Here is a 72,089-nt window from a genome sequence, read left to right on the forward strand (position 1 = left end):
CTTTGAATTGACTACTTTAGAAGTGTTACCACAAGTCATTACTACACTGATACGACCAGCAATAACTTAACTATACACAGAGGTGACACCACACCACATAAATATATTCCATTAACCCCAGGTAAATGTATCTGCAACTCAATTTCTCTTCAGTCATGAAGCAGCTACGTTGTCCGGGGTATATACCCCAGGTTCGTTGTCTCACACCAGGAAAATTTAGGACACGGACACACACGAGGAGTTTAGAAGTGGAGGTTTAATAGGCAAAAGAAAAAGAAAGGAAAACTGCTCTCTCTCTCTAGTGAGAGATAGGGGACTTCCCAGAGGAAAGGCCACCCGCCTTGGCCGATGCCCCAGATTTTATAGTCAGGCTTGAAGAGGCAGTGTCTAATTTACACAGGGCTCACAGATTGGTTCGATCAGGTATGATGTTTACATAGTGCACAGGGAAGGCGGGCTGCCCCACCCTAATCTTATTATGCAAATGAACTTTCCCCTTGGCAGAGGCCATCTGGTCTGCTCCTTACTGTACACGTGGCTGACGAAGAGAAGGGAAGATGGAGCCGACATTTTGAGCATGATTGGCACAACTGCTGCCATCTATGTCTGCAGCTTGATTTTACAGGCTGCTTTTTGTTAGGAAGGAAAATAAGTTAGGGCTGCTTTTTATTAAAAGTAAAACCTTACAGAGGACTTCCGTTCCCTCACTATCTGCCCAAGTAATTTCTTCTTTTTTTGTGTTTCAAAATACACGCAATCTTTGACAAATTTTTTTTTTTTTTTTTTTGAGACGGAGTCTCGCTCTGTCGCCCAGGCTGGAGTGCAGTGGCTGGATCTCAGCTCACTGCAAGCTCCGCCTCCCGGGTTCACGCCATTCTCCTGCCTCAGCCTCCCGAGTAGCTGGGACTGCAGGTGCCCGCCACCTCGCCCGGCTAGTTTTTTTGTATTTTTTTAGTAGAGACGGGGTTTCACCGTGTTAGCCAGGATGGTCTCGATCTCCTGACCTCGTGATCCACCCGTCTCGGCCTCCCAAAGTGCTGGGATGACAAATATTTTTAAACAAAAAATAAAGTACATGTATAAAAAAGAATTTGAGATACATATAATTTACAAATCTGCTGATATTGATGTTTATTACTGACAATTTTATTTGCGCTTTTTTAAAAATTATACTTTAAGTTCTGGGATAAACGTGCAGAACGTGCAGGTTTGTTACATAGGTATACATGTGCCATGGTGGTTTGCTGTGCCCATCAACCCCTCATCTACATTAGGTATTTCTCCTAATGCTATCTCTCCCCTTGCCCACCCCCCCCCCACCAATAGGCCCCAGTGTGTGATGTTTCCCTCCCTGTGTCCATATGTTTTCATTGTTGAACTCCCACTTAAGAGTGAGAATATGCGGTGTTTGATTTTCTGTTCCCATGATAGTTTGCTGAGAATGATGGTTTCCAGTTTCATCCATGGCCCTGCAAAGGACATGAACTCATCCTTTTTTACAGCTGCATAGTATTTCCTGGTGTATATTTGCCACATTTTCTTTATCCAATCTATCATTGATGGCCATTTGGGTTGGTTCCAAGCCTTTGCTATTGTGAATAGTGCTGCAATAAACATATGTGTGCATGTGTCTTTATGGTAGAATGATTTATAATCCTTTGGGTATATGCCCAGTAATGGGATTGTTGGATCAAATGGTATTTCTAGTTCTAGATAATTGAGAAATCACCACTCTGTCTTCCACAATGGTTGAAATAATTTACACTCCCACCAACAGTGTAAAAGCGTTCCTATTTCTCCACATCCTCTCCAGCACCTGCTGTTTCCTGACTTTCTAATGATTGCCATTCTAACTGGAGTGAGATATCTCATTGTGATTTTGATTTGCATTTCTCTAATGACCAGTGATGATGAGCTTTTTTTCATGTTTGTTGACCACATAAATGTCTTCTTTTGAAAAGTATCTGTTCATATCCTTCACCCACTTTTTGATGGGTTGTTTGTTTTTTTCTTGTAAATTTGTTTAAGTTCCTTGTAGATCCTGCATACTAGCCCTTTGTCAGATGGATAGATTGCAAAAATTTTCTCCCATTCTGTAGGCTGCCTGTTCACTCTGATGATAGTTTCTTTTGCTGTGCAGAAGCTCTTTAGTTTAATTAGATCCCATTTGTCAATTTTGGCTTTTGTTGCCATTGCTTTTGGTGTTTTAGTCATGAAGTCTTTGCCCATGCCTATGTCCTGAATGGTATTGCTTATGTTTTCTTCTAGGGTTTTTATGGTTTTAGGTCTTTCATTTAAATCTTTAATCCATCTTGAGTTAATTTTTGAATAATGTGTAAAGAAGGAGTTCAAATTCAGTTTTCTGCATATGGCTAGCCAGTTTTCCCATCACCATTTATTAAATAGGGAATCTTTCCCCATTGCTTGTTTTTGTCAGATTTGTCAAAGATCAGATGGTTGTAGGTGTGTGGTGTTATTGCTGAGGCTTCTGTTCTGTTTCATTGGTCTATATATCTGTTTTGGTACCAGTACCATGCTGTTTTGGTTACTGTAGCCTTGTAGTATAGTTTCAAGTCCAGTAGCGTGATGCCTCCAGCTTTGTTCTTTTTGTTTAGGATTGTCTTGGCTATACGGACTATTTTTTGGTTCCATATGAACTTTAAAGTATTTTTTTCTAATTCTGTGAAGAAAGCCAATGGTAGCTTGATGGGAATAGCATTGAATCTATAAATTACTTTGGGCAGTATGGCCATTTTCACAATATTGATTCTTCCTATCCATGAGCATGGAATTTTTTCCATTTGTTTCTGCCCTCTCTTACTTCCTTGAGCAGTGGTCTGTTGTTCTCCCTGAAGAGGTCCTTCACATCCCTTGTAAGTTGGATTCCTAGGTATTTTATTCTCTCTGTAGCAATTGTGAATGGGAGTCTACTTATGATTTGGTTCTCTGTTTGTCTGTTATTGGTGTATAGGAATGCTTATTATTTTTGCACATTGATTTTGTATCCTGAGACTTTGCTGAAGTTGCTTATCAGCTTAAGGAGATTTGGGACTGAGACAATGGGGTTTTCTAAATATACAATCATGTCATCTGCAAAGACAATTTGATTTCGTCTCTTCCTATTTGAATATCCTTTATTTCTTTCTCTTGCCTGATCTCCCTGGCAGAACTTCCAATACTAGGTTGAACAGGAGTGGTGAGAGAAGGCATCTTTGTCTTGTGCCGGTTTTCAAAGGGAATGCTTCCAGCTTTTGCCCATTCAGTATGATACTGGCTGTGGGTTTGTCATAAATAGCTCTTATTATTTTGAGATACGTTCCATCAATACCTAGTTTATTGAGTGTTTTCAGCATGAAGGAGGTGTTAAATTTTGTCAAAGGCCATTTCTGCATCTTTTGAGATAATCATGTGGTTTTGTCATTGGTTCTGTTTATGTGATGGATTACATTTATTGATTTGTGTATGTTGAACCAGCCTTGCATCCCAGGGATGAAGCTGATTTGATCTTGGTGGAAAAGCTTGTTAATGTGCTGCTGGATTCGGTTTGCCAGTATTTTATTGAGGGTTTTTGCATCGATCTCATCAGGAATATTGGCCTGAAATTTTCTTTTTTTTGTTTTGTCTCTGCCAGGTTTTGGTATCAGGATAATGCTTGCCTTGTAAAGTGAGTTAGGGAGGATTCCCTCTTTTTCTATTGTTTGGAATAGTTGAATGGTATCATCTCCTCTTTGTACCTCTGGTAGAATTCGACTGTGAATCCGTCTGGTCCTGTACTTTCTTTGGTTGGTAGGCTATTAATTACTGCCTCAATTTCAGAACTTGTTATTGGTCTATTCAGATATTCGGCTTCTTCCTGGTTTATAGAAAATAAAAGTAATTCATGGCTCAAGAAGAGTTTAATGTAATCAACTCAGAGATTTCACTGTGCATTCCTTCAGCCCTTTTGCAGAAATATATTTATTAAAAAATATTGCTCCACCCAATCCTATCCCTAAGGAGTCATGCTTTTGAAATGTCAAAACAATCCTTTAACCTCCTTTATCTTTATCTTTGTTTCCTACTTCTCAGGCAATATCTACTCAGAGGAAAGCGGGTTACAATCCTATAGTGACTCAATTCCCTTAAAAACAGATGTTATGCACAGCTGGGAGTGGTGGCTCATGCCTGTAATCCCAACACTTTGGGAAGCCAAGGTGGGAGAGATCGCCAGGAGTTTGAGATCAGCCTGGGCAACATAGTGAGATCCCATGCTACAAAACTAAAATAAAACATATTTACTAGGTATGGTCACTTGCGCCTGGTGCCTGTAGTTCCAACTACTCAGGAGGTTGAGGCAGGAGAATCCTCTGGGTCCAGGAAGTTGAAGCAGCTGTTAGCCATGATCATGATCATGCCACTGCATTCCAGCCTGAGTGACAGAGCAAGACACTGTCTCGTAAAAAAAAAAAAAAAAAAAGAAAAATAGAACCAGTGGTTGTGACATCCTGTCAGAAGCCTTTTGGTGACCTGCAAATCCCGTCTGAATTAAAACAAAAACAAACACACTTTTTTTTTTTTTTTTTTTTTTTGAGACAGAATCTCGCTCTGTCGCCCAGGCTGGAGTGCAGTGGCATGATCTCAGCTCACTGCAACTTCTGCCTCCTGGGTTCAAGCAATTCTCCTGCCTCAGCAACCCAAGTAGCTGGGACTACAGGTGCACACCACCATGCATGGCTAATTTTTGTTGTATTTTTAGTAGAGATGGGGTTTCACCATGTTTCTATTGTTTGGAATAGTTGAATGGTATCATCTCCTCTTTGTACCTCTGGTAGAATTCACCATGTTGGCGAGTCTGCTCTTGAACTCCTGGCCTCAGGTGATCTGCCCACTTCATCCTCCCAAGTTGCTGGGATTACAGGCATGAGCCACAGCACCAGGACAAAAAAAAAAAAAAACACCAAAAAACTTTTTTGAGATCAATTTATATTATATTCACTGAATGTTTTATCTGTTTGCCATATGCTATATAATCTTTCAAGTAAATCCAGTTAACTAAATAAGCATTATAGAAATCACCATAATTTCCTCTAACAAATTACATTGGTTCAGATATGCTGTACTAGTTTTTCTGACATGACAGTCAAACTCCTCAATTCTTGACCTGTATTGTCACATAAAAATCTTTTAATTATGGATATTTTCAAACACACATAAAAGTATAGAGAATCACACAGTGAAGTTCCAGGTATCCATGACTCAGCTTCAGCAATTACATTCTGCCAATATTAATCATCACTGTTTAATTTTGTTTCTTGGTTCCAAGGCAATTTTGAGCATTAGGCTCTAACTAGGAAAACAGCCATATTCACATTCTCACTTGAAATAAAGCTGTAACCTACATAACAGTTATCTAGATAGAGTCTAAAAGCATCCTTATTCCCATATTTTCCATTTCTAACCAACCTACTCTTCACTCCCTCTCCTCCCCACCCCTGAGCTGCAACCAGGATTTGTCCCAATCAACTAATCTAATCCTTTCAACTATGTAAATATAGGAGAGGAGGACTTTGAGAATAGATTTGCTCAGCACACTACATAAGAGGCAAAATTGCCTTCTGACAAGTTTATATCAGGGCAATCACAATTTCAATTCTTTACTTCCTAGAAAAGTGAACAAACAACAGCATTAGAGCAAAACTTATTTTTTAGCCCTTTAGTTCAAAGATCTGTTTAAAAGCATGCTTAGGCAGGACGTGGTGGCTCACGCTTGTAATCCTAGCACTTTGGGAGGCTGAGACAGGTGGATCACCTGAGCTCAGGAGTTTGAGGCCAGTCTGGCCAACATAGTGAAATCCCATCTCTACTAAAAATACAAAACTTAGCCGGGTGTGGTGGCTCGTGCCTGTAATCCCAGCTACTCCAGAGGCTGAGGCCGGAGAATAGCTTGAACCCAGGAGGTGGAGGTTGCAGTGAGCTGAGATCACACCATTGCACTCCAGCCTGGGTGGCAGAGTGAGACTGCATTTCAAAAAAATAAATAAATAAAAGAAAAATAAAAGCATGCCTAGTGTCTATGTATGTAAAAGTGGATGTTAGGCAAAGAAGGCCAGAATAGCAAGACTCAGAGTGCATACAATGAAGGAGGATTAAGTTACAGATATTGGGAAGGGGGCCAATAGCTCTAGGGTCCCTCTGGGAGCCTATGTCTCCTCTAATCTTCCAAACAACTTCAGGTATAATCTAATTCCTATATTACATATGAGGAAACTGAGAAAACTCAAACCTCAGGAGTCCTGTGGCTCAAAGCACCCAGCTTGGGAAAGCTGAAGGAAAGAATTGAATCTTATCTGACTCCAAAGTCATGTTCTTTCTACCTAAGTGGTAGGGTCAGGAGTGCTAGACCCTCACACAGGGAATTGGTTGGGGTCTTCAGGACAATCCCTTTTGAGATCTGAGCCTGAAAACAAATGCCACTTTGTAATGAGACTTTCTCTCTCTCCTACCAGATGGTCCCCTAAATTAGTTGAAGCCTGTGGGCCTTAAATATAAAACAGGAGGATGCATTTTGATTATAATACAGCAGTTTGATTTAGTTACAAGTGTTATGCTTAAAATGGTAGAATGTGATTGACTTATGGCATTTTCTTTTTAAAGGATAGGACGGTTCTTTGTGCATGGTCAGCCCAATCCCTGACGGCTTGGCTGCTGTCCATAACAAACAGAACTACACCAGACAGACCTCAAAAAACAAGGGTTCTATAGCCATTTCCCTGAGGCATCCCTGGGCTACAGCACCTTCACCCAATCTACACTGCTGATGTTGATTCTATGAGACCCACTGGTGGCAGCTCTTGCTGTTCATCACTTGACCAGAACTAGGCAAGAAGTATTTCCTCAAGAAGCCCCCAGTTTACTGGAATAACATCCACCCATTTCCTTCTTCAACATTAGTATTTACTCTATCCTGCCTGGATCTAGAAGCTGATCCCTCTGAACTAAAGATCTTCCCTTTTCTTCCCAACCGAGTGGGGGGACAAGAGGGAGATTTAAAACTTGCTTCTCTTTTACTCACATTTAGTATGACTATTTTCTCAAAATGTAAAGGCCCATTCATCCAGAGCTAGAAAAAAATACTGCTCTCACATCTAACTTTGGAACTGAGAAGTCAGTCTTTATTCAAACACACACGTTTCCTCCATAAAGCATAGCAGTTGGGGTGGAATGAAGGCAGCAGTGAAGCCTACTGAGGATCCAACAAGGACAGAGAGCAAAGTAATGCTGAAAGGAAGTGAAGGGCAGTCTCTCTCAGGGAAGGCTGAGGTGAGTGGATCATCTGAGCTAAAGAGTTCGAGACCAGCCTGGCCAAGATAACAAAACCCTGTCTCTACTAAAAATATAAAAATTAGCCAGGAGTGGTGGGTCACGCCTGTAATCCCAGCTACTTGGGAGGCTGAGGCAGGAGACTTGCTTGAACCCAGGAGGCGGAGGTTGCACTGAGCCAAGATTGTGCCATTGTACTCCAGCCTGGGTGACAGACTGAGACTGTGTCTCAATAAATAAATAAATAAACAAATAAATAAATAAAATAAAAATGAAAGCATACCTAGTGCCTACACACGTCTCCCAGGGAAGACAGAAGATGCAATCAGAGGGTTAAGCAGGCACTAGTGAGAAAGATGAATTCATGGTTGAGGAGAAAGAACTAAGTATTGAACAGGCGCGGTGGCTCACACCTGTAATCCCAGCACTTTGGGAGGCAGAGGTGGGCAGATCGCCTGAGCTCGGAAGTTCGAGACCAGCCTGGGCAGCATGGTGAAACCCCATCTCTACTAAAATACAAAAAATTAGCCGGGTGTGGTGGTGCATGCCTGTAGTCCCAGCTACTCGGGAGGCTGAGGCACGAGAATCGCTTGAGCCTGGGAAGTGGAGGTTCCAGTGACCTGAGATGGTACCACTGCACTCCAAAAAAATAAAATAAAATAAAATAACTAAGTACCAAGCACTATGCTAGATGTTTGATATGCATAAAGTAAGGAGGGACTGGAAATGGGGAGGAATGTATGTATGCTATTACACTATTTCAGGCAAGAAGTGACGAAGGACTTAATAAAGTGGTGGCAGTTTGAAAAGAAAAAAATGGATGCAAGATTCACTGTGAAGGGAGAATTGACCTGACAGCAACTGACTGGACCTAGAGGTTAGGGAGAAGGAGAAAACCAAGAGAACTTTGCATGTTCACAATAAGTAACTGGGATGATAAGAGGACATTAATAGGAAAACAATTGTCAGGAGATGGATGTAGGTGAGGTTGATCAATTTGATTTTGGATCTATTTAATATTTTTAAATCTTTATTATGCAAGTTTTCAAACAGAGAGAAAAATAGAGAGAATAGATATTGAAGCCCTATATACCCATTACCTAGCTCAACAATTATCACCTCATGGTCAATTTTGTTTCATCAATCTTACCTATTCCTCCCCTTCCTGAATTGAACTTGGAACTTTTTTTATTTTTTCAAATGTATGTTTTTTTGGGTTTTGTTTGTTTGTTTTTTGAGATGGAGTCTGGCTCTTTTACTCAAGCTGGAGTGCAGTGGTGCAACCTCGGCTCACTGCAACCTCTGCCTTCCGGGTTCAAGCGATTCTCCTGCCTCAACCTCCCGAGTTGCTGGGATTACAAGTGCACGCCACCACATCTGGCTATTTTTTTTTTTTTTTTTTTGAGACAGAGTCTTGCTCTGTCGCCCACGCTGGAGTGCAGTGGTGTGATCTCGGCTCACTACAGGCTCCGCCTCCCAGGTTCATGCCATTCTCCTGCCTCAGCCTCCCGAGTAGCTGGGACCACAGGTGCACACCGCCATGCCCGGCTAATTTTTTGTATTTTTAGTAGAAACAGGGTTTCACCGAGTTAGCCAGGATGGTCTTGATCTCCCGACCTTGTGATTCGCCCGCCTTGGCCTCCCGAAGTGCTGGGATTACAGGGGTGAGCCACTGTGCCCAGTCACACATGGCTAATTTTTTGTATTTTTAGTAGAGACAGGGTTCCACCATGCTGGCCAGGCTGGTCTCGAACTCCTGACCTCATGATCCACTGGCCTCAGCCTCCCAAAGTGCTGAGATTACAGGAGTGAGCCACAGCGCCTGGCCTCGAATGTATTTATTTTTTTAATTTACATGTAAAGTTGTTTATATTTATCGTGTACAACATGATGTTTTTGAAGTATATAAACATTGTAGAATGGTTAAATTCAGCTAATTAACAACTACAGAATCTCACATAGTTAATCATTTTTTTGCAGTGAAAGCACATAACATCAACTCTCTTTACATTTTTCAAGGATACAATATATCCTTATTAACTATAGTCACCTTGCTGTATCAGAGATCTCTTGAACTTATTCCTCCTATCTAACTGCAAATATGTATCCTTTGACCAACCTCCCCCCAACCCTTCTTCCTGTTAATCCCCCCAGCCACTGGCAACCACTATTCTACTCTACTTCTAAGGGATCCATTTGTCTTCCTGTGCCTGGATTATTTCACTTAACATAATGTCCTCCAGATTCATCCATACTGTCACAAATTACAGAATTACCTTCTTTTTGGTGGCTGAATAGTGTTCCATTGTGTATACATACTGCACTTGACCCATTCATTCACTGTTGGACACTTAGATTGGTTCCATATCTTGGCTATTATGAATAGTGCTGAAATGGACATGGATGTCAAATATCTCCTCAACATACTAATTTGATTTTTCTTGGATAAATACCCAGTAGTGGGATTGCTAGATCGTATAGTAACTCTACTTTTAATTTTTTGAAGAACCTCCATACTGTTTTCTGAATTAAATTATTTTGAAGTAAATCCCAGACATCATATGATATAATCCAAGATTCACTATATATTTCTAATTACAATTACATACAATTATCTCAACTAAAAAATTTTTTTGAAGCAGGGTCTCACTCTGATGCCCAGGCTGGAGTGCAGTGGCAAAAACACAGCTCACTGAAGCCCCAACCTCCTAAGCTCAAGTGATCCTCTCACCTCAGCCTATCGATTAGCTGGGACCTCAGGTGCATGCTAATTTTTTTAATTTTCTGCAGAGACAGAGTCTTGCCATGTTGCCCAGGCTGGCCTCAAACTCCTAGGCTCAAGCAATCCTCCTGCCATGGCCTCCCAAAATGCTGAGATTACAGGCTTGAGCCTCCATGCCTGGCTGCCTAAAAATTAACATTAAGCCTGTAATGTCGTCAAATATCCATTAAGCATTTAAATGTTCTCAATCATTTACTTGTTTGTTTATAGTTGATTGTTTGAAATCAGGATCCAAATAAGCAGATTCATTAAATGTTGGATTCTATCTGAAACAGTCATATGGAGATATCAAGCAGGCAATTGAAATTTCAGGTCCAAAACTCAAGGAAGACATAGAGGCCAGAAATACAGATTTGGAAATCATCCTCCCAGAGGGAGTAGTTGAAGCTATTTGACTAGATGAAGCTATTGAGTAGATATCATAGGGGGAGAATATAGCAATAAAAATGACCTAAGGAGAGAAATTCAGAATGACTATATTTGGGAAGAAGAGAAAGAGACACCAAGAATGGGGATGAGGAGGGAATAGTTTGAAAGAAAAGAGAAGTTGAAAGGTTGGATTGGGTGCAGTGGCTCACGCCGGTTAATTCCAGCACTTTGGGACATGGTGGGAGGATGGCTTGAGGCCAGGAGTTTGAGACCAGCTTGGACAACGTAGTGTCTCTACCAAAAAAAACTATAAACAAACAAGTAAATGATTGAGGAAGAAAAGAAAAGTTGAAAACAAGACAGTGGTCTTGTAACTGAAACCAAGAAATGAAATCTTTGCAGGAGGGAAGACCTGATTTCCATCAAAAGAGCCTTGGGCTAGGATTTACTCCCTGCTCTATTGTGTGACTTTCTGGATGTGTTATGTGTAGCAAATTGCCTCCCTAAGGCCAAGATTCTTCAGATGTAAAAAATGAACAAAACCAGTCTTTCTGGTTAAAATGCAGCTATGAGGATCAAGTAAGAATGCATGTGAAGAAGGCCCTTGTTGGCTATAAAGCACTGGACAAATATGAGAGACTGTTCATTCGTAGACCTTTATTATTATGTTTATAAACAATGTGAAAATGTAATTTAACTGTTGAATGGAGGATTTGAATATTGGAAAATTCTGAATCTGAAAGGCCGTAATTCTTCAAAAATCTCATGAGATACAGCTGGTTTTTACTGAGCATCTACCGTGTGCTAGGCACTGTTTTAAACCCCCTACATACCTTACCTTATTTAATCCTCACGAAAACTTTATGAGATAGGTACTATTATTGTTTTACAGATGAGGAAGCTACGGTTGAGAGAAGCAAACTGATTTGTCCCAGGTCACACAGCTAGGAAGTGGTAGGACCAAATATCAAAACCAAGTCTTTCCCATCTCAAAGCAGGACCTCTTAATCACAACCCTAAGCTTCCTCTTTAAAATATGCCTTGGAAAATTAGATCACCATATTGCAACCCTAGTGAATTACCAGTTTAGATATTGAGCATCAAAGGCAGCTATCATCACAAAGAGAGACAACCAGACATTATGTATCTCCTGAGTGAAACACACACCACCCGCTATGAAGCAGTTTTGCCTTTTAAAAAATGACTATGCACGGTGGCTGACGCCAGTAATCCCAGCACTTTGGGAGGCCGAGGCAGGCGGACCACGAGGTCAGGAGATCGAGAGCAGCCTGGCCAACATGGTGAAACCCCATCTCTACTAGAAATACAAAAATTAGCCCAGCATGATGGCGGGCACCTGTAATCCCAGCTACTCAGGAGGCTGAGGCAGGAGAATCATCACTTGAACCTGGGAGGTGGAGGTTGCAGTGAGCCAAGATCATGCCACTGCACTCCAACCTGGGAGAGCAAGACTCCATCTCAAAAAAAAAAAAAAAGCCTGGGCAAGTTTGGTGGCTCATGCCTGTAATCCCAGCACTCTGGGATGCTGAGGCAGGAGAATCCCTTGAGCCCAGGAGTTCGAGACCAGCCTGGGCAATATAGTGAGACAAGGGAGACTTCGTCTCTACAAAAAATAAAACTAAAAAAATAGGTGAGTGTCTTGGCACATACTTGTAGTTACGGCCACTTAGAAGGCTGAGGCAGGAGGATTGCTTGAGCCCAGCAATTTGAGGCTGCAGTGAGCCATGATTGTGCCACTGCACTCCAGCATGGGCAGCAAAGTGAGACCCTGTATCAAAAAAAATATTGATCCTGAATCTAGCATAGCCTTGAGATTAAGCTTAGTGTTGCCAGATAAAATTCAGGATGCCCAGTGAAAATTGAATTTCAAATAAACATATATATATATATATAGAGAGAGAGAGAGAGAGAGAGAGAGGAGAGTTTATTTATTTATATATTATATAGTTCACATATTTTATTTATATATATATATATATATATATATATATATATATTAGTGTAAGCACATCCCAAGCAATATTTAGTATGTCCCATACATTATATTTGGGACATGCTTATACTACAAAACCATTCATTGTTTATCTGAAATTAAATTTAACTAAGAGTCCTGCATTTATCTTTGCTAAATCTGGCAACCACACTTTACTTTTCTTTTTCTTTTTGTTTTTTTGAAACGGGGTCTCACTCTGTCGCCAGAATGGAGTGCGGTGGCGCGATCATAGGCTGAAGTTAGCTCACTGCAGCCTCCATCTCCTGGGCTCAGGCAATCCTCCCACCTCAGGTTCCCAAAGTGTTGGGATTACAGGCGTGAGCCACCATCACACCAGGCCCAGCCCTACTTAAGATCCAACTACCTGTGTATGAGGAACACAAAAGACAGAGAAATATATTAAAGGAACCAGGACAAGGCAGTCAGCACTAGACTAGGTAAAGGTACAAGAAAACAAGGCTGGGTGCAGTGGTTCATGACTGTAATCCCAGCACTTTGGGATGCCGGGGCAGGACGATCACTTCAAGCCAGGAGTTCAAGACCACTCTGGGCAACAAAGTGCATTTCTACAAAAAATTTTAAAAAACATCTGGGTTTAGTGGCACAAGCCTGTAGTCCCAGCTACTTGGGAGGCTGAGGCAGGAGAATCACTTGAGCCCAGGAGTTTGAAGCTGCAGTGAGCTATGTTTACACCACTGCACTCCTGACTGGGTGACAGAGTGAAACCCTGGCTCTAAAACAAACAAAAAAGACAAACAACCAGATTTCTTCAATAAATACATATCAAGGGGAGAAAGAGAGAGAAGAAACTTATAGACAACAGAGAACTAAGAGACACAAAAACAATCAAAATGTGAAGACTATTTGGATTCTGATTCAGACTGTTAAAAAATCACATTTGTGATATTGGTAATTTGAACACAGACTGAATGTTTGATTATATTGAGGAATTTTTTAGTTGTTCTAGTGGTATTGTGGGTTTTTCTTAAGAATTCCTTATGTCTTATAGAGACATGGAGAAATGTTTATGGATGAAATTATATAAAATTATATAACGTTCAGGAGACACTTTTGAATAATCTAGAAAGGAATGAAATACGGGTACAAGTATAACTAGACTGGCTTTGAGTTGATGATGTTAAATCTACATAAAAAGTGATTTCATTACAGTTTTTTTTCTACTTTTGTATATGTTTGAAATTACCCATAATAAAAAAGTTTAAATAATCTTTAACACAATGCTGGATGTATTGCAAACACTTAATATATATTTACTGGAGGGTAAATGGGTTTGTTAATTTAAAAAAGAAAGCTCTGGTTGGGCGCTGTGGCTCACGCCTGTAATCCTAGCACTTTGGGAGGCCAAAGAGGGTGGATCACTTGAGGTCAGAAGTTCAAGACCAGCCTGGCTAACATGGTGAAACCCTGTCTCTACTAAAAATACAAAAAAATTAGCCAGGCACGGTGGTGCACCTGTAATCCCAGCTACTTGGGAGGCTGAGATTCGAGAATCACTTGAACCCAGGAGGCAGAGGTTGCAGTGAGCTGAGATGGTGCCACTGCACTCCAGCCTGGGCAACAGAGTGAGACTCTGACTCAAGAATAAAAAAAAAAAAAACTCTCAGATGGCCACCAAATAAAAAAAATTTTTTTGAAATGAAATTACAAGCATGAATATGCCTGAGCACACAAATGAGATCCATTTAAAGATTATACTACACACAAATGGAAACAATAATACATTTGTTCAGACAAGAGAGTTTGTTTATTGAACATGAACAGTTGAGAAACTCTGGGCAGAAGAGGTACATATATTATAGATACTTTATTAAGGTAATCACAGAAAATATTTTTAACCCTTCAAAAAGATGTTATGCAGAAAATTCACTGTAGATGTCCTTTAATATTTTTTATTCCAGTGAACTCTTGTGGAAAGCTGTCTTAATTTCCCAAAGGCCTTTGGGCAGATTTGAGTGCTCACTTGCAAGTGAATCACTAATTACTGGAAGTTAATGACCTCTCATGCTGAATAATGCATGCGCTTGATAGAAGAGCCTTACCCAAAATGCAGTGTTGTCAGTTTTTAATGCATTCTTGCCTTGCCTGCTGTGTACATGAAGGCAACCAAATTCAAAGCAACTCTCCCACACAAGGTGTGGCTTACTGTGTTTAAGGAAGTGTTTAGTGCAGGTTAGTGAAATAAGCTCTCTATTTTATGCTTAATATTCTATTATATGGATGTACCATAATAAATTCAAACATTCCCTTATTAATGGCTATTTCCTACTTTTGCTATTACAAATAAGAATATCCAGTTTCAATTTTCTGCATATGGCTAGCCAGTTATCCCAGCACCATTTGTTGAATAGGGAGTCCTTTCCCCATTGCTTGTTTTTTTTGTTTGTTTGTTTTGTTTTTTGCTTTTTGTTTTTTTGTTTTAACTTTGCCAAAGGTCAGATGGTTGTAGGTGTGAAGCATTATTTCTGAGCTCTCTATTCTGTTCCGTTTGTCTACGTGCCTGTTTTTGTACCGGTACCATGCTGTTTTGGTCACTGTAGTCCTGTAGTATCGTTTGAAGTCAGGTAGCTTGGTGCCCTTAGCTTTGTTCTTTTGCTTAGGGTTGTCTTGGCTATTCAGGCTGTCTTTTGGTTCCATATGAATTTTTAAATTGTTTTTTCTAATTATCTGAAGAATGTCATTGGTAGTTTGTTAGGAATGACATTGAATCTGTAAATTTCTTTGGGCAGTATGGCCATTTTAACAATATTGATTCTTCCTATCTATGAGCGTGGAATGTTTTTCCATTTGTTTGTGTCATCTCTGATGTCTTTAAGCAGTGTTTTGTAGTTCTCTTTGTAGAGTTCTTTCACCTCCCTGGTTAGCTGTATTCCTAGGTATTTCATTCTTTCGTGGCTATTGTGAATGAGGTTGTGTTCCTGATTTGGCTCTCAATTGGATGTTGTTGGTATATAGGAATACTACTGATTTTTGTACATTGATTTTGTATCCTGAAACTGCTGAAGTTATCAGATCAAGGAGCTTTTGGGCAGAGACTATGGGGTTTTCTAGATGTAGAATCATATCATCCACAAACAGGGACGGTTTGACTTCCTCTCTTCCTATTTGGATGTCATTTATTTCTTTCTCTTGCCCGATTGTCCTGCCCAGAACTTCCAATACTATGTTGAATAGGAGCGATGAGAGAAGGCATCCTTGTCTTGTGCCGGTTTTCATGGGGGAATGCTTTCAGCTTTTGCCCATTCAGTATGATGGTGGCTGTGGGGCTGTCATATATGGCTCTTATTATTTTGAAGTATGTTCCTCTTCATTACACCATACACAAAAATCAACTCAATGTAATCCCAGCACTTTGGGAAACCGAGGCAGGCAGATCACAATGTCAGGAGTCTGAGACCAGCCTGACCAACATGGTGAAACCCCGTCTCTACTAAAAATACAAAAATCAGCCGGGCATGCTGGCGCATGCCTGTAATCCCAGCTACTCAGGAGGCTGAGGCAGGAGAATCGCTTGACCCTGGGAGGCGGAGGTTGCAGTGAGCTGAGATTGCACCACTGCACTCCAGCCTGGGCGACAAAGCGAGGCTCCATCTCAAAAAAAATAAAAGAAAAAGAAAAAGAATTAAACTCAAGATGAATTAAAGACTTAAATGTAAAACCTAAAACTATAAAAACCTGAAAGATAACCTAGAAAATACTAAATGGCATAGACCCTGGCAAAGATTTCATGACAAAGATGCCAAAAGCAATTGCGACAAAAACAAAAATTGACAAATAGGACCTAATTATCCAAAGAGCTTCTGCACAGCAAAAGAAACTCTCAACAGAGTAAACAGACAACCTACAAAATGGGAGAAAATATTTGCAAACTATGTATCCAACAAAGGTCTAATATCCAGAATCTATAAGGAACTTAAATGAATGTACAAGCAAAAACCAACACCATTAAAAAGTGGGCAAAGGACAGTGATATGGTTTGGCTTTGTGTCTCCACCCAAATCTCATCTTGAATTGTAATCCCCACATGTCCACGGAGAGACCTGGTGAAAGGTGAATGGATCATGAGGATGGTTTCCCCCATGCTGTTCTCATGATAGTGAGGGAGTTCTCACTAGAGCTGATTGTTTTAAATGTAGCACTTCCTCACTCTTCCTCTCTCTCTCTCTCTCCTGCCACCATGAGGAGACATGCCTTGCTTCCCCTTCACCTTCCACTATGATTGTACGTTTCCTGAGGCTTCTCTAGCCATGCAGAACTGTGAGTCAGTCCAGGCGCGGTGGTTCAAGCCTGTAACTCCAGCACTTTGGGAGGCCAAGGTGGGTGGATCACCTGAGGTCAGGGGTTCGAGACCATCCGGGTCAACATGGTGAAACCCCGTCTCTACTAAAAATACAAAACTTAACTGGGTGTGGTGGCATGTGCCTGTAGTCCAAGCTACTCAGGAGGCTGAGGTGGGAGAATTGCTTGAACCTGGCAGGCAGATGTTGCAGTGAGCCGAGATTGTGCCACTGCACTGCAGCCTGGGCAACAGAGTGAGACTGTCTTAAATAAATAAATAAATAAATAAATAAATAAATAAATAAAAGGAGTGTGAGTCAATTAAACCTCTTTCCTTTATAAATTACCCAGTCTCAGGTAGTATCTTTATAGCAGTGTGAAAACAGACTAATACAGACATGAACAGGCACTTCTCAAAAGAAGACATACATGTGGCCAACAAATACATGAAAAAATGCTCATCACTAATCTTTACAGAAATGTACATCACAACCACAATGGGATACCATCTTGTGCCAGTCAGAATGGCTATTATTAAAAAGTCAAAAATAACGGATGCTGGTAAGGTTGTGGAGAAAAGGTAACATTTATACGCTTCTGGTGAAAATGTAAATTAGTTGAGCAATTGTGGAAAGCAGTGTGGTGATTCCACAAAGCGCTTAAAACAGAATTACCATTTGACGTAGCCATCCCATTATTGAGAATATACCCAAAGGAATATAATTCATTCTACCATAAAGACATATGCATGCATATGTTTATTGCAGCACTATTCACAACACCGAAAACATAGTATCAACCTAAATGCCCATCAATGGTAGACTGGCTGAAAAAAATATGGCACGTATATACCATGGAATACTACACAGCCATAAAAAAGAATGAGACTATGTCCTTTGCAGCAACATGGATGGAGGTGAAGTCATTCTTATAAACAAACTAACATAGGAACAGAGAATAAAAAATACCACATGTTCTCTTTTTTATTTTTTGAGACAGAGTCTCGCTGTATCACTCAGGCTGGAGTGCAGTGGTGCGATCTCGGCTTACCGCAACCTCTGTCTCCCAGGCTCAAGCAATTCTCCTGCCTCAGCCTCCCGAGTAGCTGGGACTACAGCTGTGCGCCACCATGCCCAGCTAATTTTTTGTATTTTCAGTAGAGATGGGGTTTCACCATGTTGGCCAGGTTGGTCTCAAACTCCTGACCTCAAGCAAACCCCCGTCTTGGCCTCCCAAAGTGCTGGGATTATAGGCGTGAGCCACCGTGCCGTGCCTTTTCTTTTTTTATTTTTATTTTTATTTATTTATTTATTATTATTATTTTTTTTTGAGACAGAGTTTCGCTCTTGTTGCCCAGGCTGGAATGCAACAGTGTAATCTTGGCTCACTGCAACCTCTGCCTCCCAGGTTCAAGCAGTTCTCCTGCTTCAGCCTCCTGAGTAGCTGTGATTACAGGCATGTGCCACCATGCCCGGCTAATTTTATATTTTTAGTAGAGACGGGGTATCACCATGTTGGTCAGGCCAGTTTCGAACTCTTGATCTCAGATGATCCGCCTGCTTTGACCTCTCAAAGTGCAGGGATTACAGGCGTTTGAGACACCACACCTGGCCGCATATTCTCATTTATAAGTGATAGTTAAACGAGAACACGTGACACAAAAAGGGGAACAACAGACACCAGAGATTACTTGAGGGTGGAGGGTGGGAGAAGGAGAAGATTTAAAAACTGACTATTGGGAACTATGCTTATTACCTGGGTAACAAAATAATTTGCATGCCAAACCCCCAAGACATGCGGTTTACCTGCCTAGGAATTGGAGGCTGTAGTGAGCCATGATTACACCACTACACTCCAGCCTGGGTGTCAGAGTAAGACCCTGTCTCTAAACAAAAACAAAGCAACAACAACAACAAATTAATGCATTTGCCCCTATTTCTGTGGGAGAGATTACTAGAATGGGTTTGCTAGGCCAAAAAGTATGAACATCTTAATTTTAATAGATACTAATTGCACATATTTTTTAAATTAGGGCTGAGATATGGAATGTTGTTTAAAAAAATGCCATTACCGGCTGGGCGTGGTGGCTCATGCCTGTAATCTCAGCACTTTGGGGGGCCGAGGCGGGTGGATCACCTGAGGATGAGAGTTCTAGACCAGCCTGACCAATGTGGTGAAACCCTGTTTCTACTAAAAATACAAAAATTAGCTAGGTGTGGTGGCATGCGCCTGTAGTCCCAGCTGCTTGGGAGGCTGAGACAGGAGAATTGCTTGAACCTGGGAGATGGAGGTTGCAGTGAGCCAAGATCACACCACTGCACTCCAGCCTGGGTGACAGAGTGAGACTCTGTCTCAAAAAAAAAAAAAAAAAAAAAAAAATCATAAGTCAATCATCTCACTAACTTTATTTAAAATGCTAAGTATATTTAAGTTATTTGTCAAGCAAAGAACTGGGTTCTTAGAAAATTTCTCATTAACAGCGCTTTTGATGTTGAAAATCCCATGGTTTATTCTGTTTCAGAGCATCTTGTGTCAATTTTTTTTTTTTTTTTTTTTTTTATGACGGAGTCTCATTCTGTCACCCAGGCTGGAGTGCAGTGGCACGATCTCAGCTCACTGCAATCTCCGCCTCCCGGTTTCAAGCAAGTCTCCTGCCTCAGCCTCCGGAGTAGCTGGGATTACAAGCGTGCGCCACCAAGCCCAACTAATTTTTGTATTATTAGTACAGACGGGGTTGGCCAGGCTGGTCTCGATCTCCTGACCTCAGGTGATCCACCCGTCTCGGCCTCCCAAAGTGTTGGGATTATAGGCGTGAACCACTGCACCTGGCCAAAAATGAATTTTAAAAGACAGATCGGTGGCTCACACCTGTAATCCCAGCACTGTGGAAAGCCGAGGCAGGTGGAACACCTGAGGTCAGGAGTTCGAGACCAGCCTGGCCAACATGGCGAAACCCCGTCTCTACTAAAAACAAAAAAAATTAACCGGACATAGTGGCGCATGCCTGTAATCCTAGCCACCCGAGAGGCTGAGGCAGGAGAATCACTTGAAACCGGGAGACGGAGGCTGCAGTGAACCGAGATCCCGCCATTGCACTCCAGCCTGGGCAAAAAGAGCAAAGAAACTCGGTCTCAAAAAAAAAAAAAAAGAAAAAGAAAAAGACACATCACATCAAATATTTTGTGGAAAGAGAGCTCTGCACTCCTAATTAGAAGACCTGAGGGCCAGGTGTAGTGGCTCACGCCTGTAATCCCAGCACTTTGGGAGGCCGAGGCGGGTGGATCACCTGAGGTCAGGAATTCAAGACCAGCCTGGCCAACCCTGTCTCTACTAATAATACAAAAATTAGCCGGGCGTGGTGGCGGGCTCCTGTAATCCCAGCTACTAAGGAGGCTGAGGTAGAAGAATCGCTTGAACCCGGGAGGCAGAGGTTGCACTGAGCCAAGATCGCGCCATTGCACTCCAACCCGGGCAACAAGAGCGAAACTCCGTCTCAAAAAAAAAAAGAGAGAGACCTGGATTCCAGTCACACCTCTGCCATTAACTTGCTGTGTGGCCTTTTGAAATTTCCTTATCCTTTTTAGGCCTGGTTCCTCAGCTGTAGTTCTACTATTCATTAATTCCACTAATATTTACTGACCACTGCGTGCTGGCACTGTGGTTAAGTACTAGAAATACTGGGGTGAATACTAACAGCCAGTACTTTTTAGTAAACGCTTACTCTAGGCCTGAAATTTTGCTAACGGAGTCATATGCACTATCTCATCTAATTTTCTATGAAATAGGCACTACTGTGATATTTTCTGTACTTTACAAATGAGGGAACTGAGGCACAGCGAGGTGAAGTAACTTTCCCAGAATATCAAAAGGTGTGGTGAAGACAGGATTGGATTCCAGGCAGTGGGGCTTCAGATCTCATTCCAGTAATCATAAGAAACCCTTGATGCCATAATTGCACGACTATTTCAGTGGCCTGCGTTTTGGTCTCAGCCCAGGAGTACTAGGGGAGTGGGCAATATGAGGGTTCAACGACGCAGGGGTACATCAGAGAAACCATCAAGAGGTCTGATAACAAGCGACACTGGGAGCAAGAATCTCTCGCTCTCGCAATTTCCATGCCAGGAAGGTGAAGTAGGAGGTGTCAGCGAGTCGTACGCACGGCCTCCTCTCTGGGCGTCCCGTTGGGTAAAGGGGAGCGTACGGGTCACGTAGGCCTAAAGCACGTCTCTGAACTCGGTAGGGGGCGGGGAGAAAGGGCACGCAGTGTGCGCGCCGGCCCTTCCGACGCCTGAGCGGGCGGGCAAACGGACGGCTCCGCCCAGCCGCGGGCTCCTTTGCCCCGCCTTCGCGGCGCCCGTTTCCTGGCCCTCCCCACCTTAAGCGAGACCAACGAGAGGACACCGCCTGCGGCTAGAACATCCCGGCCAGGAGCGCAACCGAGTGGCGCGCCAACGTGAGAGGAAACCCGTGCGCGGCTGCGCTTTCCTGCCCCTAAGCTGTTCTAGACGCGGGTGAGTGGCGGGGCCTTGACCCCCACCCCGAGCGCACCCTGACTCCCCTCCGTCTCTTGGGGGAGGCCTGGGCCCCAGCCCTCTCCCAGCATGCTCCACGCGGGATGCTTGGGCAGGTGCAGCGGGAGGCTTGTCAGCACAGGAGACCGAGAGCCTTCTTCCTGGGGGCGCTCTCTTGGTCCTTCAGAGGGATCTCTAGGTTACCATGTCCTCCCTCTCACTTTTCTTCCCTATTTCGTCTTCCTTTTCCGTACTTCACCTCAACTACCTTCACCCAAAAAGGTTCCTCTAAAAACCATTGGGGTAGTTTCAGTTTCATTTGTGCTCGTGTGCAGTTTTAAATTTATTTCTGCACAAAGTATCCTATCATATGCATCCCTACTGTTACATTTTTTGCCTCTCTGATGGGGAAAAAAATCTCCTTAGAATAATTTTTGCAAATTATTGTGTTTAAAATGTGTAGACTTACTGAGTTTTGATCCCTATTTTTACAGCCAGGAGTAGGATCGCCATCAGGAAGAATTCTGACACATATAACATAATTGAGCAAAGAAACTGTGTGAATTATGTATTGGCCAGAAATAATGAAAACTGCGTGACATGAAATACAAAAATCCTATATAAATTAATTTTAGGGTGCACCTGACAAATTTTTTGTTTGTTTGTTTGTTTTGAGACAGAGTCTCGCTCTTGTCGCCCAGGCTGGAGTGCTGTGGCGCGATCTTGGCTTACTGCAACCTCCATCTCCCGGGTTCAAGTGATTCAGCCTCCTGAGTAGCTGGGATTACAGTCATATGTCACCATGCCCGGCTAATTTTTGTATTTTTAGTAGAGACAGGGTCTCACCATGTTAGCCAGGCTGGTCTTGAACTCCTGACCTCAGGTGATCCACCCGCCTCGGCCTCCCAAAGTGTTGGGATTACAGGCGTGAGCCACCGTGCACAGCCGACAATTCTAACATTATGCAGCACTTGTTTTCTGTCACTTCTCTTCTTACAACTGTGTTTATTGACCAAGTTCTGTGAGTGACAGAGGAAAGCCTTCCTGCCTCTTGCGCCACCCACCACTCAGAAATTACATCTGCCAAACTATTCCACACCTTGTCTTTCTGATAAAGTCAAAATTCCATTTCCTCTAGAAGAAAACCATAGGAGTGGTTTCCTTGTAACAATATGGTGCTGTTGGGTGCAAAACATCAGTTATGGTCAACAGATCCCACTTTTTTTCCATTTGTATGAAAACAAGGATATTCAGTAACCCATTTATCAAACTCTAATGTGGTAGAAGCACTATGGCAATTATTCTGTAATGGAAAAAAACATTAAACTGATTCGAGAAATGTGGTTTCTAATCCACTTCTACCACTGTCTGACTGTGTGACTGAATCAGTTACTTAACCTCTGTGGACTTCCATTTTCTCTCTGTAAAATGAGAGAAGTGACTGACATTGGGTAGCTTTCTAAGGCTCCTTTCAACCATAAAAGAAAACGGGGAAATCTAAGTAGCTCAATAGATCGCTTTTTTCTGAAGATGGAGGGAAGATTGGAAAATTCAGCCTTTACTAGAATAAATGGTTAACATACAATTTTTTTGAACAAGTGTATTTAATATCAGCTTTTAATTTCTTTTATTTATTTATTTTTTCTGAGACAGAGTCTCACTCTGATGCCCTGGCTAGAGTGCCATGATGAGATCACAGCTCACTGCAGCCTCCACCTCCCAAGTTCAAGAGATTCTTGTGCCTCAGCTTCCTGAGTAACTGGGATTACAGGCACCCACCACCACGTCTGGCTAATTTTTTTGTATTTTGGGTAGAGAGAGGGTTTCACCATGTTGCCCAGGCTGGTCTCGAACTCCTGAGCTCAAGGGATCCACCCACCTCAGCCTCCCAAAGTGCTGAGATAACAGCCATGAGCCACTGCACCCAGCTCTTAATTTCTAATTGAAATAAAAGTGTAAAGTTTTCCGTTTTTACTTCCCCAAAGAAGAAGAAAATTCGTTTTGAGGAAATAAAAATGTTTATTAATAGGCCCCAGATATGTCTATCAATATTCCTTTTTCATCCAAAAAATGCGACTTTTTATTACAGGCTTCTATTACATCAATAGTTGGGATACTGTATTGGAAACCATTTAGTTTTAGGAACAAAAGGGTAAATATTAACATATATGATGTTATTCTCAAGAAACTTAGTTTAGATTTACTCAAAACACTTAAGGACAGCAGCCATCGGTTAAAGAAAGCACTATGTTGAGAACAGAAATGTCAGCACAATACCACTGGTGATTTGCCATTTATAGGTGGTTTTATCTATTCAATCCAAGGTTTTGGTGTAAAAATCCATTATATTTTTAGAGGTATTTAAATAATGCAAGCTTGTGATGTGAAATTCTTTAAAGAGAACGGTGGATGGATAACCTCTGTAACACTGGTTTCAAGGGTTTATTAAATCCCCATAGATGAAGTGCAAAACAAATTCTCCATAGAGGAGTTGTTGCAAAGTTCCAGTTTATACCAAACAGTAATCAGACTCCATTGGAAGCTAAAGATTTTGAGAGTCTTTTGTACTATATGCAACTAACTTGATTTCAAGCTTGGGAACCTTTAAAAAAAAATTAAGAGCAAAACGTAAGTATATAAGGAATACCAAATCAAATTTATAGACTAATCCTTTTCTATTAAGTATTTTAAGAGTCTTTTTCTTCTTTATAGGAAAAATGCTTTCTGAAAGCAGCTCCTTTTTGAAGGGTGTGATGCTTGGAAGCATTTTCTGTGCTTTGATCACTATGCTAGGACATATTAGGATTGGTCATGGAAATAGAATGCACCACCATGAGCATCATCACCTACAAGCTCCTAACAAAGAAGATATCTTGAAAATTTCAGAGGATGAGCGCATGGAGCTCAGTAAGAGCTTTCGAGTATACTGTATTATCCTTGTAAAACCCAAAGATGTGAGTCTTTGGGCTGCAGTAAAGGAGACTTGGACCAAACACTGTGACAAAGCAGAGTTCTTCAGTTCTGAAAATGTTAAAGTGTTTGAGTCAATTAATATGGACACAAATGACATGTGGTTAATGATGAGAAAAGCTTACAAATATGCCTTTGATAAGTATAGAGACCAATACAACTGGTTCTTCCTTGCACGCCCCACTACGTTTGCTATCATTGAAAACCTAAAGTATTTTTTGTTAAAAAAGGATCCATCACAGCCTTTCTATCTGGGCCACACTATAAAATCTGGAGACCTTGAATATGTGGGTATGGAAGGAGGAATTGTCTTAAGTATAGAATCAATGAAAAGACTTAACAGCCTTCTCAATATCCCTGAAAAGTGTCCTGAACAGGGTGGGATGATTTGGAAGATATCTGAAGATAAACAGCTAGCAGTTTGCCTGAAATATGCTGGAGTGTTTGCAGAAAATGCAGAAGATGCTGATGGAAAAGATGTATTTAATACCAAATCTGTTGGGCTTTCTATTAAAGAGGCAATGACTTACCACCCCAACCAGGTAGTAGAAGGCTGTTGTTCAGATATGGCTGTTACTTTTAATGGACTGACTCCAAATCAGATGCATGTGATGATGTATGGGGTATACCGTCTTAGGGCATTTGGGCATATTTTCAATGATGCATTGGTTTTCTTACCTCCAAATGGTTCTGATAATGACTGAGAAGTGGTAAAAAAGCATAATACGATCATTGTATAAGACATGTGTTGTCATTATTTGTAGTAGTAACTACATATCCAATACAGCTGTATGTTTCTTTTTCTTTTCTAATTTGGTGGCACTGGTATAACCACACATTAAAGTTAGTAGTACATTTTTAAATGAGGGTGGTATTTTTCTTTAAAGCACATGAACATTGTAAATGTGTTGGAAAGAAGTGTTTTAAGAATAATAATTTTGCAAATAAAGTATATATTAATATTATATTTATGTGATAAATTCTAAATTTTGAACATTAGAAATCTGTGGCACATATTTTTGCTGATTGGTTAAAAAAATTTTAACAGGTCTTTAGCATTCTAAGATATGCAAATGATATCTCTAGTTGTGAATTTGTGATTAAAGTAAAACTTTTAGCTGTGTGTTCCCTTTACTTCTAATACTAATTTATGTTCTAAGCCTCCCCAAGTGCCAATGGATTTGCCTTCTCAAAATATACAACTAAGCAACTGAAGAAAATTAAAGTGAAAGTTGAAAAATATCCCTAAGAAAAAAAAACTGAAAATTACTTACAAAATTGAGTAATTTTCCTGGAAGCTAATTTAGTGTCATTCCTCAGAGCATACGCAATTTCAGTGTAACTGTCTGTACTTCAGCATGCAGATACTGACATTGGATTGGTGCCTATGAAGAGTGTCATGTCATTTAATTGTGTTGTTTCTCAGTTAATCAAGCTCCCAGCTGCAATTTGGATAAAGATGTGCTCTTGCTGGGTCAGTGAGTTCTGTGGAAATTTGAAGGACTTGTTTTGGCCATCTGGCAATTTCACTTACCTGAGTTGAATCTGTTCTGTATTTTCTTTTGTTTTGTTTTTTTGACACAGAGTCTTGCTCTGTCGCCCAGACTGGAGTGCAATGGCACAATCTCGGCTCATTGCAACCTCTGCCTCCTGGTTTCAAGCAGTTCTCCTACCTTAGCCTTCCAAGTAGCTGGGATTACAGGTGCCCACCACCACGCCCGGCTAATTTTTTGTATTTTTAGTAGAGATGGGATTTCGCCATGTTGGCCAGGCTGGTCTCAAACTCCTGACCTCAGGTGATCTACCCACCTTGGCCTCCCAAAGTTCTGAGATTACAGGCATAAGCCTCTGTGCCCATCCTGTTCTGGATTTTGTTTCCTTGTTCAAGTTTAGGGATTTTTCCCATATTCACGGCTGTACCATATCTGTTTTCAGTGTGGAGGTCCTAACCTATCTACTTTGCGTTATCATACCTTTTCCCAAATTTCAATGGCTACTCAGAAACTTAATCTAGTGGTAGATGCAATAGCTCCTGTACTGATAAATGTGTGAAATGCTTAGAGCTGACTTGTTCTATAATCCGGCCAGCACATGCTGTAAGTCACCATAGAGTGTTAGAGCATGACATTTTAGAGATCAATATTTCCTGTAACGGGCCTCATGATGGTAATGGTCTCCCACAGCTTTAGCAAACCAGAAAGAAAATTTCCTTAAGAAGGCCTTGGGCTTGAAGTTATTGATCCTCAGGGTAGTGTGTAAAACTTTGCTTTATTTCTGATTTTTCTTATTAAGGGTTTTGGTTAAGATGAAGTATTATTAGTTTTGAAGAATAACAAAACCCCTTTATGAAGCCCCCTAATATGTGGTCTCAGATGCAGTTACTACAATCAAATCATGTTCAGTGTGAGTATAGTAATAAACAGTATCTCTCAGAGTGTGACACAGCTTATGTGTCACCTTGCCCCCAACACCAGTATATTTAAAATTTTTCTATTGCATTTATCATCTTCACTTACATTAGTATATCAGAGTATCATAATAAACATGTCAGAATGCATTACATTATTTGTTTTGCTAATGAGTACTAAGATAACATTGCCTTTTAAACTAAATTGATGCTCTTGATTGTATCTTTATACATGAGTGGTTTTTTTGTTTGTTTGTTTGTTTGGGTTTTTGAGACGGAGTTTTGCTCTTGTTGCCCAGGTTGGAGTGCAATGGTGCAATCTCGGCTTACTGCAACCTCTGCCTCCCAGGTTCAAGCTATTCCCCTGCCTCAGCCTCATGAGTAGCTGGGATTACAGGCATGTGCCACCACGCCCAGCTAATTTTGTATTTTTAGTAGAGATGGGGTTTCTCCATGTTGATCAGGCTGGTATCGAACTCCTGACCTCAGGTGATCCACACATCTCAGCCTCCCAAAGTGCTGGGATTACAGGCATGAGCCGCTGCGCCCAGCCAATACAGAAGTTTTTTTTAATGAAATGTTAGGTGTCTCAAATAATATGCTGTCTCTCTGAACTTACTTGCAGCCAGTCTTGTAGATAAAATCTGAATCAATAACAGAAAATAGTACTACTGAGGTTGTGGTTACAGATTTGATCACCATATACGTCTGTTAGCTTTACATAGAAAAATAATATATTCAGTAACCAAAAACAATAACCCTAACCCCACTCATGATGAGGAGAGAGTTGGAAAGAATAGAGGTCTGATGGAAATTGATCGGGATTGTGAATATACTCTACATATGGCTAGTGGCTGTCATATTGGACAGCACAGGTCTAAGCAATTCTAAGTGTAAGATCCCACTCCTGACTGAGATGTGAATAAGAGAAAACGTTAAGTTTCCTCTAAAAGTTGTATTAGTTTGTCTGGTTGTCTCAAATGCAATGGAAACCACAGCATGACTTTTAGCAGGCCCCAGACCATTGCCTTATGTGAGTTAAATCACTGGATCTTCCTTTTCAAAAGTAAAACATTGGATCTGGAGCAAAATATAGATTTAGACCCCTTGGCCGTTTTCTGGGGGCGGTGGGCTGGTGGGGGAGTAAGCTAAAAGGTTGCTTGTGTATCAAATCTGATTCATAATGCTCAGATTTTTCTATGATGCATTTAAACAAACTCAGTTATTGGATGTTCTTAAAGCAGGGCACACCTGTAATAGAAAAGTTGCTGAAAATAGAGTCTGTTGATGATGTACCACTAATTTCCCTTTCATTTGTTAAGAATATTGTGTTCTGGCTGGGCATGGTGGCTCACGCCTGTAATCCCAGCACTTTGGGAAGCTGAGGCTGGTGGATCACCTGAGGTCAGAAATTCGAGACCAGCCTGGCCAACATGGTGAAACCCTGTCTCTACTAAAAATAGAAAAATTAGCTGGGCATGGTGGCGGGCACCTATAATCCCAGCTACTCAGGAGGCTGAGGCAGAAGAATTGCTTGAACTTGGGAGGTGGAGGTTGCAGTGAGCCAAAATCATGCCATTGCACTGCAGCCTGGGGGACAAGAGCAAGACTCCATCTCAAAAAAAAAAAAAAATGTATATATATTGTGTTCCTTTTGGTATGGGCTGACTTTGATGCACTCAGTACTTGCCTGAGTGGTTATGTGAGAAGCATATGTTTATAGAAGTTAGCTTTCTTTTGGCATACAAGACATTCAGCCATGTTTATCAACTCCCCCGCCAAAAAATATTGCCCCAAATTTTAAAAATAACTATACTTGACAGTTTTTACAAGTTTGAAAAAAATTACAAAAAATTACTCAATAATTCTAATATCCCCAAAAATAAAATACTATAAAGCATTTAAAGGGTAATGGGAAATGACTTGTTTGGAAAGTATAAAATGATGAAATGGTGTATCTCTACAGTCTCTACCATAATAAAAAAAAAATCCAGCTTTACTAGTGTGGCATCCATACACTATAGTTTTGTGTATATTGGGTGTCTATGAGGTCAACAGTAGGCAGTAGGCCTGGTACTTTGTGGAAAGCAAAAGGAACCCAAACTCATAATTCATCATAGTCAAATAATCATTTCACATAAGCTTTGCATGAGCAGTAAGACAAACTGTAATTTAGTAATGTAGTATTAGAATATAGTGGTCAGCCCTGGATTTGATAGTTTTTTATTTGTTTTTTTGCCCAGGCTGGAGCGCAGGCACGGTCTTGGCTCACTGCAACCTTGCAACCTCTGCCTCCTGGGTTCAAGCATTTCTCCTGCCTCAGCCTCCCAAATAGCTGAGATTACAGGCATGCGACACCACACTCGGCTAATTTTTGTATTTTTAGTAGAGATGGGGGTTCACCATGTTGGCCAGGCTGGTCTCAAACTCCTGACCTCAAGTAATCCACCCGCCTTGGCCTCCCAAAATGCTGGGATTACAGGCATGAGCCACTGCGCCCTGCCTGATAAATGCTATTTCTTCTAACCCACATAGTTCCCATTTCTTTAGGTTTCTACTGATTACATGCAAGAATAGCCACATTAGTTATGCCATTGCTTTGGAAATTTGGCAAAAACCCTAGCAGAAAGAGCAGGACTTAAAAATAAGACTCAGGTTTTAGAGAGATAAATAGGAGGGATAACTGCCTTTAAAGAGTGACAGACTTCCATTAGAAGAAAAAAAAATGCTTTGATCTAGTGAGTGAATGATAGAGACATCCACCTAGTTTCCCAAAGTGTTGAATTAATAGAAATATTCCAATAGTCAAAATACCACCCCTGTACCATCTGAGGGGAAGAGGGAAAAACTTCCTGGCTTATTGGAAGACTGAATGCTGGCACTGATCATCTTTTTCATACTTAACCACTTTAAAGCACTTGCCTGTAGCACGAAGCTTCGGGGAATACTGCCTATTCTTCAACTCATCGCCGTACAACAGATAAAACATGAGCCATATATAAACATGAAATATAATTTCACATTTTCTTTTTTCTTTTTTTTTGAGACAGAGTCTGTGTCACCCTGGCTGGAGTGCAGTGGAGCGATCTCGGCTCACTGCAAGCTCCGCCTCCCAGGTTCACGCCATTCTCCTGCCTCAGCCTCCTGAGTAGCTGGGACTACAGGCACCCGCCACTACGCCCGCCTAATTTTTTTTTCTATTTTTAATAGAGATGGGGTTCCACCATGTTAGGGATGGTCTCGAACTCCTGACCTCGTGATCCGCCTGCCTTGGCCTCCCAAAGTGCTGGGATTACAGGCGTGAGCCACCGCGCCCAGCCTTTAATTTCACATTTTCTAATAGTTACATTTAAAAAGTAAAGACACAGGTGAAACTACTTTTAGTAATATATTTTATTTAACCCAAATATATCCAAAATATTATCATTTCAACATGTAACCAACAGGAAAGAATAGTTTACATTATTTATAAAGTCTTTGAAATCCAGGGTGTATTTTACAGTTAAGCACATCTTAATTCAGACTAGTCACATTTCAAGTATTCAGTAGCCACATATGGATGGGCAGTGGCTACCATATTAGATAGCATAGGTCTAAGCAAGTCCAGAAGTATGAGACCCCAAGAGCTAAATGTGAATGGGCGAAAACTTAAAGTTTCTTCTAAAAGTTTATTAATTTTTTTGATTTTCTTTAATGCAATGCAAACTGCAGCCTGACTTACAGCAAGCCCCAGGCCATCTCCTTGCATGAGTTCAATCACTGGATTTTTCTTCTCAAAATTAAATCATTGGATCTGGAGCAATATATAGATTAGGCCCCTCAATGTTTTTTCCCTTAAATTATAACTGAACCCAAACTCTTCCTGTCATTAATTTTAATATCTTTTTCTTTTTTTTTTTTTTAAGACGGAGTCTTGCTCTGTTGCCCAGGCTGGAGTGCAGTGGCACAATCTCAGCTCACTGCAACCTCCGCCTCCTGGGTTCAAGTGAATCTCCTCCCTCAGCCTCCCACATAGCTGGGATTACAAGCACACGCCACCACACCCGGCTATTTTTTTTTTTTTTTTTTTTTTGTATTTTTAGTAGAGACAGGGTTTCACCCTGTTGACCAGGGTGTTCTCGATCTTCTGACCTCGTGATCCACCTGCCTTGGCCTCCCAAAGTGCTGGGATTACAGGTGCATGCCACCATGCCCAGCTAATTTTTTTTTTTTTTTGCGACAGAGTCTCGCTCTGTTGCCCAGGCTGGAGTGCAGTGGCATGATCTCAGCTCACTGCAAGCTCCGCCTCCCAGGCTCATGCCACTCTCCTGCCTCAGTCTCCTGAGTAGCTGGAACTACAGGTGCCCACCACCATGCACAGCTAATTTTTTATATTTTTAGTAGAGATGGGGTTTCACCATGTTGGTCAGGCTGGTATTGAACTCCTGACCTCATGATCCACCCACCTTGGCCTCCCAAAGTACTGGGATTACAGGCGTGAACCACCGCACCCGGCCTTTCCCAGATATCTTCAGAGCAACTGCTAGTCCTGCTTTTACACATTACACTCTACATTCTCATTGCCCCACTTAACTAACCCTCCCTCATGTCCTTTTCTAAAGATGTAGAAAAGACTTTGAAATAGCATAACATTTAAATGGTCACAAATCACCTGGCTTGAAAGTGACTAATAATAGGAAAAGCAGACCTCAGGACTGAGTTCAATTTCAAGATTCTCCTACTCTACTTTGCTATTTAAGAGGGAAACAGAAAAACATTACTCCAGCCGCACAAATATGATACTGTGCAAGCATCCCACTCTTACCTCATTCAAATCCTACCCATATTTTCCCATTGTGGAACACAGCCTTGCCAACTTATACCTCTCTCCAGTAACCCATAAAGATGGTGATTTGAATTTGGGCCAAGATTTAACATTTTATGAAATACAAGGGGAGTTTTCTGCAAAACACAGGATTTACAGACAAGCAGACTTAGGTTCAAATTCCAGCTCTGCCATTTATTACCTCAGAGAGGTCATACAACTTCAGAAAAGTTGTATGACCTCTCTGAGCCTTAGTTTCCTCATTTGTAAAATGAGATTAAAATCTACCTCATGGATTCATTTCTAAGATTAAGCAAGATATATAAGTAGAGCTTGTGCACATGGTAGGTACTTGGGGAATGTTATTTCTCCTTCCCTCTTACTCATCTGGACAGCTTTAGCATTCTGAATAGTTAAATATGTATCAATCTTTTGTATTAAATATCTTGATGGTAAAATATTAAAATATTGATGTGAATAACAGCTGGTATTGAATATTCAAATTAGGGGAACTCTTTCATTGTTTTAAGATAACATCTGTACATTTAATCTGTGCCATGCAATAAAACAGCTTTTCCTGAAACAGCCTTTTAAAAACTATTTTTAAGAAATTCATAAGTTACTTTTAAGAATATTAGCTTAGAACATCTTCCCCTTTCACAACAAATTAGACATTAGAGCCAAAATTGCCCAAATTGTTATGGTTTCTATCTCCCTACACTTTAATCAAGATATCTGTCTTTATATCAGCAAAAACCACTGCTTAAGTGAGATTCCTGCATCCCAATAACTGTATCTGGGCATTTGGTACTTGAGAGGATTGGGTTTGACAACACCCAGAAGCTAATGAGGCCATGTGCCTTCTCTCAGACCTTTGCATTCAGGAGCAAGAAAGCAGAAACACTTTGTGGACTCCTTTTCAGACACTTTACAAAATGTAAAATTTTAACCTTGTGAAACACAAAATAAATGCAGGATAAATGTCCGAACATTTTAGCCCCTACTATTTTTGAAACTGAATAAAGCCATGCTAGTGAAAAATATTTTCCCGTCAGTGCTTTTTGGAAGCTATTTAGTAGATATTAATTTGATGGGTTAGAAATTGCTATTATCCCATTAAATGAAGCTGTTTCTACTTTATATTCAAATATATTTCAACTTGAACTTGCTTAAATCTAAAATGCTTACACAAGCAAACTGTAGAAATAATTTAGTCACGCAAAAGAAAACTTTTTCTTAATCCTGGATAAGTCAACTCTCTAAGAAAGCTGTCCAGGGCCTACAGAGCAAAAAGGACTTTCCTTCCAGCCTCCTCACCATGTCCAATCTAGTCCAGATGTGAAGAGTCAATTTTGGTTTTAAACAAAATTTGCATGCAGCAGCATTAGAACTAATGAAAACAGTATCCAGACTAAGATGTGCATACAAAATCTTTCAGATCTTGAGAAACTAAAAATGTGTTAAAATATCAGTAGGCAGGAACAGACATCTCAAGCTCCACTGATAGGGAAGCAAAACTGGAACTATATGCTGCTTTTACAAGGGTCTCAAATTTAAGCTCACTCAAGGACTTAATATTAATAGACAGTGTCAAACTAACATGCAGTTTCATCATTAAATCATCTTATTGGTTTACAAGTTTCCAAGCCTCAGGGCTTCATTATGCATCAGCATAGGACAACCCCAGAATTTGGGGACAAAGACAACATCGCTTTTTGAAAGAGGTGGTAAGAGTAACAACAGGTTGGCCAATCTTGGAAGTCACCCCAATACGGCTTCCCGTGAACCAAAAAGGGAATTGAATTTTACTTGTTTTCAAGGCATATGTTTGGAAAAACAGCACTTTCTCCAAGCATGTGCTTAGTTAGAACAAATGATTTATTGCTTAAAACCCAGTCTTTTACTCACACGCTTGTGAAAATAAGAAATTACCTATTTCACCATAGATTATTAAATGGAAGTTAATAGCTATTGACAATCGAGCCTTACAATAAATTAAAATTATAAAGAAAAAGTAAATATTCCTGTCTTTAAATTCTAGGTGGTAGAGTTCTGAGAACACTTACAATGAACTTTAAGGGAGTAATTGATTATGCCTTTGAAGTCTCCTATAGTCACATATTGGCTGAAAGTAAAGCATTTTAAAATTGGAGAATGAAATGAAGAGCAATAAAATTTGTTATATGAAAACTATGGTTTTACTTTTAAAATGGGATTTTAAAAATGTATTAGTTGGGCCGGACACGGTGGTTCATAACTGTAATCCCAGCACTTTGGGAGGCCAAGGCGGGTGCATCACCTGAGGTCAGGAGTTTGAGACCAGCCTGGCCAACATGGTGAAACCCTGTCTCTACTAAAAATACAAAAATTAGCCGGGTATGGTGGCGCACACCTGGGATCCCAGCTACTCGGGAGGCTGAGGCAGGAGAATCGCTTGAACCCGGAAGGCAGAGGTTGCAGTGAGCCAAGATCACGCCATTGCACTCCAGTCTGGGCAATGGAGCAAGACTCCATCTTAAAAACAACAAAAAATGTATGAGTTGGATGAGTTTGATTTTTTGCTTTCTGTTTCTGCCTAAAGATAAACCAATTTAGCATATGTTGATATTAAGATGTCTGTCATATTTTGAATATTAGCCTGTTGATTTACAGTCTTCCACATAAGACTGATGCCTGAAGCTCAATTTTTGGTTAACTGCTTCTGTTAATTACACACCTTTTCCTACTTTCCTCTAATCCAAGTCTGTTTAGTCATTTGAAATATCAGTTTTCACCTGTTACTATCACTAGCTATGTTTGCTGTATTTCACAAATACATTTCTAAAACAATCCATTTAATTAGAATTGGACATTAATAGTGAGATGTCATTCTCCGTAACAACTAAGATTTTAAGTAGAAATTATTTCACTAATTCATCTTTCATTTCTTAAAGTGTTCAAGGCTAAAATTTGGAGTTAATTTTCATTCTAAGAGGCAAATATTAATTATACTAATGAGTTCGGATGTTTTTATTTCTTTTTCCTCCCAATGACCTATTCTTAATGAACATGGTATTATTAAGAGAAATTCCAGTGAATCATCTCCTGTATTTTTCCACATGCATAAATTATATCCCCTAAGGAGAGCCTCTTAAACAGACAAATGAACCTAATAGTCTCAACAATGATTTAAAAACTGGTCCTCAATTTTGTTCATTCATTCCTGATCTGGTGGAGCTGTGGTCCTTTACTTGGTTTTAACACAATATTCAACAAATTTGTTGTTATAGTTGATAATATCTACTCATTCTTTTACCTGCCTTAAAAAGTGTAATAAAAGTATACAGAGTATAAAATACATACAAGTATAAAATACATACAAGTATAAAAAAATATAATACATTTAATTTACATGCATCAGTCTCTATGATGACAAGTATGATTTCTTAGAAACTGATGCATACATTTTCACTGTTTTTTTTCATTATATATCAGTTTTAATGGATACTCCACAGAAATTGGAATCATTTTGAGTTTCTTGAAGAGCTTTGATAATTATATTCTCAAAATTAAGGAACCTAGATAAAGTTAAAATATTTACATTTTGCTTGGGCATACATTCATATTTCTGTTAATATATAATTGCTACATTATTAATAAGTGAAATATTTATTATAATGAAACACTTCCACGAATTTAGTGAATTGTAATTCTTATCTCTTCCTCTGAAGTATTATACTTAGAAATACTGTATCTTCAGTTACTGATTTGTGTACAGAGGGGGAACCTGGCTGGATAGCATTATTATTTGATATATGCCATATAACCTTCTGTTTGGGGAATATAAAATCCCTCAAATTGGAAATGTTCATGACTACCAATGGAATAAAGCCGGCTGTTTTTGTTTGGGGTCCAGAGCATAAAAAAAGAAAAGGAAAAATGCAGCTTCCCAACAGACCACTACCAAACCACCGTAACAGACAGTCTGCTGGAAGAGAACTGATCAGGCCATTATGTCACTGGACAACAGGACAATCATCTGAGTTGGAATGCTGAATCACGGCAACTCCAGGACATCTGGGATTTTTTTTTTAACCTCACATTAGATACAATCTATGGCATATTATTACATTTAGTTCATTTGTAATTTACAATTTTTTTTTTTTTTTTTTTTAGGCTGGAGTGCAGTGGCCGGATCTCAGCTCACTGCAAGCTCCTCCTCTCGGGTTCACGCCATTCTCCTGCCTCAGCCTCCCGAGTAGCTGGGACTACAGGCACCCGCCACTTCGCCCAGCTAGTTTTTTGTATTTTTTAGTAGAGACGGGGTTTCACCGTATTAGCCAGGATGGTCTCGATCTCCTGACCTCATGATCCGCCCATCTCGGCCTCCCAAAGTGCTGGGATTACAGGCTTGAGCCACCGCGCCCGGCCGTAATTTACAATTTTTGATGACTAAAATTGGAAAAGTATTAGTACATTCCTACTGGCTTTACATATTAGTATTGGGCTGTCACCATTACCCAGATTATTTAAAATGTAAATTTTCTTTACTCACTAGATTGGAAGCTCCTTAAGGGCAAAGGCTACTTCTGTATTATTCATCTTCATGCCATGTCACTTGGAATCTAGTAGATACTCAATAAATACCTGTTGAGCTGAACTGATCTTGTCTGAGTAAAAGTGAGTTCAATACACAAGTTGCTAGATTGTAGGTTGGTTTGACACAAACTTAATTTTGAAACTAAAAATGAATGAAAGACACACTGCCTGAGAGAAGCAGGCTCTCTATTCCTGTATTCTTATTCTCAGGAATATGGGTAAACTAAGTTTCCATTAAGCATGGTATCTAAAGATGCTGACATATCTGCTAGTTTAATCTCTTTGAATTGCCTTTCATGCATGACCTAATGTTTAGAAAATGACCAAGATCACACAGGTAGAGTGACATCCCGGATTAACAGTGATGAGCAGAGGCCTCAGACTCAGGGGAAGCAGAGAACATACATATTTAGTCCATATCACCAAGGCAACACAGTGTACCTCAGCACAGTAGAAAAACAAGCACAGATGTTGATGTTGAATATTTAAAAAGTGTTCCTTACACCCACTGTAACAGTGGTTAGACACAAAGATGAATTATTTCAAAAACCAAGCTATTAAAAGTTTTTACTTTTCTAATATGTGTATGTGTGTGCTTTGTTTTTCATTGCTAATACTCCATAGGCAATCTTGGTCAAATAACATTATCTTAGCACCAAAAATAAAGGGTCAAAGTTTGATTTTGACATAAATGACTTATATATTCCTTTTAAGAACATAAGGAGCTACAGGCCTCAAATAGGGTGCCTCCTCCCCCAAATAGGGAGACATCTGAATTTGAAGCCAGTAAGTCAGCAAAAAATGAAACTATCTGTTGAAGAAACCTCCCTGGGAGATGACTTAATGAGTTCCTGATGAGACTATTTATACTTTTATGGATCAGGAATAAATAATATGGTAAGCTGCAGAATAAAACTGTCATAACAAAAGGAAAAGTACATGGAACTTGGAAAGGATATAGGAAATAAAATATCAGGGCACCTCTACGGGCTAGGAAAGAGACGAGATTTTGGCAGAGATAAGCATTCTAATTAATGATGAAGCAGGAAAAATTCTCCAAGTTTTACCTCAGCACAACTGAAATATTACCCCAATTTATCAATCTTCCTTTGCTCATACTTATGTTTACCAAGTAACTTCCTGTTTCCTAATTGCTTACCATAGGCAGACCTATCACTATGAATTAATACATTTATATTCTAACTGAGGAATCTCCAAGTCTTACAAGTTTCATCAGTGGGAAATGGTTTCTCAAGCTGAGGGTCAGACCCTGGATCTATGTCCACCTATGTTACATCCTGGGAGATCCAGCTGGAACAGCCAGCCAAATGATCTCTCTCTTTTTGCTATCCACCCTCACCTTTCTCACCAACTTCTAACTGTAACACAGGTCACCACAATCTTGTATATGTCTGTATCCATCTGAAAAATAAAATCACATGTCATATATTGGTAAACAACCAAATGAAGATGGCTAAGACACTAGAATAACAGCAAGGTTATCAGGAAAAAAAATGGTCTTTATCAAAAAAAAATCCACAACTGCTCTTTTAACTCCCCAAACAGATTACTGTTCTTACTAAAGCAGGTCCATGTCCCTCATATTCCACTTATAGAAGATATACATTATTTGAAGAATCTAGTGAGGACCCAAATCCAGATGTTCTGGGCATCTGTTTGGTATGACTTTACTCAAAAGAAGGCACTAAAAAAACTGAACCTGAATCTGATCAATCTTACTTGTTTACAGGTTACACAGGAGGCATACAAACAAGTTAATGACTTCACGGTGATACAATCAACAAAATCCAGAATATGTGTGGAAACTTTAAAGACAAAACAACTAGATTTCTTAAATAATTTAAGGGGGAAAAGAAAAGAAAACTTATAAATTAAATAGACTTCAATAAATAACAACCAAATGCAATGTATGAACCTTGTGTTGTACCCATTTCAAGCAAACCAACAGTTAAGAGACAAGAGAATTAACAGTCTAGATATTTGATCATATTAAGAAACAGTTCAACTTTTAGGTGTGATAATGGTATTATGGGGTTTTTCTAATTTTTAAAGATACATACTAAAGTAGTTATGACGCCAGGCATAGTGACTCATGCCTATAATCCCAGCACTTTGGGAGGCTGAAGGGAGGTGGATCACTTGAGGCCAGGAGTTCAAGACCAGTCTGGCCAATATAGCGAAACCCCATCTCTACCAAAAATACAAAAATTAGCTGGGTATGGTGGCACATGCCTGTAATCCCAGCTACTCAGGAGGCTGAGGCACAAGAATCGCTTGAACCCAGGAGGTAGAGGTTACAGTGAACCAAGATCACACCACTGTACTCCAGCCTGGGCAACAGAGCAAGACCCTGTTTCAAAAAAAAAAAAAAAAGAATAAAGTAGTTATGGATGAAATGATAGGATGTCTGGGATTTGCTTCAAAATAATTGGTGGGGGGGAGAAATAATTGAGGAATAGATGAAATAAGACTGACCATAAACTGAAACTGGGTGATGGATATGGAAAGGTCCATTATACTATTCTCCAGACTTCTGAATATGTTTAGAATTTTCCATTGAAAAGTTTAAAAAAAAACAATCAATCAACAAACAAAACACACACACACACACACACACACACACACACACAAAAGAGAAGGAGCACTGCTGGGTCGCCTGGAGTAATAGAATAAAATTCGTAGTCTAGTTTCTAGCCCCATTTAACTAGACAGTTTCTCTAGAGGTCTACCATAAAGTGGCAATCCATTGACCAAGTCTTGCTCTTCACTCTTATATCATTAGCCTAAGAAAGGACGTTAAGTTGTCTGAGTTTGGTTACTTACCAGATACCTTTTAATGTCCAAGTTTGCTACCCAATTTTAACTTGAGTTTAAGAAAACTTAAAATAATTTCTGAAGCTAACAGAATTTTAGCATCTGGTGAATTTATTCAGCATAACCACAGGCATTATCTTCATGCTGTCACACACAGACACAAACACAGATACAGCACAATATCCATATTTAGCCCAAGTGCATTCCTTCTGAGGCTCATTTATATGTCTTCATATGCCACAGCCCATCATTTAAATAATGGATATTTTCAATGCCAATTCCTTTGTTGACTTTCTCACTGTAGAAGGGAAAAAAACACATAAACATACTTTTATGCATTTTTATAGTCTTGTGATAAATATAATTCAAAGTATATTGTTATTTTTTAATTATTAAGCCACAAGGAAATAACTTATTGCCATCACAATTACATTGTTGTTTATATTAAACTACATTACTCTGTGGCAGCTTATATTAAAAGTGATTTTAGTGATCTAACTAGTGGGTCTATAGAACCAGAGTAACAATGTCACAAGACTAGGGGAATATCAAAGTGCTACATTAACCCTGAAACAAAATTAATACCACTAATTTGGTCATCAAATGGGTTCTAAAGTTTTTAAATATACTGCCTAAGTTTTAGTAATATATCTTTACTAGTTCTCTAAATATTCTACATTTCTTGTACTACCAGGTCAGAATATAAGATAAATACTGTGTGGTGGTGAGATATATCAGTTTTTAAAACTAGCAGTAATGACCAGGCACAGTGGCTCACACCTGTAATCCCAGCACTTTGGGAAGCCAAGGTGGGTGGATCACTTGAGGTCAGGAGTTTGAGACTGACCTGGCCAACATGGTGAAACCCCGTCTCTACTAAAAATACAAAAAATTAGCTCAGTATGATGGCGCACACCTGTAATCCCAACTACTTGGAAGGCTGAGGCACGAGAATCGCTTGAACCCAGGAGGCAGAGGTTGCAGTGAGCCGAGATCGCGCCACTACACTCCAGCCTGGGCAACAGAGTGAGACTCCATCTCAAAAAAATTTAAAAAAGTAAAAATAAAAATAAAATGAAGACAGCAGGGAAACATCTTCCCTCCTCCCCCAGTTTAAATTATATTAAATAAGATTCCTAAAGTACCACACACACATAAAACAGCTGTGTTGGTACATGGGTTCTTTTCAGTGCCTAAGAAAGACTACAATCCTGAAGACAAAATAGGTTTCACTGGCTTCCTAAGTGTTAGGAAATATCAGAAATGAAGCTTCTGTGCTTGGATATTTGTGTAATATGGTATACATGACAGCAAATTTCACCTATAATTCTGATGCTTCCTGGGTTGGTTACCCATATATCAAAAGTTAAGGGGGCCTAAAGTAAGACTTACATATCTTCTGCAGACATCTTCATGACTCCAACACATAGAGCATGCTGTTTTCCTTCTGCCATGATAGCCTGAAAGAACACAGCTAAGAAAACTGTTTATCAAAATGCCTTGGGGCCTCCCCATCAAGGGAAGGGTGTCAAATAATGATCACGTTACTAGCTAGTTAAGCCACTTGGAACACCTCTTGTGTCTTCCCCTAGACCATTAACTCCTTGAGAGCAGAGACCTAGCAGAGTCTGTGGGTATACTGTACTCAGTAAATGCTAAATGAATAAATCTAATAACCCCTTTTCTTTCAAGTCAAATGTTAATACTATAACCCATGCCCACAAAACCAGAGTAAGTCACACAAAAAAAGGAGTAAAATTTCTTGCACATAAATACTAAAAGCCATGAAATCAATAAATATTAATTGTTCTGATTAATTATTCTGATCACTGAATGCTGGGGGTTTTTGTTTGTTTTTGAAACGGAATCTCACTCTGTTGCCCAGGCTGGAGTGCAATGGCGCAGTCTTGGCTCACTGCAACCTCTGCCTCCCAGGTTCAAGCAAATCTCCTGCCTCAGCCTCCCGAGTAGCTAGGACTACACCACACCCGGCTAATTTTTGTATTTTTAGTAGAGACGGGATTTCACTATGTTGGCCAGGCTGGTCTTGAACTCCTGACCTCATGATCCGCCTGCCTTGGCCTCCCGAAGTGGTGGCATTACAGGTGTGAGCCACCATGGCCAGCTGTTTGTTTGGGTTTTTGAGACGAAGTCTTGCTCTGTCACCCTGGCTAGAGTGCAGTGGCATGATCTCGGCTCACTGCAACCTCCACCTCCTGAGTTCAAGCAATTCTCCTGCCTCAGCCTCCTTAGTAGCTGGGATTACAGGTGCACACCACCCCACCCGGCTAATTTTTGTATTTTTAGTAGAGACATGGTTTTGCCATGTTGGCCAGGCTTGTCTCAAACTCCTGACCTCACGTGATCCGCCCACCTCGGCCTCCCAAAGTGCTGGGATTACAGGCGTGAGCCACCACACCCAGCCTGAATGGTGGTTTTATGTAAAGGATGTTTTAAAATAATAGTTAAATTCCCAGTCTACCTTTAAGAGCCCGATATAACAGTTTCAACCTTTCTAGAAAAACCAGAGTGGTCTTGATTAACATTTGAAGTTTCTGGAATGTTAAACACTGCAGTACATATTTTTAAAAGTCAAGATTCAGGGTACACAAGACCTCTCTGTACCATTTTTTTTTTTACAACTTTCTCTAAATCTATAATTGTTTCAAAATAAAAATTATTTTTAAAAGTAAAGACTAGGTACTAAGAAAATTTTCCATTTAAGGTTAACTCCAGAACTAAAAACTTACCAACACAGAGGAATCATAAATATTACAAACAACAACAACAAAAAAAAACCCGTCCTCACTTTCCTCCCTTGGTTTTCAATTCATTCAGTGTTCCAAATATGTGAGCATCTATTATGCAAAAAGCATGTCAACATAAACTGTTCCTAGAATATAAACATACAACTTATACTACCCCTTCGCTGTAACTGCCCCAACAGAGAATATCTTTTTTTTTTTTTTTCTTATTCTTATTCTTAAACACACCCCTGCCCAGGCGTGGTGGCTCACACCTGTAATCCCAGCACTTTGGGAGGCCAAGGCGGGTGAATCACCTGACCTCAGGAGTTTGAGACCAGCCTGACCAACATGGTGAAACCCTGTCTCTACTAAAAATACAAAAATGAGCTGGCCATGATAGTGGGTGCCTGTAATCCCAGCTACTCGAGAGGCTATGGCAGGAGAATTGCTTGAACCCAGGAGGCAGAGGTTGCAGTGAGACAAGATCGCGCCACTCCACTCCAGCTTGAGCGACAGAGACTCCGTCTTAAAAAATAAAATAAGATAAACACACTCTAAAAGTAATTTCCCTATTCCCACCAAGTACCATTCCTTTTCTATACCTGAGGCAAATGGCTACTTTGGCTATGATAAAGGAGAAGATGTTCTCTTGTCCAGAATAGTCACAAAAATCTATTTAATCCAGAAAATAGCTGAAACAGCATGGCAGAAATGGAAATAATGCAGAATTACTCAGGTATGTCATAAGTTGAATCGATCTTTAAGGACTATCTGGGACTCTGACATTTCTCTTTGAGAAAACGTGCTCTGAGGCCCCCAAACCCAACTTTTCAAATAATTAATTTTCAAAATAAAAGTTGGAGGTTGCCAATATTTCCCACTATTCACTTCCAACACAAAATTTTTGCTTGGGAAGAGATACCTATACCTGGTGACTAAATTCTTTTCCCTTTTGAAGGGTTTTACTCCAATGTATGTCAGTAAGTCAAAATGAACATTACAGTGGCAAGTTGATATCCAAAAAGCTGATCCAATTATATCATCTATATCCTTTCCCCTAGTAATCAAGAATTCCCTATTGTGTCCTAAGTCTGATAACAGTAGGCCCTGACTGGGCTGAAATGCAGCTGAGACTCTTTTGTAACTTATTCTCATTTAACTTCTAAGAAACGACCTAAGATGAGATAATTTAGTAGCAACAAATAAAATTACTCTACACAACTTCAAATGTAACCAGAAAGGCATGAGATAAGAGTAACAGTAACCTTCAAAAAGTACATCTAATGTTCTCTTGAATGATACACCTTTCGCAGTAATGATAAGAGCACAATGAATACATTTTTCAGCAGTTTTAGCCTGGGAAGGATACAACAATGGTATCTACTGCAGCAGGGTAAAGCTTAGCTCCAGGAGAAGTTAAGCCTGGACACATGATATTTGCTCCACTGAGTACAAATTTGATGGCTCCTTTATCAACCTGCTGGTGTGGCAGGATAAAAGGATCTATAAGAAAAGAAATACAATATATTAATAATAACACTAATGACTCAACAGAAAAAGGCAAAGGATCTGAACAAATATATCCCCAAATTATAGTAATCTAACAGATACAAAAGAAAACTCTGAAACACTATCATTTGTTTACCAAATTGGTAATCTTTTTTGTTTGTTTGTTTTTTTTTTTGTTTTTTTTTTTTTTTTTGAGGCAGGGTCTTGCTCTGCCATCCAAGCTGGAATGCATTGGAGCAATCATATATCACAATAACCTTGAACTCTTGAGCTCATGCAATCTTCCCACCTCAGCCTCCCAAGTATTCTCCAAAAACCATAGTTTCAAAACTTATACTACCCCTTCCTCCAAAAACTATGGTTTTTGGAGACTATTTAATATGCTGTGGGAAATTTTCATGATATAATGTTAAGTGAAAAATGCAAAGTAAAAAAACTATTAAAAAGATCAGTGGTTACCTGGGGTTGGGGAAGTAGGGGGAGGAAGGATGAATAGGTGGAGCACAAAGAATGTTAGGGCAGTAAAACTATTCTGTATGATACTTAACAGTAGATACTTGACATTACGTATTTGGGAAAGCCCATAAAAGTGTAGAATACAAAGAGTAAACCCTAATGTAAACTAAGGACTTGTGTTAATAATAATGTATCAATACTGGTTCATCAATTGTTACAAATGTATCATTCCAACACAAGATGTTATTCATAGGGGAATCTGAACTGGGGAGAGGGAACTCTGTTCTTTCTCCTTACTTTTTCTGTAAACCTAAAACTGCTCTAAAAAATAAAAGCCTGTTAATTTAAAAAAAAAAAAAAAAAACTACAAGGGGATGACGAGAAGTTGGTTAAGGGGTACAAAAATACAGGTCGATAAGTTCTAGTATTCGAGAGTACAGTAAGGAAATTATATTTAATAATGATTTACTGTATATTTCAAAATAGCTAGAAGAATTGTAGTCTTCTCAACACAAAGATAAACGTTTGAAGTGATAGATACCCTAATTTGATCATTACACACTCTATAAAGGTATCAAATATCACATGTACCCCTAAAATATGTACAACTATTATAAATATATATAGGTGGGGGGGATACAGGCACCACAACAGCAGACAATGTACAGCTATTATATATCAATTTTTAAAAACTATGTAACAGAGAGCCCAATTTAAAAAAAAAATACGCATTTACACACATCACAGGAAATAACTGGATGGAAGAACATTTAGTCAATGCTTTCTCATATATTGACTTTTCTCTATTAGGCTAATAGATACAAATATAAAAAATGAAAATGCTCACAATGCTTATCACAGTTTGTAAATACATATTTGTGTAATTATCTAATTGCTGTTTATTCTCCAAACTAGACTATTAGTTTCTTAAGGACAGAGACAATGTCTTTGCTTCCCATTGTATTCTCAGCACCTAGCTGAGTGCCTAGCACATAGTAAGTTCAATAAAGATTTGTGTTTGTTTGGTTTTTTGCCTTTTTTTTGAGACGAAGTCTCGCTCTTGTCCCCCAGGCTAGAGTGCAATGGCGTGATCTCGGCTCACTGCAACCTCCGCCTCCTACAAGCGATTTTCCTGCCTCAGCCTCTCGAGTGGCTGGGATTACAGGTACCTGCCACCAAGCCCGGCTAATTTTTGTATTTTTAGTAGAGACGGGTTTCACCATGTTGGCCAGGCTGGTCTCGAACTCCTGACCTCAGGTGATCCGCCTGCCTTGGCCTCCCAAAGTGCTGGGATTACAGGCATGAGCCACCGTGCCTGGCAATAAATATTTGTTGAATGAATGAATAAATGATCTTTCTTGGGCTTTCTGGAATGCATGAGAGAATTTGCATTTTTCAGATTTACCACAAGATGGGCATTCTTTTTAGTTTTTCATTCATTATTACCTAGTACTAATAAATAATGAGTTAATTATCAGAAGTCACTTTAAACTTTTTGTGTCTTTCAGTATCCCCAAATGCATATTTGTTTTTCTCCCCCAGCAGTATCTCATCTGATTAAATGCATATTTCTTACAAGACTTTACATTTGAATATTGCAATAAGAGTAAAATTTCAAAAAATAAAAATAAAAAACCTTACATTTGTGAAGTAATCTTAGGGTTGGATAAAAAGGCCCTTCTCTTTGTCTAAAAAAGAGTAATTCTCCATTTACTGTAAGAATTTCTATATGTTCATGGCTGTAAGACAAATGTCACAAAGTACCAAGTTAAATATTTTCTTTCAAAAATTCACAACATAAAACACGCATATACAGTGATAAAGTAAACTTTTTTAAAAAGTCAGTAAAAATCCTGGCCAGAAAAATATTGTTTACATTGTTTTTCCTATCATACAAGTCCAGTAGAGAAAAAAAGAAAAATATTACCTGCTACAACCAATTTTATTTCACATTTTATTAATTCTATTGTTAGATTCAATAAAACAATTCTCTAAAGAACAAACTGAAATAAATTAAATCCAACTCTGAACTAAAACATTTAACTCTTTACTAAAACTATCAATACACAAAGCCACATTTTTTCAGGGACATAGATAATCTTTGAAAATGCAAATATTGGAGTTTTAGAGTTATTCTGTGTCTACCCCATTATTAATCTATCAATAGTTAATCTGAAAATAATTCCATTTAGTATGAGTGCAATCTAATCATTAAATATTCAGCTACACCAAGCTTTACACAGACAAAAACAAAGACTTACCATCGGACTATTTTGACAGGATCTTTCTTAGGCATGATTTGATTAAGCCATGGTTCAATACCTGGAAATTGCTCTATCAATTGATTCTTAATACCCTTAATAACAGAAGTTTTCAACTGGATGCAGTTGGACACATTTTCTTTTTCATCAAATCTGCCAAGTAATTTTTGCAAGAAAAGAAACAGGCATTTCTAAGTAGAGGTATCAGAATACCTAAAGGTATTGTTCTAATTAGTCATTTATTCCCAACCAAGTAGATACTTAAAATAATTATGAAATAATTTTTTTTTAAATACCACTTCCCTTTTACTCTGTCCAGCACAAAACCAATGTCTTAATACAATATTGAAATAAACTGTCAAGTATACAGCAATTAGCTGGGGTTGGGGGAAGGAATATGAGACATACTTTGCACCATAATCTGTAATTAGCTACACAGATGCCTTTCCTGGAAAATCTTATTCAATTCTACCCAGGAAGGAACACAGGTTCCCACCAATAAGGAAACCTGTGATCAAAAAACAAAACCCTCAATTGTTGAGATACAAAAGACCAACCCAAGTATAACATAGAAAATTGGTCCCTGCTAGGCTATGTAATCTGCTGAGATTTTTTTTAAGTGATGACAATAATGATTTCTAAGATCCCTATTTCATTTTTGCTCAAAATTTCATGCACAAAACCCACCTTCCTTTGCCCATGCTCCCCCTTTGCTTTTTGCGTCTACCAAATCTGGAAGGCAAACCCACTAGTAGGTTCCCAAGGAATTTTTGTCTTCCTTATACTGAATAGCCTATGGGGCAATCACGTTATTTTCAAGGCAAGGTTAATCTGGCAGCTAGGCAATAGGCATGACAGGCCGCTTGCTTCCTGTCACCCAGACTCCTTCACTCCCATGACCCAGGAAGTCAAGCCTTCCTTTATTCAGTTCATAACTAATAAACATATGGCAGTGAGCGCAGGGCTCCCCTCTCAGCTACAGAGGATATGCCCCTAAATCACAGTGCACGGATGTGATTGGTAGAACCCTAGGAATGGAGACAGAATTGGGGGAGGGGGCAAAAGAGAAAGAGGGGTAAGGAGAAAAAACAATGGGCGTGGAGGGACTGAAACCCGATTGAGGACTACGGATGGAAAGCTTAAAGAAGTGTTCAAGGTGGGAGTGAGAGCATAGTACTATAGAAAACCTTAGGGAGTCAGGATGGCAGGGGCGGGGGAGAGAGAAAGAGGATCTTAGCTCTCGCCCTCTTCCCCACCCCCACCCCACCGCCTTTGTGAGCAGCCGATGGAGGCCACAGCATGTCCTTACTTCTTGAACATGATCCAAGGTGAAGGGGGCGACGATAGGGAAGGGCCCGGAATGGGAAAGAAATTGAATTTGCAAGGGTCCGGCAGATCCCCTCACACGAGGAAGGCCGGCACTGACAGTCGGAGCTGTAGTCGTTATCCGGAAAACGAGAGCCAGCCGCGCTTTACGGCTCTCAGTCAAATCTGACTACTTCCGCTCCTCTGGACTCCACGTAGGCGCTTTTGCCGGCTCCTTTTAGGCAACCGGTTCCTCTGCAGTTGGAGGTAGCTGCAAGGGCGGGACTTGACAGGGAAGAAGTGATAGAGCAATTGCAGGAAAAGAAGAATGGAGGGGGCGGGGAATCAATCAAAGTAGCATTTATGGCACTTGCGTCAGTTACGGGTTCCTCAAAGGGTCAAGATTCTTCCGTGCTTCGTTGCTACCTACCGTCAAACCAAACGATTTTTTTTTAGGGGAAATGGCTTTTGTCCTGTCTGAGGCAACCGAATGGATTGGTGCTTACCTACCAGCATGAATCCAGGCAACCCTCATGGCTTCATGTGAAAGTGCTGGTAGGATTGCCAGGTTTAGCAAATGAAAATACAGGATGCCTATTTAAATGTGAATTTCAGGTAAACAATGAATATTTGTTTTAGTGTAAGTACACCTCATTAATATTTTGGATATACTTGCACTAAAAATATACAGCCCTTGGTTAGCTGAATTTCATTGAGCATCCTGGTTTTTTATCTCATAACCTTATTCACTGGCAACCGAACGATGCACCCATAGTTTTTTGCCGGTTTTTATTGAGACAGGTCCTCACTCTGTTGCCCAGGCTTGAATGTGGTGGTGCTATAATGGCTCACTGCAGCCTCTACCGCCTTGGCTCAAGGGATCCTCCCACTTCAGCCTCCCAAGTAGCAGGGACTACAGGCACACACCACCAGGCCCGGTTAATTTTCTTATTTTTATTTTTATTTTTATTTTTTTGTAGAGATGGGGTCTGTGTTGCCCAGGCTGGTTGCAAACTCCTGGGCTCAAGCAGTCTTCCCGCCTTGGCATCCCAAAGTGCTGGGGTTACAGGCTTGAATGACTGTGCTCCAGTAGAATAATTCCCATAGAATTATTACAGAAGGTAATCTGATTTAAGAGACAATAGCTAAAGATACATGTTTTACTTCAGTATTTTTTTAAAAAAGAAAGCTGATGGAGAAACAAAATTATGCCAATCAAGAGTTTCACTTTGTTTTTTTGTTTTAGAGACAGCATCTCACTCTGTCACCTAGGCTGGAGTGCCGTGGCATGATCATGGTTCATTGGAGCTGCAACTTCCCAGGCTCAAGTGACCCTCCCACTTCAGCCTCCCGAGTAGTTGGTACTACAGGCATGCACCACCACACCTGGCCAATTTTAATTTTTTGTAGAGACAGGCAGGGTCTCACTAAGTTGCCCAGACTGATCTTGAACTCCTGGCCTCAAGCAATTCCCTGAACTCAGCCTCCCAAAGTGTTGGGATTACAGCCATGAGCCACTGTGCCTAGCCTAATCAAGGGTTTTGATCAGCCAAGAAATAATGGAAAAATTTAAAAACCTGAAAAGGCCCTACTCGGGAGGTGGGATGGGTAGGCACTGACATCCAAAACAAATACACCAGTCTTCCCAGGGAGTAAATACTCTAGTCCATATTGAGGAGACGGGCCATTAAAGCAATTATAACACAAACAGTACTATGCATTTAAATGATCCAACTAACTCACTTTGTCTTGATTCTGTGGTACAAACAATATTCTGATTATAATTTGGCTTCCCATGAAGATCTGCCCACAGGGAAAGAATTAGCTATGTTCCAATCAAATCTGCATGAACAATTATGTTTGCATTTGTAAATTAATAAATTAGCATTCTGGTTTATACAACACTCTCTTGTGAACATCCTTAGTGAGAATCCACATTCCCAGCATCCATCAACTCTGCAACATTTAGAATACTGACATTATGAACATGTGAAACTGATGTCCAGACCCCAAGCTGTGGTTAGTGCCACACTGGCAGGATTCTTATTTTATTTTTTAATCTTTATGGGTACATAGTAGGTGTATAAATTTATGGGGTACATGAGATGTACAGGCATGCAATGTGAAATAAGCACATCATAGAGAATGGGGTGTCCATCCCCTCAAGTATTTATCCTTTGAGTTACAAACAATTCAGTTATGCTCTTTAACTTATTTTAAAATATAGAATTAGGTTATTATTGACTATAGTCACAGTACTAGTTCATTCTCACACTGCTAGAATACCCAAGACTGCATAATTTATAAAGGAAAGAGATTTAATTGACTCACAGTTCTGCATGGCTAGAGAGGGCTCAGAAAATTTACAATCATGGCAGAAGGGGAAGCAAACACATCCTTCTTCACAAGATGGCAGGAGAAAGAAGTGTGTGGAGCAAAGGGGGAAGAACCCCTTTTTATAAAACGATTAGATCTCATGAGCACTCACTCACTATCACAAGAACAGCATGCAGAAAACCACCCCCATGATCCAACCACCTCCTACTAGGTCTCTCCCCAGACACGTGGGGATTATGTGGATTACAATTCAAGATGAGATTTGGGAAATCCAAACCATGTAGGTCACCCTATTTTGCTATCAAATAGAAGATCTTAGTCATTCTTTCTATTTTTTATACCTATTAGCCAACCCCACCTCCACTACCGAACCCCCCATTACCCTTCCCAGCATCTGGTAACCATCCTTCTATTCTCTGTGTCCATGAGTTCAATTGATTTGATTTTTAGATTCCACAAATAAGTGAGAACATGTGATGTTAGTGTTTCAGGGCCTGAGTTATTTCACTTAACATGGTGATCTCCAGTTCCATCCATGTTATTGCAAATGACAGGATCTCAATTTTTTATGGCTGAATAGTACTCCATTGTGTATCTGTACCACATTTTCTTTATCCAAACATCTGTTGATGGACACTTAGGTTACTTCCAAATCTTAGCTGTTGTAAACACTGCTGCAAGAAACATAGGAGTGCAGCTATTTCTCTGATATACTCATTTCCTTTCTTTTTGGGTGGATACCCAGCAGTAGGATTGCTGGATCATATGGTAGCTCAATGTTTAGTTTTCTGAGGAACCTCCAAACTGTGCTCCATAGTGGTCGTACTAATTTACGTTCTTGCCAACAGTGTACAAGTGTTCCCTTCTGTCCACATCTCACCAGCATTTGTTATTGCCTGTCTTTGGATATAAGCCATTTTAAGTGGGGTGAGATGATATCTCATAGTTTTGATTTGCATTTCTCTGATGATCAATGATGCTGAGCAACTTTTCTTTTGCCTGTTTGCCATTTGTGTGTCATCTTTTGAGAAATGTCTATTCAAATAGCTTGCCAATTTCTTGATTGTATTATTAGATTTTTTTCCTATAGAGTTGTTTGAGCTCCTTCTGTATTCTGGTTATTAATCCCTGGTCAGAGGGGTAGTTTGCAACTTTGGTGATTGTATCCTTTGCTGTGCAAAAGCTCTTTAACTTTATGCAATCCAGTTTGCCCATGTTTGCTTTGGTTGTCTGTATTTGTTGGGTATTGCTCAAGAAGTCATTGCCCAGACCAATGTTGTGGAGATTTTCCCCAATGTTTTCTTGAAGTAGTTTCATGGTTTGAGGTCTTAGATTTAAGTCTTTAATCCATTTTGAATTGACATTTTTATATGTCAAGAGAGAGTCTCACTCTGTCGCCCAGGCTGGAGTGCAGTGGCGCTATCTAAGCTCACTACACCCTCCACTTCCCGGGTTCAAGCAATTCTCCTGCCTCAGCCTCCTGAGTAGCTAGGATTACAGGCGTGTGCCACCACGCCCAGCTAATTTTTTTTGTATTTTTAATAGAGATGGTGTTTCACCATGTTGGCCAGGCTGGTCTCAAACTCCTGACCTCGTGATCTGCCCACCTCTGTCTCCCAGTGTGCTCAGATTATAGGCGTGAGCCACCGCGCCCGGCCAGTGTATTTTACTTTTCATTATAGAGACCTTTCACTTCTTATAGTTCAGTTAATTCCTAGGTATGTAATTTTACATGTGGCTATTGTAAATAAGATTAATTTTTAAATTTCTTTTTCAGATTGTTCACTGTTGGCATATAGAAATGCTACTAATTTTTGTATTTTGATTGTGTATCCTACAATTCTAATGAATTTATCAGTTCTAATAGTTTTCTCATGGAGTCTAGTTTACTCTAAATATAAGATCATATCATCGGCAAACAAGGATAATTTGACGTCTTCTTTTCCAAATTGGATACCCTTTGTATGTCTCTCTTGTCTGACTGCTCTCGTTAGGACTTTCAGAATAACAGTGATGACAGTGGACATCCCTGTCATGTTCCGGATCTTACAGGAAAGGCTTTAAGTTTTTCCCCTTTCAGTATAATACTAGATGCAGGTCTATTGTATATGACTTTTATTATGTCAAGGGTATGTTTTTTCTATCCCTGGATATTGAGGGTTTCTATCATGAGGAAATGTTGAATTTCATCAAATGCTTTCTCAGCATCAACTGAAGTGAAAGGTTTTTATTTCAAACTGAAACTGAAGGATTTTATCCTTCACTCTGTTGACAGGCTGTATCACATTGATTGGTTTATGTATGTTGAGCCATCCTTGAATCCCAGGGATAAATCCCAGTTGGTCATGATGAATGATCTTTCTAATGTATTGTTGAATTTAGTTTGCTAGTATTTTGTTGAGGATTTTTTTTTTTTTTCTTTGAGACGGAGTCTCGCTCTGTCACCCCGGCTGGAGTGCAGTGGGGTGATCTCGGCTTACTGCAAGCTCTGCCTCCCAGGTTCAGGCCATTCTCCTGCCTCAGCCTCCCAAGTAGCTGGGACTACAGGTGTGTGCCACCATGCCCAGCTAATTTTTTTGTGTGTTTAGTAGAGATGGGGTTTCACCGTGTTAGCCAGGATGGTCTCGATCTCCTGACCTCGTGATCCGCCCACCTCGACCTCCCAAAGTGCTGGGATTAGAGGTGTGAGTCACTGCGCCCGGCTGAGGATTTTTGCATCAATGGTCATCAGAGATATTAGCCTGAGACTGAGGCTTGTTCTGTTGCCCAGGCTGAAGTGCAGTGACGCGATCTCAGCTCACTGCAACCTCCGCCTCCCAGGTTCTAGTGATTCTCCTGCCTCAGCCTCCCGAGTAGCTGGGATTACAGGCATGTGTCACCACGCCCAGCTTATTTTTGTATTTTTAGTAGAGACGGGGTTTCCCTATGTTGGCCAGTCTGGTCTCAAACTCCTGACCTCAGGTGATCTGCCTGCCTCAGCCTCCCAAAATGCTGGGATTACAGGCGTGAGCCACTGTGCCTGGCCAAATCTTTTTTTTTCTCTTTTTTTTATTTTGAGAAAGAGTCTTGCTCTGTTGCCCAGGCTAGAGTGCAGTGGTGCGATCTCGGCTCACTGCCACCTCAGCCTACCGGGTTCAAGCAATTCTCCTGCCTCAGCCTCCTGAGTAGCTGGGATTACAGGCATGCACCACCACACCCAGCTAATTTTTGTACTTTTAGTAGAGACAGGGTTTCACCATGTTGATCAGGCTGGTCTCAAACTCCTGACCTTGTGATCTGCCCGCCTAGGCCTCCCAAAGTGCTGGGATTACAGGCATGAGCCACCGCGCCTGGCTGTGGTTTTCTTTTATTGTGTCTTTAATCCGTTTTGAATTGACATTTTTGTCTGGTTTTGGTATCAGAGTAATGCCAGTCTCATAGAGTGAATTTGGAAGTATTCCCTCCTCCTCGATTTTTTGGAATCGTTTGGGTAGGATCAGTATTAGTTCTTCTTTAAATGTTTGGTAGAATTTAGCAGTGAAGCCGTTGGGTCCTGGGCTTTTCTTTAGTGGGAGACTTTTTATTACAGCTTTGATCTCATTACTTGCTTTTGTGCTGTTCAGGTTTTGGATTTCTCCCTGATTCAATCTTGGTAGGCTGTGTGTGTGTAGGAATTTGTCCATTTCTTCTAGATTTTCCAATGTATTGGCATATAGTTGCTCATAGTAGCCTCTAATGATCCTTTGAATTTCTGTAGTATCAGTTTTAATACCTCCTTTTCATTTCTGGTTTTATTTTATTTTCTCTTTTTTTCTTAGTTATTCAGGCTAAATGTCAATTTTCTTTAACTTTTCAAAAACTATATTTAACTTTATATAAAACTTTAACTTTTCAAAAACTATATTTTTGTTTCATTGATCTTTTGTATTGTTTTCTTCATCTCAATTTCATTTATTTCTGCTCTGAACTTCACTATTTCTTTTCTTCTACTAATTTTGGGTTTGATTTGCCCTTGCTTTTCTAGTTTTTTGAGATGCATCATTAGATTATTTATTTGGAGTTTTTCCTCTTGTTTGGATGTAGGCACTTAGAGCTATAAACTTTCCTCTGAGTACTGCTTTTGCTGTATCCCGTAGGATTTGAGAGGTTGTGTTTCCATTATCATTTGTTTCAAGACATTTTTCCATTTCCTTCTCAACTTCTTCATTAATCCACTGGTCATTGAGGAACATATTGTTTAATTTCCCTGTATTTGTATAGTTTCCAAAATTCCTCGTTTTTAATTTCTAGTCTTATTCCATTGTGGTCAAAGAAGATGCTTGATATTATTTCAATTTTTGAATTTTTTAAGACTTGTTTTATAACCTAAGATATAGTCTATCCTTGAGAATCATCCATGTGCTGAGGAAAAGAATGTGTATTCTGCAGCTCTTAAATGAAATGTTCTGTAAATATCTATTAGATCCATTTGGTCTACAGTGCAGATTAAGTTTGATGATTATTTGTTGATTTTCTGTCTGAAAGGTCTGTCCATTGCTGAAAATGGGGGTGTTGAGGTCTCCAGTTATTATTGTTTTGGGACCTGTCTCTTTCTTTAGCTCTAATAATATTTGATTTATATGTCTGGGTGCTCCAGTGTTGGGTGCATATATATTTAAAATTGTTATATCCTCTTGCTGAATTGACCCCTTTGTCACTACATGGTGACCTTTTTTGTCTCTTCTTTTGGTTTTTGTCTTGAAATCTATTTTGACTGATGTAAGTATGGTGAATCCTGCTCTTTTTTGGTTTCCATTAGCATGGAACATCTTTTTCCTCCCTTTATTTTCAGTCCCTGTGTGTTTTTATAGATGAAGTGTGTTTTTTGTAGCAACAGACCAATGGGTCTTGTTTGTTCATCCATTCAGCTGCTCTATGTCTTTTGATTGGAGAATTTAGCCTATTTACATTCAATGTTATTATTGATAAGTAAGGACTTATTCATGCCATTTTGTTATCTGTTCTCTGATTGTTTTGTGGTCTACTCTTCCTTCTTTCATTCCTGTATTCCTCTAGTGAATGTGATTTTCTCTGGTGATATGACCTAATGTCTCTATGTTTTTTTATCCATTGTATGTTTTTCAGTTTGAGGTTACCATAAGTCTTGCAAATAATAACTTATAACCCATTATCCTAACCTGATAACAACTTGACACTACACACACAAAGGAACAAACAAGCAAAACAAAACAAAACAAAACAAAACAAAACTAATAAAAACTCTACACATTAACTTCATCCTCACTGCTTTTTAACTTTTTATTGTTTATATTTACCTCTTATTGTATTGACTATGTCTTGATGAGTTGTTGTAGTTGTTATTTTTTATTGGTTCATCATTTTGTCTTTCTACCTAGTATAAGAATAGTTTACACACCACAGTTACAAAATATTCTGTGTTTTTCTGTGTACTTACTATTACCAGTCAGTTTTGTACCTTCAGGTGATTATTGCTCATTAATGTCCTTTTCTTCCTGATTGAAGTACTCCCTTTAGCATTTCTTGTAGGACAGGTCTGGTGTTGATGAAATCCCTCAGCTTTTGTTTGCCTGGGAAAGTCTTTATTTCTCCTTCATGTTTGAAGGATATTTTCATCAAATATACTATTCTAGGGTTACAGTGTTTTTCCTTCAGCACTTTAAATGTGTCATGCCACTCTCCTGATCTGTAAGGTCTCCACTGCTCCCAAATGTATTGGAGCTTCATTCAATGTTATTTGTTTCTTTTATCTTTCTGTTTTTAGGATCCTTTCTTTATCCTTGACCTTTGGAAGTTCGATTATTAAATGCCTTAAGGTAGTCTTTGGGTTAAATCAGTGTGGTGTTCCACAACCTTCTTGTACTTGGGTATTGATATCTTTCTCTAGGTTTGGCAAGTTCTCTTGTTATCATCCCGTTAAATAAACTTTCTACCCCTATATCTTTCTCTACCTCCTCCTCAAGGCCAATAACTCTTAGATTTGCCCTTTTGAGGCTATCTTCTAGATCCTGTAGGTATGCTTCCTTGTTTTTTATTTTTTCTTTTGTCTCCTCTGACTGTGTATTTTCAATTAGCCTGTCTTCAAGCTCACTAATTCTTTTGTCTGCTTGATCAATTCTGCTAATAAAGGACTGTGATGCATTCTTTAGTATGCCAGTTGGATTTTTTTAGTTCCAGAATTTCAGCTTGATGCTTTCAAATTATTTCAGTCTCTTTTTAAAATTTATCTGATAGAATTCTGAATTCCCTCTCTGTGGTACCTTAAATTTTTTTTTGTGGTTCTTGCAGACTCATGGGGTGCTGCCTTGATGGTCTTGGACAAGATCTGGGAGAATTCTCTGCATTTCCAGGCAGAGAATCTTGTTCCCTTCCCTTACTTTCTCCCAAACATAGTCTCTCTCTCTGTTCTGAGCCACCTAAATTTGGGGTGGGGTGACACAAGCACCCCTGTGGCCACCACCACTATGACTGCACTGGGTCAGACCTGAAGCTAGCACAGCGCTGGGTCTCACCCAAGGCCTGCTGCAACCTGTCCCTGGCTACTGCCTATGTTTGCTCAAGGTCCTGGGGCTCCACAATCAGCAGGTGGCAAAGCCAGCCAAGTCTGTGTCCTTCCCTTCAGGGCGGTGAGGTCCCCAAAGTCCCAGGTGGGTCCAGAAGTTCCATCTAGGAGTCAGGGACTAGAGTCAAAAACCTTAGATGTTTACCTGGTGTTCTATTGTATTGTAGCTGATCCAGCACTCAAACCACACCATTCAGTCCTTCCCACTCTTCTCTACCCTTTCCAAAGGGAGAGGAGGTTCACCCCATAGCCATTGCCACCCCAGGCCACAAGGAGTACTGCCAGATTATTGCAGATGTTCCCTTAAACCCCAACGTCTCTTAAGTCAGCTTGTCATGCATGCTGCCTGGCCTGGGATTCATGCATGCTTCAGGCCAGTGGGCTTCCCTCTGGCCCAGGGCAGGTCCAGAAATACCATCCAAGAATCAAGTCCTAGAATTGGGGATCCCAAGAGCCCACTTGGTGCTCTACCCCCTATGGCAATGTTAGTATGTAAGGTGCAACACAAAGTCCTCTTTACTTTTCCCTCTGCTTTTTTCAAACAAAAGGAGTTTTGTCCCATAGCCACCACAGCTGGTAATGTGCTGAGTCTCACCTAAAGCCAGGAAGTCTCAGGTTCACTCAAAGACTAATGCAGTACCTGGGTATTGCTGCTGGTTATTTAAGGCCCAAGGGATCTTCAGTTAGCAGGTGATGAATGCTGCCAGTACTGGATCCTTTCCTTCAAGGAAGTGGGTTCTCTTCTGGCCCAGGGTGTGTCTAGAAATGTCATCTGGGAGGTAGAACCTGGAACAGGGACCTCACAACTCTGACCAGTGCCCTATCCTGCCATGGCTGAGCTGTTATCCTAGATGCAAAACACAAGTCCTCCCCACTCTTCCCTCTCCTCTCCTCAAGTGGAAGGAAGGGGTCTCTTTTGGAGCCATGAGCCATGCAGCCTAGGGTTAGGGGAGGGGTGATGCCAGCACTCCCTTAGCCACTGCAGCTAGTGTCTCAGTATGGCATGTGCCCCCATAGTCCACTGTCTCTGGGTTTAATTCAGCGCTAGGACTCACGACGAGTTGCAGTCCTAATGGCCTAGAATGTTCTTCAAGTTTACTTGGAGACACAGAGTGCTATAGTCCTCATTGGCGAGGTTTGTGAAAACTCAAGTTCCAAACACTGAGACTGGTGATTCCCCTCTGGCTAGGGCTACTTTAAATGCTCCCTCCATGTGCAGGCATCAACTGAATTTGATCTGGGTTTCCTTTCTGCTCTAACAGGACAGCACTGAGTTCAATGTCTCACAATTGCTGTGTTCTCCCTCCCCCAGCACCGGGAGATGCTCTTCCCACCAGGCCATTGCTGCTGGGGATGGGGAGGGGTGGTGTAGGCAATTCCAGGCTGTTTTTTAATCTCTTCGGTGCCTCTTTTGGCAATATGAACATGAGGGTTCACCTGATTTTTGGTTCTTATGAAGGTGTTTCTTCTGTGTAGGTAGTTGTTAACTTGGTGTCCTTGTGGGGGCGGAGTATGATCGGTGGAGCTTTCTATTCTGCCATCTTGCTTTGCCCTCCCCCAGCTTTTGTCTCTCAGGATTCTTGCCAAACGGCCTTCCTTTCCTGGCAACTCTCAAATCACCATGGGAGCCTACCATTTAACAATAAATACATTATAAACAGCAATAAGCCAGGCACATTGGCTCACACCTATATTCCCAGCACTTCGGGAGACTGAGGCAGGAGGAAATTGCTTGAGCCCAGGAGTTTGAGACCAGCCTGGGCACCATAGCGGGACCCCACCTATAAAATAATTTAAAAATTAGTCAGGCCTGGTGGTGTGTACCTATAGTCCCAGCTACTCTGGAGGCTGATGTGGGAAGATCACTTGAGCTCAGGAGGTAGATTGCAGTGAGCCGGGATCACACTACTGCACTCCAGCCTGGGCAACAGAGTAAGACCTTGTCTCAAAAAAAAAAAAAAAAAAAAATGACAAAAGTATTGCACTGAAAATCTGTAGTGGTAGAAATAATAGTAACAGTTAACTTTTTTTTTTTTTGAGACAGTCTCCCTCTGTCACCCAAGCTAGAGTGTAGTGGTGTGATCTCAGCTCACTACAACCTCCAACTACTGGGTTAAAGAGATTCTCATGCCTCAGACTCCCGAGTACCTGGGATTTCAGGTGTGCACCAGCCTGGCTAACTTTTTTTTTTTTTTTTTTTTTAAGTAGAGACAAGGTTTCACCATGTTGACCAGGCTGGTCTCAAATCCCTACCTCAAGTGATCCACCCGCCTTGGCCTCCCAGAGTGCTGGGATTACAGGCATGAGCCACCAGCCAAGAAATAATAAATTTTATTTATTTATTTATTTATTGTGAAGGAGCTTTGCTCTTGTCGCCCAGGTTGGAGTGCAACAGCACGATCTCAGCTCACTGCAACCTCTGCTTCCCAGGTTCAAGCGATTCTCCTGTCTCAGTCTCCCGAGTAGCTGAAATTACAGGCACCTGCCACCACGCCTGGCTAATTTTTTTGTATTTTTAGTAGAGATGGGGTTTCACCATGTTGGCTAGGCTGGTCTTGAACTCCTGACCTCAGGTGATCCACCCACCTCGGCCTCCCAAAGTGCTGGAATTACAGGTGTGAGCCTCCACGCCTGGCCCATAAATTTTAATTCTATAAAAATTACACATATGCTATCTAAGTTATGACAGATCTTACATGCATTAGAAGTGATATATTAGCACATGTACATATATATTTTAATCTACTTTCGTACACTCTGACAATCACAGAAACTAAATCTGAATGATGACAAATACCACGTTTGGTCATTAGTATTAATGTGCTATTCAGATCTGTACGTGTGTATAAGTACCTTCATTCATAACCCATCTATACAGGTACATATAAGCAGGGCCCACTTTTCACTGCAATGCATTTCTGGATATTGTGTTGTAAATGGTATCATGATAAAGTGGATTCTGTTTTTCCAAGGCTGTAACTGAGGGTTTGCTCCTGACAAAGAACTTGTGTTCAAATAAATAATTGCTACAACTAACCATATGTCATTAAAAAAGAAATGCTTCAAAATAAACTTCTTCAAAAATTAAAACAATGAACTTCATTTAGTCATGTAATAGTTATAAAGGACCTTTATGTTTTAGACATACATTTTCTCTGTCCTGTAACTTGTACATAAATGTTCTGTGAAATTTATCTTACAAGGGTCCTCGAGGTACGTGTAGCACAGGACACAGAACCCAAGTCTATCATACATTATACTAAAATAAGTAATGTAGATGTAATAAGCATTAAATATTTAACAATTGTGTTTACCTTCTTAGAATTCTGAAAGGATTTTATAGGGTCATCTTGACACAAGGCTCTAAAATGCTCCCCAGGGAAGTTTGCAATAAAGCCTCCTGTTCTTTTTTATAAACTTCCTTGAGCACCAAGCATGGCACCCAAACCTTTCAGTAAACAAAGGTTTCTTTAGGAGCTAGGCCAAAGCTTTGAACACTGAAGGAGATGCTTTCACTGCAAAAAAAAAATTGGGCCACTGCCAGACCCCTACTTAGCCTCACATCTCTCAGAATCTATAGCCTGTGAAGTCCTCCAGTAGGTTCACATTTTCCACAAACTGCCTCTCAGCCCTTATACCTTATAGGCAGCTGCAGTCTGGCTTTATATATCCAACTAGGGCAAGACACACCTAAGAACCACACCACTGCCCCTACCACCAGTCACTCTGCAGAGCACAGGTGAGAAAATGCACTGGTCAGGCCACTGCCTGGATCCTTCTACACCTAGCAATGTAAGGAACACCAATAAAACAGCAACTCCTGCCTCCAGGTCCAAATACATCTAAATTTGGGGAGACCTGAGAGCCCCCTATTTATCAGAAAATAGCAGGACTAACCATCTAACCAAATTTGTGATGAGCCAAACCCACCATACCTCATTCACATCCCTGTTTTCCTCTGTCATAATTCAACATGTAAGCATCCAGTTTGACATACCTGCTTTGTGACCTTAGGCAAATCACTTGAGTTCTGTGTCTGTCGGCTCATCTGTAAAATTAAGGTCTACTCTTCATGAGGTTTTATGAGGATTAAATGATATAATCTATGCAAAGCCCTGTTAGATTATTATTGTTATTATTAAGTTATGTTTAATTATTATTGTTGTTCTTGTCCTCTAACTGCATTCCCATATTGCTCTGTGCTTCTTCTCCCTGAACTGGACCGCCCACTTTTTTTTTTTTTTTTTTTTTTTGAGATGGAGTTTTGCTCTTGTTGCTCAGGCTGGAGTGCAATGGTGGGATCTCGGCTCACCGCAACCTCTGCCTCCCAAGCAATACTTCTGCCTCAGCCTCCCGAGTAGCTGGACTTACAGGCATGTGCCACCATGCCCGGCTAATTTTGCACTTTAGTAGAGACGGGGTTTCTCCGTGTTAGTCAGGCTGGTCTCAAACTCCCGACCTCAGGTGATCTGCCTGCCTCGGCCTCCCAAAGTTCTGGGATTACAGGTGTGAGCCACCATGCCCGGCCCTGACCTCCCACTTCTACCTTCACTCCTTACATGCTTCGGCTGTGCCTCCTGGAACACTATTCCATGATTAACAAACTCTTCTGCCATCCACAAACTCATCCCTGAATATCCACGTTTCTAGGTTTCCCATGAGGACGGAGCTTCCTTTACAGCCCTTTCCAGTGAAAGTGATCTATACCAACACACCGCATGTACTGCATAGGGAGGAGGTAAGGTACATATCCTCTTCCAGCCACACTGCACCTTTCAAACCATTCCTCCTCCACCCTCAGGCAAAACCCCCTGATCCTTCTTCCTCTGAGTTTCATGATATTTGACTCCACCTCTTTGCTGTCCTGTACTCATTCATCAAAGATGCTGGCATCTGGTTCACAGCCTTTCTTCTCACTCCAACCCCCAGGGGTGTTAAGCACTGCAAGAGAAAGTCACATAGATGAACAGGTTGGTACCACTCTGAATTCATGGTCACCAACATCAAGTGGACTTTCAATATTTCTGGGGATTCCTGTCATGTTTTCAACTCACTCTCTCATTTTCCCAACTGATTCTTCTCAATCTTCTTCATTTTCCTCAAAACTCCAACTCCTCAGCTGCCCCAAAGAACTCACCTCTTAAAGATAAGATAGAAGTCTCCAGATGGAAACCAACTTCCTACTACCAAACTAGAAATATATTCACAGCCATCCTTTTCTGCTGTTAAAATGAAAGATATCCCTCTTCCAATCTAGGCGTAATTCCTTCATGTGCATTGTAGAGCCCATTCATGTACAGGTCTCCTCACTAGCCATACTCAACCTATTATTACCTCTTTTCTATTTTCAACCTCTCACTCTCTACTGGCCCCTTTCTCTTGGCTTTTTCAAAGGAAGTACATGAATATTCCAACATTATATAACATCCAAACAACACAGAAGCATAATGACAACCATAATAGCTAATGTTTATTGAGGACTTACCATGTACCAGGAACTGTTGCAAGTGCATTGAGGTATTAACACATTTAATTCTCAGAATTACTTATAAAGTATATACTATTAGTATTTTCTCTTTTTTTTTTTTTGAATTAAGAAACTGAGGAAAAGGAAGTAACTTGCCCAAGATTAACCAGATATGAAATACCAGAATCTGGATTTGAGCTCAAGTAGTCACAACACTGTGCTCTCTAAATGACCACATTTAAAGTGCCCCTGCTGTGTCCTGCCCCATCCTGCCCCACTCCACCTCATTCTCCCTCCCCTCCTTAACTCTTCCCTTCCTTCCCCATAGGTAATGACTGGCAATAATTTTGTGTGTATATTGTGTGTACATTCGTGTGTGTATCTTTCCAGAAATTTTTGGCACATTTATATACACAGTACATACATGCTTTTTGTCTCTACCCGTTCAGAGAAACTTCTCTATTAACAAACTATAGAAGTGACTCCTGAAAGTATAGTCTTACACACATGCTTTTAAATTGATACATAATATTTGTATAAATTTATAGGGTATATGTGGTATTTCGTTGCATGCATAGAATGTGTATTAATGAAGTCAGGGTATTTAGAGTATCCATCACCTCGAGTCTTTATCATTTCTATGTGTTGGGAACATTTAAAGTCCTCTCTTCTTGCTATTTGAAATGTACAATGCGTTGTTGCAAACTATGGTCACCCTACACTGCTATCAAACATTATAACTTATTCTATGTAATTGTATGATTGTACCCATTAACCAATCTTTCTTCATCAACCCCCCACCCACATACACTTCCCACCCCCTCTGGTTTCTATCATTCTACTCTCTACCCCCATGAGATCAGCTTTTTTATTTCCCACAGATTAGTAAGAACATGTGATATTTGTCGTTTTGTCCCTGGCTTATTTCACTTAACATAATGACCACACATGTTGCTGCAAATGACAGGATTTCATTTTTATGGCTGAATAGTATTCCATTGTGTATAAATATCACAGTTTCTTTATTCATTTGCCTGTTAATGAACATTTAGGTTGATTCTGCATCCTGGCTATTATGAATACTGCTACAATAAACACGGGGGTGCAAGTATCTTTTGGTTATAGTGATTTCTTTACTTTTGGATAAATACTCAATCGTGAGATTGCTGGATCATATGGTGGTTCTATGTTTAGTTTTTTGAGAAATCTCCATGCTGCATCCCATAGTGGCTGTACTAATTTACATTCCCACCAACAGTGCATATGAGTTCCCTTTACTCCGCATCCTCACCAACATCCGCTATTTGCTTTTTAATAACAGCCATCCTAACTGGGGTCAGACGATATCTAATTGTGGTTTTGATTTGCATTTCCCTGATAATTAGCGACGTTGAGCATTTTTTATGTATCTTTTGGCCATTTGTGTGTCTTCTTTGGAGAGATGTCTATTCATGCCCTTTGACCGCTTTTTAATAGAATTACTTTGTTGTTGTTGTTGTCGTTATTTTTACTATGGTGTTGAGTTCCTTATATATTTTGAATATTAACCCCTTATCAGATATATAGTTTGCAAACGTTTTTCTCATTCCATAGGTTGCCTTTTTGTGTTTCCTTTGCTGTGCAAAAGCTTTTTGTTTAATTAAGTCACATTTGTCTTTTTTGTTTGTTTGTTTTGTTGCCTGTGCTTTTGAGGTCTTAGCCATAAAATATTTGCCTAGATAAATGTCCAGAAATGTTCCCCCCATTTTCCTCTAGTAGTTTTATAGTTTCGGATCTTATGTTTAAGTCTTTAATCCATCTTAAACTGACTTTTGCATATGGTGAGAGATAAGGGTCCGGTTTCATTCTTCTGAATATAAATATCCAATTTTCGCAGGACCATTTATTTGTGTGTGTGTGTGTCCCAATATATCCATGTAACAACACCAGCACCATTTATTGAAGACAGTGTCTTTTCTCCAATGTATGTTCTTGGTGCCTTTGTCTATAATCAGTTGGCTGTAAATACATTGATTTATTTCTGGATTATCTATTATGTTCAATTGGTCTATGCGTCTGTTATTATAATAATACCATGCTGTTTTGGTTACTATAGCCTTGTAATATAACTGGAAGTCATGTAGTATGATGCCTCCAGCTTTGTTCAGAAGGCTGCTCCTTCAGAGACTCTTTCACTGATTCCTTCTTTTCTCCCAGATTGCTATCCTTGGTAATCTCTTCTCTGTCCCCACTCCCTCTCTTGATAATCTCATCTTGTCTCCTGGCTTTAAACACCATTTATATTTCCATCCTAGACTTCTCCCTTAAACTCTAGACTTGTATGTCTAAGTGCATATTTGACTTCTCTGCTTGAATATCTAAAAGACATCTCATAGCACATGTCTAAAACTACCACCTGTTTCCTAAAAACTACTGAAATAAAATTAAAAATAAATAAAACATTACTTCTAGTCTCTCCCCATTCTGCCTCCCCACACACATCCGAAAACTTATATTACTGACAGCCTTCAGTTGATGACAATTGCATCCTTTCCTGTGCTTAGATCCAAACTCTTTGGTATTTCTTTGACTCGTCTCTTTCTCTCACATTCTATCTTCAAATAATCAAAAAAATCCTATTTAACTCTTCAAAATATATCAATAATTCACTCACTTCTCACAGCTCTCACAGCTACCATCCTGGTTCAAGTCATCATTATCTGTTGCCTGGGTTATTTCAATAGCCTCCTAACTGGTGTTATACCTCTGCCCCCTACCACAATCTACTCTCAACACGAGTCAGATTTTCCTATTAAAAATGAAAGTTAAATTAAAGTCTCTCCTCTGCTCAAACCTCTCCAATGGTTCCCCATCTCATTTAGAAGAAAATCAATGTCTGTACAATAGCTTACAAGGTCTTTAATTGTCTGGATTTCTGTTATCTCTTTAACATCATTTCCTACTACTCTCCCCTACTTTCTCTGACTCTTCTCTAGTCACACTAACCTATTTGCTATTTCCCTTCCCTTCCCTTCCCTTCCCTTCCCTTCCCTTCCCTTCCCTTCCCTTCCCTTCCCTTCCCTCCCCTCCCCTCCCCTCCCCTCGCCTCGCCTCGCCTCGCCTCGCCTTCCCTTCCCTTTCCTTTTCCCTCCTTCCTTCCTTTCTTCCTTCCTTCCTTCCTGTCTGTCTGTCTTTCTTTCCTGTTTGTTTTTTGTTTTTTGTTTGTTTGTTTGTTTTTGTTTGTTTGTTTGTTTTTTTGATGGAGTTTCATTCTTGTCGCCCAGGCTGGAGTGCAATGGCACGATCTTGGCTCACTGCAGCCTCTGCCTCCTGGGTTCAAGCAATTCTCCTGTCTCAGTCTCCTGAGTAGTTGGGATTACAGGCGCCTGCCACCATGCCCAGCTAATATTTTCGTATTTTTAGTAGAGATGGGGTTTTACCATGTTGGCCAGGCTGGTCCTGAACTCCTGACCTCCAGTAATCCACCCGCCTCGGCCTCCCAAAGCACTGGGATTACAGGCGCAAGCCACTGTGCCCAGCCTCCTTCCTATTTTTCAAACACACTAGCCATGTTCATACCTTAGGGTCTTTGCACTGGCTGTTCCTTCTACCTGGAAGGCTCTACTCTAGGTCTCCAATGACTACATCCCTCCCCTCCTTCAAGTCTTTGCTCAGATGTCACCTTCTCAATGAGGCATTGCCCTAGTCACTCCACTAATAATGTCATTTGCCCTCCCATCCCTTTTGCTCAGGGATGTAATTTTTCCATAGCATGCATTACCTTCTAACATACTATAAAATTTATAATATTATTATTTATTGTGTCTCTTCTCAACCAGACTGTAAGCTCAATTAAGGCAAGGATTTACCTGTTTTTGTTCACTGTTGTATCCAAGATCCTGGCACAGGGTACACATTCAATAAATATTTGTTGAACGAATAAATGGAATACCACATTAACTACCATTAAAGTTTCCTATTCCTCATTATAGCAGCAATCCTGGAAATAGTTTTCTATATTCACAATCAAGATTAACATCATCAGTGATAGGTCATGTACCTTTGACATAATATGATAATGGCACTTTACCTTCCTGATCTTCCTTCCAGAAATCCATAACCCCTAACTATGAAACAAGCATCAGACAAACCCAAATTCTACAAAATACCCCAACAGACTTTTAAAAATTGTCCAAGTCATCGAAAACAAGGAATGTCTGAGAAACTTTCACAGCCAAGAGAATCTAAGGAGACATAACAACTGAATACGATACAGTATCCTGGATGAGATCCTGGAACAGAAAAAGGAACATTAGGTAAAAAACTAAAGAAATCTGAATAAAACATAGACTTTAGTTAACAATAATCAACATTGGTTCATTAGTTGAGGCACATGGCCTTTCCACTTTCTCTTTCTGTGTAGCCTAATCCCTCTGTTCTTAAATCTGGGCTGATCTTAGGGACTTGCTTAACCAAAAGAATGCAGCAGAAATGACATTCTGGGATTTACAAGGCTAGTTCATAAGAAGCCTTGCAGCTTCCACCTGGGTTTATTGGGACACTCCCTCTTGGACCCTTGAGGCACCATGTAACAAGTCTGTCTACCCTGAGTCTGTCATTCTGTGAGGAGACCCTAGTTAGCCACATGAAGGGATGTCTGGAGAGAGAGAGGTGACCAACTTGCCCCCAACTGGTCTAGTCCTTCTTCCTCCTTTCCCCAAAACCAAAACCAAAACAAGAACTTGGTCCTCTTGCAGTATTCTGTAACTCAGTAAATGGCACCATCATCCATCCATTTGCACAAGCCAGAAACTAGGAAATCATCCTTGTTGTGTCCTGTCCCTCATCTTGCCCACTAAATGTCTCTTAAAAGCTTGCTTAGGCCAGGCGCGGTGGCTCATGCCTGTAATTCCAGCACTTTGGGAGGCTGAGGCGGGCGGATCAGTTGAGGTCAGGAGTTCATGAACAGCGTGGCCAACATGGTGAAACGCCGTTTCTCCTAAAAAAAAAAAAAAAAAAAAAAAAATTAGCCGGGCATGGTGGCACACGCCTGCAATCCCAGCTACTCAGGAGGTGCAGGTTGCAGTGTGCCAGGATCACTCCACTGCACTCCAGCCTAGGTGACAGAGCAAGACTCCATCTCAAAAACAAAAACAAAAACAAAAACAAAAAAGCTTGCTGCTTCTTTCTCAATGTCTACCACTCCTCCCGCCACTTCTAGCTAAGATATCTTCTTTTCTCAGTAATAGCTTTTTAATTGATCATCCTGCTTTGACTTTTGCCCCTCATCCAATACTTTTTACAGTCAGTGTGGTCTTTTTCACTTTTAAACTTTTTTTTTTTTTTTTGAGACAGGGCCTCACTCTGTCACCCAGGCTGAAGTGCAGTGGTGTGATCATGGCTCACTGCAGCCTTGACCTCTTAGGCTCAGGTGATCCTTCCACCACAGCCTCCCAAGTAACTGGGACCACAGGCGTGCACCACCACGCCTGGCTAATTTATTATTATTATTATTATTTGTAGACATGGGGTCTCCCTATGTTGCCCAGGAAACTTTTCAATGATTCCTATTACTCTTAGGATAAAAACAAAATAATTAATATAGCCTCTGAGGCCCTGCATAGCATGGCCAATATCTACCTCTTCAGCCTCATAAAATTATCCACTTGATGTCTGAGCCCCAGCTACACTGGCTTTCTTTTGTCCTCCATATGCACTGGGCTTCCTCCTGCCAGAGGGTCTTTGTACGTGTTTTTCCCTTTGCTTGGAATGCTTTTTTTTTTTTTTTTTTTTTTTCCTGCTTCATCTGGTTAACTCCTGTGCAGTCTTCAAATCTCTGAAGAAGTTTTGCTTGGTCAGGAAAACCTCCCTGACCTCATAGTTCTGTGTGGCTCTCCTACAGAATAATTAATTGAGTAATTAATAGAGAACTCATCACAGTTGTAATTTTACATGTATTTGAATGAATATTTGAATAATGTCTATCTCCCTCACTAGACTATCAGCTTCATGTGGCAGGCGCCAAGATTGTTTTGCTTGGTACTGTGCCCACAGTATCTAACACAATGCCTAATACATACAAGGTGCTAAATATCTATTTGTTGGAGGAAGGAAGAGGAGAAAGCAAGAAAAAGATAAGGAGAGAAGTAGGGAAGGAGAGAAGGGAGAGCAAGGGAGGGGGATCTCCCCCCGTGACTGAATATTTGTAAATGTTTATTCTCCTTGTATTTCTAACAGAGTTTGCTTTATATTTCTTATTCATGTCATTATGTGCATAAAGGTCCATGACAGTCACGTGTTCTTGGTGGAGTGCACCTTTTATCAATATTAAATATCCCTTTGCCAGGCATGGTGGCTCATATCTGTAATCCCAGCTACTCGGGGGGCTGAGGTGGGAGGATCACTTGAGGCCAGGAGTTCAAGATCAGCCTAGGCAACACAGTGAGACCCCCGTCTCTACAGAAAATACAAAAATTAGCTGGGTGTGGTGGCATGCACCTATTGTCCCAGCTACTCAGGAGGCTGAGGTGGGAGGATCACTTGGTCCCAGGAGTTCAAGGCTGCAGTGAGCTATGATTGCACTCCAGCCTGGGTGATAGAGCAAGACTCCAACTCTTAATTTTTGAGACAGAGTCTCACTTTGTCACCCAGGCAGGAGTGTAGTGGTGAAATTTCGACTCAATGCAACCTCAGCCTCCTGGGTTCAAGTGATTCTCCTGCCTCAGCCTCCCAAGTAGCTGGAACTACAGGCATGTACCACCACATCCAGCCAAGTTTTTATATTTTTAGTAGAGATGGCATTTCGCCATGTTGGCCAGGCTGGTCTCAAACTCCTGACCTCAGATGATCTGCCCACCTCGGCCTCCTGTCTCAGCCTCCCAGCATGCTGGGATTACAGGCATGAACCACTGTGCCTGGCCCCCCTTGTCTCTTTTAATACTGTTGGCTCTAAATTTATTTTTGTCTAATTCAAAAATTACTCCTTTTTGCTAGCATTTGGAAAACTCAAAGCTTTACTGTTTCTTTGCTCACCGCTATTTCTTATATTCCACATGTTCCTCTTTTTTGGATTCATTTTTCATTTTGCTGTACTACATACTTGAATAACTAATAGAGGCTCTGAATATGTGTAAACATTATAATCTGAAAATTGGAGTTTTGTTCCTTGCATTATTTCCCCTCCACCACCTCCATGCAGGGTCAATTGTGCTATTTATTCATTTTGGTTCTTCTCTTTTATGCTATAGTTTTTCTCCAAATATTTATCATAATCCTTTGATATCTATTTACACCAGTGAATAAGGGATAAGTCAGTTAACAAAGATAGCTTACCTGGGTTTCCTCTGCAGTTACATTGGTCTGTGTCCCCTTACTGGCCTGACACTTAAGTAGAGGACTTTGTGTAAGTGTGTTGAGTGTCTTGACCCATCAGACTTCACTTTAAGGTGGGTGGGTACAGAGGAGACAGAAAGGTTGGTCCTTTCCCTCCCTACGAATTGTCAAAATAATTTTACTCTAGTGTAATCACCCAATGGACTCTTCCTGCACACTGCACAGACAAAATTAATTTACTGTAATACCAAGGTATTACAGTAAAGAAAGAGATCAATTGACACTAGGCTAGCAATACAGGAGACAGAATTCTAACTCAAATCAGCCTCCTTTAGAATTCTGAGGTTAGGGTTTTCATGGTCAACTTGGTGGACAGCGGGCTAGGGAATGGGTGCTGCTGATTGGTTGGGGATGAAATCACAGGGGTGTGGCAAACGGTCTTCATGGGCTGAGTCCACCTCTGGGTAAGGCCACAGGACCAGTTGAGACATAAGTTATGGGTCCAGGCAGAGTCAGTCGGTTGCCGGAAAATCTGAAAAAAAGTCTCAAAACACCAATTTTAGGCTCTACAATAGTGATGTTATTCATAGGAGCAATTGGGGCAGTCACAAATCCTTTGGCCTCTGACCACATGACTCCTGAGCAGTAAGGGATTATACAAACTACACCTACATTTTTGCAGTATTCAGGTCCCTCCCATAATCCTAATCTTGTCACCTTTCATTAGTCTTACAAAGGCAGTTTTCAGGCCCTAAGCAAGGAGTGAGTTAGTTTTAGTGAGGGACTATTATCATCCTTAATTTTAAGTTAAGCTATAAACTAAATTCCTCCCGTGGTTAGCTTGGCCTGTGCCCAGTAGTGAGCAAAGACAGCTTAGAGGTTAGGAGCAAGATGGAGTTATCCATGTCAGACTTCTTTTACTGTCATAATTTTGTAAAGTCAGTTTCAATCCCCGCTTTGGATTTCAGCACACTTCAATCCTGAGGTGTGAGTTACAGAGACAGGAAAAGGCGGATGACTATTCCAACTTCTTCCTGCTGATGGGGCATAGTTGGAGTAGGATTTGCCCCAGGGTAAGAAGAGTGAAACTGTCTTGCAGTTGTTTGTATGTATTCACAAGTGCCTAATTAGGATCCCAAGGTCTGTATAAGAAAACATTAGCACTTTTATCTACAGCTTTAGTACAGTTCTTAAGTGAACAGCAGACTTAAAATAAATAATAAGCCCTAACATAAGGAGTAAAAATCCTAGCTTCAGGTGTCGCTGTAGAAATGATGTGAAGCCTTGAGGGACCTAGGTGAATGACCTTGAGAACCAATCATATATTGGGTCATCAGCAGAGACTCAAAAACAATGGGCTGGAATCCAAAAACAATTAGCTGGAATCTAGTAACAGGTATACTATGTTTTTCCAAAACATAATTTTTCTCTGTCCAGTTTTTCAATTCTACCAAAGACAAATAAATCATAGTAAGACCAATTTATTTGCAAAATAAGTATGAGTCTTATTACACTTAGCTTAATTATTTGCATAAAGAGCAGCAAGAGAAATTATTTGCCATAAAGGCTTAAAAAAAAAAACAAAAAACCTGGCTTTGCTGGAACTTCTCATAAGGAATCTCAGATTAGACCTTTTAACAGCCTCTTGAGCCCAGCCAGGGATTTATTTGTACCTGCAGATAACGTGTGAATTGGGTGAATTGCTCTCTTCTCAAGGTACCAAAATAACTTGGGGTTCCTGGGCCTGGCAGAAAGTAACATTCTTTACTTGCCACAGGTTTGGAACCCTGTAAAGGACAAAGTATGAGGCCAGTTTTTCCAAGGGGCTCTTATCAGCTCTATAGGTAAACCTCAATTTGCCAATACAGTCTGAAAACCTGTCATTCCAGTAAAAGCCTTGGTAATATAACCAGTGTCCCCAACTGTGTTCTGTTACAAAAGAAAATAGATTCTTATTGAACTTATACAAATAACTATATTGCCATAAGTTAAGAATAATCACAAATAGTCTGCAAATTCTGGAGAAATCAGGTAGAGAGAAAGAAATATGCTCCAAATTTTGTTCACAGGAGTATACTTTACTCAATTGTTAAAAGCTGTCAAATAGCTCAAAAGAAAAAAAAAAAAGTTGGCCAGGCATGGTGGCTGTCACCTGTACTCCCAGCATTTTGGGAGGCTGAAGTGGATGGATCACTTGGGGACACGAGTTCGAGACCAGCCTGGGCAACATGGCGAAACCCTGTTTCTACTAAAAATACAAAAATTAGCTGGATGTGGTCACGAGTGCCTGTAATCCCAGCACTTTGGGAGGCTGAGGTGGGTGGACCACTTGGGGACAAGAGCTTCAGACCAGCCTGGGCAACATGATGAAACCCCATTTCTACTAAAAATATAAAAATTAGCTGGGCGTGGTCACGAGTGCCTGTAATCCCAGCTACTTGGGAGGCTGAGACAGGAGAACTGCTTGAACTGGGAAGTAGAGGTTTCAGTGAGCCAAGATCACACCACTGTACTCCATCCAGCCTAGGTGACAAAGCGAGACTGTCTCAAAAGAATTTTAAAATGTTTTAAAAGAGAAAAAGCTTTCTTAACTCTGAAAAGCAAAACAAAAAGGATCAGCAACATTTTAAGCAAAAAGTCATAAAAAGATAATTTCAGTCTTCTGTTAGTACAGTCCACATGATTAACTCCTGTGCTAGTTGATATTGGGTCAACAATCCTTATGGACACATAAGCTCTCCATGAGAGTCCTGGAAGTTTTTTTCTCTATTCCAATGACAATTTCTAAAGTTATCAGGAAATTGCACTCAAGAGCCCCTGTCAGAGTCCTATAGCTGAATATAAAACCACCTTTTGAAAAGGATCAAAGCAAATCAATTGTAGATGACAAGAGAATCAGAACACCCATGGTTAAAGACACAATTAACAAAGAAATTTGGTTATTTTGTGGCATACAACAATCTAACATAATAATCATAATTATTACTGATAACATACATAAGTCATTTTAAAATTATAGGAGTCTCACATAATTCTAGAACACTTATTAATAACACATTCATAAAAATACATCCCAAAGAAAGCCAAATGCCATTTCACACATGACAGTGTTCCATGTATGACTATAACACACCAAATAAGCCAAATATGTCTCTTTTGGACATCAGGGGACCCAATATCTTAAAAAAAAATTAATGAGGACAAAAGGACTGAATTTAGAACTTGAAACTTGTATTTTGGAAGATCTGTCAAATATCAAAGATTTAAAACAC

The 72,089-nt window shown here is 40.2% G+C and overlaps 2 protein-coding genes and 1 pseudogene across 3 annotated transcripts; 1 reads left to right on the forward strand and 2 right to left on the reverse strand.

The window, feature by feature from the left end:
* The first annotated feature begins 21,113 nt into the window (after positions 1-21,113).
* On the forward strand, positions 21,114-25,206 carry LOC105468418 (C1GALT1 specific chaperone 1). The gene is made up of 2 exons (XM_011718564.2): positions 21,114-21,271; positions 23,984-25,206. Exon 2 carries the CDS (start codon positions 23,989-23,991, stop codon positions 24,943-24,945), a length of 957 nt encoding a protein of 318 aa, XP_011716866.1. The 5' UTR covers positions 21,114-21,271; positions 23,984-23,988; the 3' UTR covers positions 24,946-25,206.
* Positions 25,207-38,954: 13,748 nt separating this feature from the next.
* On the reverse strand, positions 38,955-47,455 carry LOC105468417 (MCTS1 re-initiation and release factor). 2 transcript variants are annotated; one of them, XM_011718562.2, is made up of 6 exons: positions 47,148-47,455; positions 45,839-45,991; positions 45,219-45,316; positions 42,982-43,115; positions 40,258-40,325; positions 38,955-39,163 (listed from the first exon to the last, which is right to left on the reverse strand). In XM_011718562.2, the coding sequence occupies exons 1-6, from the start codon at positions 47,156-47,158 to the stop codon at positions 39,082-39,084; spliced, it is 546 nt and encodes a 181-aa protein (XP_011716864.1). In that variant the 5' UTR covers positions 47,159-47,455; the 3' UTR covers positions 38,955-39,081. The 2 variants fall into 2 exon arrangements, with proteins under 2 accessions (XP_011716864.1, XP_011716863.1); XM_011718561.2 differs by lacking the exon at positions 47,148-47,455 and adding an exon at positions 46,526-46,713.
* A 14,449-nt stretch (positions 47,456-61,904) lies between these two features.
* LOC112424410 (small nucleolar RNA U3) lies at positions 61,905-62,007 on the reverse strand (annotated as a pseudogene).
* Between the last annotated feature and the right edge of the window lie 10,082 nt (positions 62,008-72,089).

The sequence above is a fragment of the Macaca nemestrina genome, chromosome X, assembly GCF_043159975.1.
Source record: "Macaca nemestrina isolate mMacNem1 chromosome X, mMacNem.hap1, whole genome shotgun sequence".
Classification (NCBI taxonomy): Eukaryota; Metazoa; Chordata; class Mammalia; order Primates; family Cercopithecidae; genus Macaca; species Macaca nemestrina.

Excerpts from the sequence above, each read along its gene's own strand:
- LOC105468418 (XM_011718564.2), top strand. The coding sequence starts at position 23,989 with ATGCTTTCTGAAAGCAGCTCCTTTTTGAAGGGTGTGATGCTTGGAAGC.
- LOC105468417 (XM_011718561.2), bottom strand. Across the intron at positions 43,116-45,218 it reads CCTAAGATTACTTCACAAAT|ATCCTTTTATCCTGCCACAC; the intron begins GTAAGGTTTTTT and ends CTTTTCTTATAG. Across the intron at positions 39,164-40,257 it reads AAGATGTCTGCAGAAGATAT|TGAGAAAGTCAACAAAGGAA; the intron begins GTAAGTCTTACT and ends TCCCTTCTACAG.